Genomic DNA, 71,925 nt, shown 5'->3' on the forward strand with positions numbered 1-71,925 from the left:
CAACCCCTTACCACCTGATCAGCTGCCAGCCAATGACAGCTGATTATGTGATGTAAACAGAGCCGGTAATCAGCATTTTTTTCTTCTCACGTTGAGGAGAAAAAAAAGTCAATCACCGGTGGCTCTCAGAGGGACATCAGTCCCGATCACGGAGAGCCTCTGCCGAGTGATCTATGCCCTCCTGTGCCACCTGCCAGTGCCACCTACTAGTGCACAACAGTGCCACCTACCAGTGCCCACCAGCACCAACTAATAGTACCCACAGTGTCACCTACCAGTGCCCACGGCGCTACCTATCAGTGCCCATGGTGCCATCTATCAGTGACCACAGTGTCACCTATCAATGCCACTAATCAGTGTCTCATCATCAGTACTGCCTATCAGTGTTACCTACTAGTGCCCATCAGTGATACCTATCAGTGCCCTTCAGTCCTGCCCATCAGTGCCACCCATCAATTCCATCTATCAGGGCCCATCAGTGTCGCCCTATCAGTGCCGACTTATCTGTGCCTATCAGTGCAGCCTATCAGGGCCCATCAGTGCCCATCAGTGAAGCCTCATCATCAGTGCAGCCTATCAGTGCCCATCAGTGAAGCCTCATCATCACAGTGCAGCCTATCAGTGCCCATCAGTGAAGCCTCATTAGTGCATATCAATGAAGGAGAAAAATTACCTGTTTGCAAAAAGTTATAATAAACTTCACAACCAGTTTCCTACTGTGCATGTGTGAATGTTGCTGCACTTTCTCAATGGACGAGCTGCTGAGAGAAGGAGGAAGGGCCAAACGTCTGTCCACGGCGAAGTGAGCCGGAAGTGGGAATGGGTACCTGTCAAAAGGGTGCCAAAATGTGGCAGCTGGGGGGGGGGGGGGGGGATGGTAGAGAGGCAGAGTTTCCCCTTTTGGGTGGAGCTCGGCTTTAAGCTGCATTAGGCAGAGGACATGGCTGTTTACACGCTTTACTTCGCTTTACTCTACTCTACATGTAGCCATCTGTGGGCGGCAAGCCTGCTGCATGTGACACATTAAGGCAAATGGGGAAGTGCACAAACACCCTGCAACAGTATGCAATGCACGTGGTTGCGACGCATTTGTCTGCAAAAATGGTAGATGGCTAGGAGGCATCACATCACTTCCCCACCACCTTTCAATAGTCTCTGAAGTGCAATCTGAATGTGGGTTAATGCTTCAGAACAAAGGTAGATTTAGCCCCCGTTTACACTGCTGGGGCTCTGAAATCACGCTATCTCAATTTCAAAGCCGCACATCTGACTTTATTTAGCAGTAGTTTATGCAAGTCCCAATGAAATCGGTAAAAAGTTGTGCAGGAACCTTTATACATAATTGCTGCAACATGGCTCACGCCGATATGTACGGTTCCATTGCTGGCAATGGGGTGTGACTTGTCATGCGATTTGGAACTGTCAAATCGCATGACAAGTCGCACCGGTGTGAACAGGGGCTGGGATGCATTTCTACATCTACCCTATAGAGCAGGGATCCTCAAACTACAGCCCTCTAGCTGTTGCGGATCCTAAAACTACGGCCCTCCACCTGTTGTGGATCCTCAAACTATGGCCCATCCCATGAGGCATTGTAAAAGTCTGACGTTCACAGACATAACTAGTAGGGATGAGCCGAACACCCCCCGGTTCGGTTCGCACCAGAACTTGCGAACGACCCCCGCGTTCTGCACGAACGTTAGAACCCCATTGAAGTCTATGGGACTCGAACGTTCGAATTGGAAAGTGCTAATTTTAACGGCTAATATGCAAGATAGTGTGCTAAAAAGGGTTTGGCGATCTGCCTCCTGCCTCAGGGGACATGGGTCACTGCAAAAAAAAGTTTTAAAAACTACCGTTTTGGCGGGAGCACTGATTTTAATGACGATTAAAGTGAAAAAAAAAAGTGAAATATTCCTTTAAATATGGTGCCTGGGGGGTGTCTATAGTATGCCTGTGAAGTGCCACGTGTTTCCCGTGTTTAGAACAGTCCCTGCACAAAATGACATTAAACAGAAATAACACCATTTAAAACTGCTTGCGGTTTTAATGTTATATCTGGTTCCTGTAATATGGTTGAAAATCATTCAGAAAAATGGCATGGGTAGCCCTCCCTGCCCATTACCAGCCTATTTGGGTCTTGTACGCATATTAAGGGGAACCCCGTACCCATATTAAAAAAAGGAAATGCGTGTGGCCCCCAGGCCCTATATACTCAGAACAGCAGTATACAGGCGGTGCAAACAAGACAGGGACTGTGTAGGTTTGTTGTGTTAAGTTGAATCTGTTTGTCATTTTCAAGCGGTACATTTTTAAAGTGTAGCTCCAGTCAAAAAAAATATCTTTAAGCTTTTTGGAAAACATAGGGAAGGGTTATCACCCCTGTATAATTTGTTTTGTCGTCCATCTTTTTTCATCTCACTTGCTGTTGTCTCCTTCCGTTTGCAAGTAGGAGATGTTTGTAAATTGGATGTTTGAAAGTAGGGGCCTGCCCTATATGCTCTGCAGAAATGGCGGAACAAGGTGTTGGTTTTGCAACAACATTGTAAGCCCTCAAAGTGACTCTTGGTGGCCGCTGGAGCGCCCTGCTGTGAACGATTATATCAAGAATTGTAATTACATGCCATTGTTGAACAGTGGTAGAAAAATTGACCTTTGGTGGTTGTGGTGCTGGTGCCACAACACTATAAGTCCTCACAGTTACTCTGGGTGGGCACAGGAAGGGGCCCTCCTGTGAAATATTATATCAAGAATTGTAATTACATGTCCCTGTTAAACAGGGGCAGAAAAATTGGGCCTTAGGCACTGGTGCCATCACACTGAAACCTCTGCCATACACTCTAGTTTTATTGCAGGAATTAGCCCTGCTGCAAAGCATTGCATCAAAAATTGTACTTAAACGCCCCTGTTAAACAGGGGCAGAAAAATTGGGCCTTAGGCACTGGTGCCATCACACTGCAACCTCTGCCATACACTCTAGTTTTATTGCAGGAATTAGCCCTGCTGCAAAGCATTGCATCAAAAATTGTACTTAAACGCCCCTGTTAAACAGGGGCAGAAAAATTGGGCCTTAGGCACTGGTGCCATCACACTGCAACCTCTGCCATACACTCTAGTTTTATTGCAGGAATTAGCCCTGCTGCAAAGCATTGCATCAAAAATTGTACTTAAACGCCCCTGTTAAACAGGGGCAGAAAAATTGGGCCTTAGGCACTGGTGCCATCACACTGCAACCTCTGCCATACACTCTAGTTTTTTTGCAGGAATTAGCCCTGCTGCAAAGCATTGCATCAAAAATTGTACTTAAACACCCCTGTTAAACAGGGGCAGAAAAATTGGGCTGCTGGCATCACCCAGAACCAAAAATGTTCTTCCAACATATCAGCGGAGGAGGAAGAGGATAGACAATCAACATAACAGGACAGTCACTCAGCATCAGCATAGGCAGTCTTGAAGGGATGTGGTATTTCAAAAAAAATTATTCGGTTACATCAGCTTCAGGTGCTTGGTAGCTGTGGGTGATCCAAGACTGATTCATCTTGATGAAGGTCAGTCGATCAACTGATTCGGTGGACAGGCGCACCCTGTGATCGGTAACGAAGCCACCAGCAGCACTGAAGGTGCGTTCCGAAAGAACGCTGGATGCAGGACAGGCCAGGAGCTCAATTGCATACTGTGCAAGCTCTGGCCAGTGATCCATCCTCAAGACCCAGTAAGCCAGAGGATTTTCAGTGGGAAAGGTGTCCAAGTCTGACCTTGCCCCTAGGTATTCCTGCACCATGTAAATTAGACGCTGGCGATGGGTGCTGGAACCAATCATACCTTGGGGCTGCGGACTAAAAAATTGTCTGAACGCATCAGTCAGACGGCCACCTTCTCCACCGCTCCTTCTGACTGATGCCTCAGCAACACGTTGTCCAGGACCAGGAGTTTGTGACCTCCCAGTCTCTGGGAACGCGTTGCACAGAGCTTTCTGCAAGGCCTCCCGGAGATGTCTCATCCTCTGCTCCCTCTGCGATGGCAAGATAAGGTCGGCAACCTTACCCTTGTACCGTGGATCAAGGAGAGTGGCCAGCCAGTAATGGTCCCTCTCCTTGATCCGAAGAATACGAGGATCCTTCCGCAGGCTTTGCAGGATCAGGGAGGCCATGCAGCGTAGGTTAGCTGAGGCATTCGGTCCGGAGTCCTCTGGGTCACTAAGGACAACATGATCCGCAGCTACCTCCTCCCAGCCACGTACAAGTCCACGTGTTTCTTGGGACTGTAAATCATCCCTATAAGACTGCTGCTGCTGATGCTGAGTGCCAGCCTCCACCTCCATGCTGACACAATCATCCTCCTCCTCCTCTTCCACCTCCTCACCCTCTTCCTGTGTGATGGGTGGCACAGCAGGAACACTGTCTGGATAAAGGGGGCCTTGAGAGGCAAGGAAGTCCTCCTCTTCCTGCCTCTGTTCTGCCTCAAGTGCCCTGTCCATTATTCCACGCAGCGTATGCTCCAAGAGGTGGACAAGAGGTATAGTGTCACTGATGCATGCACTGTCACTGCTCACCATCCTTGTGGCCTCCTCAAACGGTGACAGGACAGTGCATGCATCCCTGATCATGCCCCACTGGCGTGGTGAGAAAAAACCAAGCTCTCCTGACCCTGTCCTGGTGCCGTAGTCGCACAGGTACTCATTGATGGCCCTCTGCTGCGTGTGCAGCCGCTGCAGCATGGCCAATGTTGAGTTCCATCTGGTGGGCATGTCACATATAAGGCGGTTCTTGGGCAGGTTCAACTCCTTTTGGAGCTCAGCCAGCCGAGCACAGGCATTAAATGATCGGCGGAAATGCACACAGACTCTCCTGGCCTGTTTCAGGACATCCTGTAAGCCGGGGTACCTGCCCAAGAACCGCTGCACCACCAGGTTAAGGACGTGAGCTACACAGGGCACATGGGTCAGTTGTCCCTGTCGGAGGGCGGAGAGGAGGTTGGTGCCATTGTCGCAAACCACCATTCCTGGCTTAAGCTGGCGTGGCGTCAACCACCTCTCGGCCTGCCCCTGCAGAGCTGACAAAACATCCGCCCCAGTGTGGCTCCTGTCCCCCAAACAAACCAGCGCAAGCACGGCATGGCATCGTTTTGCCTGCGTACTTGCGTAGCCCCTGCAACGCCTACGGAGCACCGCTGGTTCTGAGGACAGAGCACTGGAAGAGGCCGTGGAGGAAGAAGAAGAGGAGGGGGTGGAGGAGAGAGGTGTGTCACAACCAATAGTAGCATTTTGGAGGCGTGGTGGCGGAACAACCTCCAATACTACTGCACCTTGTCCTGCATCCTTCCCAGCAGCCAGAAGAGTGACCCAATGGGCCGTGAAAGACAGGTAACGTCCCTGTCCATGCCTGCTGGACCATGAGTCAGCGGTAATATGCACCTTACCGCTGACCGCCCTGTCCAGCGAGGCAAGGACATTGCCTTCCACATGCCGGTAGAGAGCCGGAATTGCCTTCCGTGAGAAAAAGTGGCGTTTGGGGACCTGCCACTGAGGAACCGCACATTGTACAAACTCACGGAAGGGGGCCGAATCTACCAACTGAAAAGGCAGCAGTTGAAGTGCTAGCAATTTAGCCAAGCTAGCATTCAACCGCTGGGCATGTGGATGGCTGGGAGTAAATTTCTTCCGCCTCTCCAGCAGCTGGGGCAGGGACATTTGTCTGCTATAATCGGACGTGGATGTACCACTAGCAGAGTTCCCGGAAGCACTTGGCTGTGACACACCTAATTCTACACCTTCATTCCTCTCAGAGCAGGTTTCAGAGAGGACTGAAGGTCTAGTGGGGTTGGAGATGCCAGCTGATGAGGAGCAAGGAGAGGTCCGCTTTGTTCTTTGGTGTGGGTCTTTGAGGTATGCTTGCCAACGAGCTGCATGGCAGGTCAACATATGTCTGGTCAAGCATGTGGTGCCCAAGCGGCTGATGTTTTGGCCACGTGAGATACGCTTGAGACATATGTTGCAAATAGCAGCGGTGCGATCTGATGCACTCGTCTCAAAAAAGGCCCACACCAAAGAACTTTTAGAATAACGCGCAGAGGAAGCGCTCTGCGCAGAGGAAGCGCTCTGCGCAGGCGGAGCTCTGCGGTGTGATTCAGTCGGTGTGCTGCCCCTAAGCTGGCCCCCGGAGGGCATCCTGCCTCGTTGGACATGTGCCTCCTCCTCCTCCTCCTCCTCCTCCTCCTCCCTCCTTCCAGGCACCCATGTGGAGTCAGTGCCCTCATCATCCCCTCCCTCTTCATCGCTGTAGCAAACCTGGCAGTATGCTGCAGCTTGTGGAACATTACTGCCAGATTGCTGTCCTTCTTGAGCATCCCCTCTCTCTGTGCTCACGCTACTGCCTTCCTCTAGCTGAGTGTCATCATCAGAGCCCACCAAACACTGGGCATCCTCCTGGAGCATGTACCCAACACTGTGCTCAAAGAGTTCAGGAGACTCCTCAGGAGGACGTGGTGGGTCTAGGGAAGGAGTCACTGATGATGACATTGAGAGGAGGGACGACGATGTGTTGGCAGCTGCTTTTCTACTACCCTGAGACTGGGTGAGAGAGGATGAGGAGGATGAAGAGGGCTTGGTCATCCACTCTACCAAGTCGTTGGCATGTTGCGGTTCAACATGTCCAGCTGCAGAAAAGAAGGACAAGCATGTCCCATGGCCACGTGCTGATGACAATGCACCGCGCCCCCGACCAGCACTGTTGTCTCTAGACACAGAGCCTGCTTGCCCTCTTTTATCGGCTCGCGCCTGTCTGCCTCTCCTTGCTGGCCTTCCAGACATGGTAATGGCCTGAAGGGAGTTGGGTAAAACAGTAGTTGGGTAGTTTATATTGTGCTGGAGGCACACAACACCCACTAACTCCTGCAGATGCCTTTTTTATAGAACAGCAGAGTTAAAGGGGTATATACAGCTGTATACTGTGCTGTGCTGGAAGCACACACAACTTCCAATAACTCCAGCAGATGCCAATCGGGCCCAAATACAGAACAGCTATGTAGGTAGATAATAGCGGTATGTACTGGGTACAGAGCAGGCACACAGCACGCACTATCTCCTGAGTGACACTGCTGACTGCAAGCTCTATTGTTAAAGATGGACCACTAGCTATATAGGTGAGGTGAATATCACGGTGTATACTGCGGTCAGGGCACGCAGACAATAACAAGAAAACAGCAGAGTTAAAGGGGCATATACAGCTGTATACTGTGCTGTGCTGGAGGCACACACAACTTCCAATAACTCCAGCAAATGACAATCGGGCTCAAATAGAGAACAGCTATGTAGGTGTATATAGTGGTATGTACTGGGTACAGAGCACGCAGACAGCACGCACTAACACTACTGACTGCAAGCTCTATTATTAAAGATAGATCACTAGCTATATAGGTGAGGTGAATATAGTGGTGTATACTGCGGTCAGGGCACAGACAGTAACCACTACACAAGAGCAAAATAGTAAATCAGCCAAAAACGATTGGTGTGTAACTGTGTTGAAGGTACACAGAACACCCACTGCTTCAGATGCTAACAAACACTACACGAGGCCGCCTGAAAGGCAGCTTTATATAGTGTGGGGCGTGCACTACACTGTCTGAGCTATGATTGGCCACAGGCAGGATGCCTGTGACCAACCATTGCTCTTCCCGCTACTGGCGCTGCGATTGGCCAAGCATGCGGGGTCACAGTGCATGCTTGGCCAATCGTGAGACAGCAATGCATTGCGCCATCGCAGTGCATTGTGGGCCACACGAATTTTGCCACGAACGGCCCAAACGTTCGGAATTCGGCGAACGCACGAACGACCGATGTTCGAGTCGAACATGCGTTCGACTCGAACACGAAGCTCATCCCTAATAACTAGGCATGATGAGAATTGTAGTTCCTGAACAACTGGAGGGCCATTGTTTTGAAGGCCTCTGCTATAGAGGCTCATCGGCTGTATGGACACAGATGCTCGTCTAAATTTGACAGGCATGTGGCATGCAGGCAGTGCCGGGAAAAGGTAATTTAGAGCCCAGGACAAGCATGCCAAATGGCGCCCTCCCCCCATATGTAGGAGCATTATGTGTCAGCAAAAATCACCCCCCCCCCCCCCAAAAAAAAATTGAGCACTAATCTGTATGCTTACCCCCTAACTTTAAATTCCCCCTCCTCCCAGTAAAACCCCCCCCCCCCAGCAGAAATATTCATCCTTCCCTTCCCACCCCACCCCCCAGTTCAAATCCTTTCTCTCCCCAAAAAATCTCCCCTCCAAAAAAAATCACCCCTCCTAGCCCAAATCCTCTACCCCTAAAATTTCCTCTCCAAGCAAAAGTCCTCCACCCGACTCCAAAGCCCCCTTCCCATCACAAATCCTCTCAACCCCCCCCTCCTAGCACAAATCCCCCCCAACAAAAATCCCCCCCATCTTCCCCTCTTAGCACAAATACCCCCCAATCATCTGCCCAAGAAGGGAATTTCCCCTCCTAGCACAAATTCCCTCCCCCCTCTACCATGTGACCTCTTCTAGTACAACCCCCCCCCAAATTCCTACCATAAATCCTCCTCCTGAACCCCCCCCCCCAACACAAATCCCTGCCACATCACTACTCCTAGCCCTTTCCCCCAAATGTAGCCATCTAAAACAATTCTTACCCACCGCTGTCCCCCAAATTCACCCTCCAAACACTAATTCCCACCCCCAATCTCCTTGCATCACCCCCCAGCTCACATTATACCAGCATGCCCTGGGCATTCATCCCTCTTGCCTACACCTTGTCTTGGCACAGGGGTAGGGAAGCAGCCCATAATGCACACTGCCACAACGCAAATTATGTGTGTTCATTTTGACAAAGGTCACATAGCTCTGATGTAGTGCAGGGCCCCACAACACACAGAAAGGGGCTCATGCACACCAGCAAGGGTGGGACTGCATTGGGCAGCTCTTCCAGTACAGTCCCACCACAAGACAAAATGCGTGATGCAGCGCAAAGCAACGCACACTTGACCATGTGAACAACCCTGTCCGTTGCAACGCACATTATTTTCACACAGCGTTGACCGGCATTCACGAGGCTTAAAAAATGCAAATGAAACACCTGTTTTTTTTTATATGCTAGTGTGACCTTAGCTTTAGGTCTCCTTCATATGAACTTTGGTCTCTGAATCTGCATTCAGATCGCACTTCAGAGAGCATTTGACAGGCAGTGAAGAGGCGTCGTATCACCTGCTTACTGCCTGCTTTAACCCCTTGTTTCCCGCACTAGCACTGCACTGCACACGGTTGCAGGGCGCTTGCAGAATGGCCCTATTCACCTGAATGAGTCGCGATCGGCAGGCTAACGATTGTGCACATGCACATCCCCCAACCCGCCCCCCCCCCCGGCCACCGCCTCTGTAGCTTTAGGGGATAGAATTTGGAGGGCAGTTAAAGCGCAGCTCAACTGCAGGGTTTTACTGTCCCCCAACCGCTAGTGCAAATGAGCATAACGTCCAAAAAAAACATGTCTGCTTTTTGACCTTTTGTTGCATTGCCAGCCTGTATTTGGATTAGACTGCCCTAATGCAATGCACTTTAATGCAGAAAAAGATGTGCATTACCATATGTGATTCAATGCAACGCACAGAGCTCCTAACCTTTTCCTAACTTGTACTTTGCACTGCCAGCTCTTCTAATCTATCTATAGAAGATAGGAAAATATAGATTTGTTCAAGGAGCAGAGGGGAACCTCTAGTAGGTGAAAAATGCAAACGAGCAACAATTGTGCCTTTCAGTGTGCCCCTAATGGGAAATGAACATATAATCACACACATTTGCTCAAATGAGACAAAATAATTATCATCCAGTCAGAATTTCAGAACATCTAATTTTAAAGATTTTAAAGACCCTGTCACTTGGGCACTGCCAATTAGCAAAAGTGCTGGATCATGTATTGGATAGCTGCTGCATTGGCCTCGACCCCCTAGAGACCCAATGGTGACCTTTAGAGTCAGGGAGAGCTGACATCCATCTTCACAGTGTGGGTTACTAGGCATAGTAGTGTGGTGCAGATAGAGTAAGTTGGGTGCCGGACACCACTCCAGTGTGAAAGTCCTCAGGCTTACACACTGGAGTGAGAGGAGAGGCTCTTTACAGGTGCTAATTTTAGTGCTATAGCGCCTGTAAATTGCCTCAGTGTGAAAGCAGCCTCATTGATGTACACTGATGAGGCTGCACAGAGGGGCACTGATGGGCTGCATTGATGGGCACTGATAAGGCGGCCTTGGTGGGCACTGATAGGCGTCACTGGTGGGCACTGGTAGGCATCACTGGTGGGCACTGATTAGGTGGCACTGATGGCCATTGACAGGTGGCACTGAAGGGCACTAATAGGTGGCACTGATAGCTGGCACTGATAGGTGGCAGTGATGGACAGTGATGGGCACTGGTAGGTGACACTGATAGGCATCACTGCTAGGTGGTATTAATGAGGCATTGATTGGCACCACTGGTGGACATTGATAGGTGGCACTCCTGGGCCATGATAGTTGGCACTGATATACACTGGTGGGCACTGATATGTACTGTGTGGGCATTGGCAGGTGGCACTGGCAGGCGGTACTGGTTGGCACAGATGAGGCAGCTGTGCCTCTTCCTCTTTGGGACCAATGTCCCTTACACAAAAGCCGGTGATTGGCTTTTATTCTCCTCATGCTGTCAGTGTGAGGAGAAAAAAAGATTGCCGATCTTCTGTTTACATAACACGATCAGCTGTGATTGGCTGACAGCTGATCACATGGTAAGGGGCCCTTACTCCGATCTTTGGTCACTCGAGTCTCATTGACTCGGTGAATACAGCACGCACCGAGCGTACAAAGGGGAGGATGCCTATTGACGGGTCAATGATGCAATGTAGGTCCACGCTGTAGCCGTCATTCAGCTATAGCGCGGATGGGAACAGGTTAACTAAACAAATTTATGTAAATAACTAACCGAAATTAAGCTAAACACATTTTTTCGCTCTGCACATGTCTATCTGGTGCGAGTCAACAAAATATATCTGTGGTTATGAATATGTTAGTTTAACCCTTTTATTGCATGATTTAAATACGTTTTATCATTTGCGTCTTTGTAGATGACACCAAGCTATGCAGTGGAATAATGTCCTTACAGGATGTCTCCAATTTACAAGCTGACCTCAATGCTCTGTCTAATTGGGCGACTATCTGGCAGATGAGGTTTGATGTTGAGAAATGTAAAGTTCTGCACTTGGGGGCTAAGCATGCTAGTATAAGGCTGCTTTCACACTGGGGCGAGAGCAGCGTCGGCGGTAAAGCGCCGCTATTTTTAGCGGCGCTTTACCGTCGTTTTAGCGGCGGTGCGCGGGCGCTAGCGGGGTGGTTTTAACCCCCGCTAGCGGCCGAAAAGGGGTTAAACCCGCCCGCAAAGCGCCGCTGCAGCGGCGCTTTGCCGGCGGTATTGCCGCGGTGTCCCATTGATTTCAATGGGTAGCAGCGGTATAGGAGCGGTGAATACACCGCTCCTTCACCGCTGCAAAGATGCGGCTGGCAGGACTTTTTTCACCGTGCTGCCAGCGCATCGCTCCAGTGTGAAAGCCCTCCGGCTTTCACACTGGAGTTAAAGGGGCCGGTTTTTTTCAGGCGTTACACAGGCGCTATTTTTAGCGCTGTAACGCCTGAATACCGCCCCAGTGTGAAAGCAGCCTAACTGGGGGGATCCATAGTGGAGACGGATCTGGGAGTTTTTGTAGATCATAAGCTCAATAATAGCATGCAATGCCAAGCTGCGGTTTCCAAAGCGAGCAAAGTCCTTTCCTGTATTAAGAGAGGTATGGACTCCAGAGAGAGAGAGATCATTTTGCCCCCCCCAGTACAAATCATTAGTAAGACCTCATCTGGAATATGCCGTTCAGTTTTGGGCTCCAGTTCTCAAAAAGGATATCAGGGAACTGGAGAAAGTGCAGAGAAGGGCAACCAAACTGATAAGAGGCATGGAGGAACTCAGCTATGAGGAGAGATTAGAGGAACTGAATTTATTCTCTCTTGAGAAGAGGAGAATAAAGGGGATATGATCACCACGTATAAATACATGAGGGGTCCATATAGTGAACTTGGTGTTGTGTTTTTTACTTTACGGTCAACACAGAGGACAAGGGGGCACTCTTTACGTCTAGTGGAAAAGAGATTTAATCTCCAAATACAGAAAGGTTTCTTCACAGTAATGCCCTATACACACGGTCGGACAACAAAATCCCTCAGATTTTGTAGGAAAATCTGATCGTTCTTAACGAGGTGATGTACAACACGTACGTCGGGACAATAAACGGGCCAGTAGCCAATAGCTGTGGTCTCTGTCTTAATTTATTCTGAGCATGTATGGCACTTTGTGCGTCGGAATTGCCTCCACATGATCGGAATTTAAACTATAGGATTTTGTTGTCGGAAAATTTTACATCCTGCTCTCAAACTTTGTGTGTCAGAAATTCCGACGGAAAAAGTCTAATGGAGCCCACACACGATTGGATTGTCCAACAACACGATCTGATCGCACATTTTCCATCGGAAATTCACAGGTGTGTACAGGGCATTAGCCCTTGTACACACGGTCGGATATTCTGACGGAAAATGTCCGATAGGTCAGTTTTGTCGGATAATCCGACCGTGTGTGGGCTCCATCGGACTGTTTCCGTCGGAATATCCGACGGACAAAGTTTGAGAGCTTGGCTATAAAATTTTCCGACAACATGATCCGATCGGACTTTGTCCGATCGTTTGTAGAGAATTCCGATCGGACAAAGTGCCACGCATGCTCAGATCAAATTCCAAGACCAAAGCTATTGGCTACTAGCCTGAACGTAGTCCCGTCGTAACTAAATTACGTCATCACGCTATGAACGATCGGATTTTCCGACAACTTTGTCCGACCGTGTGTATGCAACACCAGTTTCGGACAAAATCCGTCGGACAAAATCCGACGGATTTTGTTGTTGGAATGTCCGACCGTGTGTACACGGGCTAAGAGCTATAAAAATGTGGAATAACTGGGTACTGACAGTTATAGGTAAAGTTGATCTAGGGAAAATCTGATTGCCTCTCGGGGATCAGGAATTAATTTTTTCCCCTGCTGTAGCAAATTGGATCATGCTTTTCTGGGGGTTTTCGGCTTCCTCTGGATCAACGATGGGTATAGGATTGTGTATACAGGCATACCCCACTTTTAAGTACACAATGGGGCTTATTTACCAAAGCTGGAAAGTGCAAAATCAGGCTCACTTCTGCATAGAAACCAATGAGCTTCTAACCCCAGCTTGTTCAATTAAGCTTTGGGAATAAAACCTGGAAGCTCATTGGATTCTATGCAGAAGTGAGCCTGATTTTGCACTTTCCAGCTTTAGCAAATAAACCCCATTGTGTACTTAAAAGTGGGGTATGCCTGTATGGGATTGTTTGATATTATTTTTTATTTATTCATTTTTATGGTTGAACTAGATGGACTTGTGTCTTTTTTCAACCTGACTAATTATGTACCTATGTAACGATGTTTTTGTCCAAGAAAATGATGGTTTTCTTGCATGTCTTGAGATGTTTTGTCTTCATATGACACCAAATTATGGATCCTGTGTAGGCCTCCATCATGTCTACTTTGACCACAGAGTCATGTGCACTATTTATTATTTTTCCAATTAGCAACATTTTTCTTAAAAAAAAATAAAATAAAAATATTTCTTTGACCACCACCTTATCTCCGTGTGGCTATCAGTGAGAAACAATCTGGTAATGTTTTTTTTTTTGAAGAAGAACATCTTCTTAAAAATGATTGGAGGCTTGGGATGTCCTCCTGTGCCCCCGGCTTATATGTGTTCTTGTACCCGGACTATGGCTTGTTATCAAAGCTCCTGAGCAAATTTGTTTTATTGTCAGCAAACAGGTAAGCATCCCTTTGGTATACATTGCTGACCTTTCTGTAAGAAAGATTATCCAAGACATGTGCACCTTCAACGCAGACTTTTTATCAGCAGGGCTTGTGCTGCAGGTCAAAGTATATCTAAAGCCGAGAAGAAAAATGTTATATATTGTGGCTTACCGGCTCTTAAAACGGAATGCCAACCACATATATCATTTTTTTTTTTTTTATCTAACTCTTACTATTACATAATGTATATTTACCATTGGTTAGTCTTGTCATTAGCATGGCATTTATTACATTATTATATTTTATTTAAAAAGTTACCTTTGATCCATCCTGCTCAGGCATTCCCATCTTACTTGTGGGCAGGCGAAGCCCACAAGCATAAACTTCCAGGATACGGTGCTGCTGTATTCCCAGCGTGCACCGGCCCATTCTCGCGTATGTGCAGTAGCTCTTATGCCGCGTACACACGATCGAATTGTCTGGCGTACTTAGTCCGACATACAATCCGGCGGATAGTCTGGCGGACTTTCTACCGAACGGCCACACACGGACACACAGAAAGTCCGATGTTCGCTTGCGCGATGACGTACAGCACATACGACGGGACTAGAAAAAGGAAGTTCAATAGCCAGTAGCCAATAGCTTCCTTTTTCGTACTTGCTTCTGAGCATGCGTCATTCTTGGTCCGCCGTACTAGCATACTGACGAACGTATTGTCCGCTGAAACCCAAGTCCGACGGGAAGATTGGAGTGCAAAAATACTTTCTTAGTCCGCCGGACTTCACACTGGAAAAGTCTGCTGAAGCCCACACACGATCGAATTGTCCGCTGAAATGCGTTTCGGCAGACTAAGTACGCCGGACAATCTGATCGTGTGTACGCGGCATTATATGCATGCGTAGCGGCGCAGGAAACTTCACAGGTTGCCATCGCAAAGTCGCCCTTGTGTCAGAAACCATGAAATCAGGCCGAAACAGAAGTAGAGTTAAATCACACTTGTTTAATAATAAAAGTAAAAAGAACGAACGTAGTCAAAACATAGCCAGAGTTCGGTAACCGGAACGGATAGTCAGCCAAGCCAGAAGTCAGGGATCAATGTAGCGGAACAGCAAGCAGGATCTGGAGCCAGAAGGGATGTCAGAAAAGCAAGTCTTGAACAGAAATGCAGGAGATAGTCTCTGTGATGTTGACCAGGGCGAAGGCAGAGCACCTCTGGACTGGACAGCTTAAGTAGACAGGACTGATGAGCAGAATATCATCAACAGCTGAGTAACTGTGGAGAGATAGAAGCTGGCAATTAGCCGGCAGCTGAGCAGCCAACTCAGAGAAGGAATAGCTGAGAGCCCAGCCCTGACACCTTGCCCGCATCACTTCTGGTTTTGAAATACCGCGATTTTAGCCCTCTGACTCCTGGGAAATGGTAACACACTTCGACGTCAGGTGCCGTGAAGAGGGGCAGATTACAAGGGACCACAAGGGACCACATAGCAACAGGCATGAAAAAGTAAGTAAAAAAATAAATATTTTCCGAAATGTCGTTGGTTATGTTTATTGCTGCTGAATAATGTAAAGTTAATTTTATGGGTAGAACTCCGCTTTAAGTATGATGGCTGCATTTATTTAAATTTTTTAGGCTTAAACCATGTTTAGCAAGAACAGAAAATACCCCTTGATATTGCTGGAAATCACCACATTACCTTCTTTCAGGGCTGGTGCAAAAACTTTTGACATCCTAGGCAAAATCCCATTTTGCCACCCTCACTGGCTCCACCCCTGACTGCACCCCCTTTTCCTTGCCCATGTGAAAGGAGGTGGCGCTATACAGGAAGCATTGGCTCTGCTTCCTCTAGCACTGGCTCCAGTGCTGCACTGCGCCTCTAATTACACTACCGATCTGCCTGAGACTGAGTTAGTTACATGCTGCAGCAAACCAGTGTCCGGGCGCCCCTAGGCAGCAGTGCGCCTTAGGCGATTGCCTAGTTTGCTTAGTGGTAGCACCGGCCCTGCCTTCTTTACAGGCTATCTTCTGTAAACTACAAATCCCCTCCACTCCCTTAAAATGGTGGTGAAGAGAGGAGGACGTGTCTGTAGGAGAGCAGCCTAATGTAACAAACCATCTCTCCACAGATACAGTGAATGAGTGAGCGTTGCCACTCTAGGACATAAAGGGGGTTGATTTACTAAAGGAAAATTGACTGTGTACTCTGCAAGTGCAGTTGCTCCAGAGCTTAAAGTGGTTGTAAACGCTTACAAACCACTTTGACCTACAGGTAAGCCTAGATTAAGGCTTACCTGTAGGTCCAAATAATATCTCCTAAACCTATACGGTTTAGGAGATATTTGCCCGAAGACAGGCACCGCTGTCTACGGCGCATGCGCCGTAGACAGCGGCGCGCAGGCGCACTGAGCGAGGCATTTCCAACAATGGAGCTGCCGCGCGTGTCGGCTCCCGTGCGAATGCGCGGGAGTGACGTCATCGCGGCTCCGCCGAATGACAGCGGCGGAGCTGCGAGACCCCACCGAAAAGATGGATGCTCGGGACTACAGGGGACAGCGGTGACATCGCTGGCTCCTGTGTCAGGTAAGTGACACATAATGGGCTACTATGCGATGCATAGTAGTCCATTATGCTTTGCCTTTGCAGGGAATGAAAGAGGAAGTAAACTCATCAGGGTTTACTTCCTCTTTAAATGAGCAGAAGCTCTGCTGACTTTCACTATCCAATCAAGCGCAAGCAAACATGCTTTTTTTTTCCTTGCAGGTGATTGGGTATTCTTTGCAAAGTGAAGCTTCACCTAATTTACTAAACTCTTTTTGCCTTTAGTAAATCAACCCCACAGTGATGTTCGCATGACCTTTACTGACTGTATGTGGGACAAAAAGGTACAAAGTGACATGACCAACAATAAACAGAGGATGTAACGGGAATTCCACCAACAATTCTTACATTTGCCCACTAGGTGGCGATACTGCATTACCAAGTGTATTAGAAAGGAAAAGATACACAGACCAACTAAAGTGGAACAACCATCAAAACAATGCGCCGCGCTGTGCACTGTAAAGAAAGTCTTATGCCCTGTACACACGATCGCAAATTCGGCCAGCACAAGTCCGAGGTGAGCTTCTGGTCGGAAATTCCGACCGTGTGGAGGAGCGGTATACACACTGCTTCTTCACCGCTCCAAAGATGCTGCTAACTGGACTTTTTTTTTACCGCCCTGCCAGCGCACCGCTCCAGTGTGAAAGCCCTCGGGGGCTTTCACACTGGAGTGAATGGAGCGTCTCTTTCAGGGCGCTTTGCAGGCTCTATTTTTAGCGCTGTAGTGCCTGCAAAGCGCCCCAGTGTGAAAGGGGTCTAACAGCGCAGTTGAACCACCCCTGGGTTCTGTGAAATATGGACTGAGATCCGGAGCTGTTCGGTGAAGTTATCATCAGTGCAAATAAGAAAGATAAGGCTAGATAGGGCTTTATTGTTTAAAACAAGTTTTATTAAAAATATAATCACAAAGGGTACTCACACTTTGTAGGTGCTTCTAGCGCACCACTCTATATCAGCCAAAAGTGATAAAAATCCAATGAGGTTGTGAGTCCATACGTTCCTCCACAGCCGCTCGTGTTTAGCGTTTAGCTTTCTACTCCATCCTGTCCCCTCCCCAACGCATGTCGACACAGGGATGACGTGTCTTCCTCAGTTGAAACTTTTCTAAGTTTGAACTAAAGTGGAACATTATTCATAAAATTGAGGCCCTGTTCACATTTATGCCAATTATATGCAGGTTTCCCCGCATTCAATTCGCATAGTAGGAGAATGTGATTGGCTCCCTATAGAGCCGGTTCACATATCTCCGTTGCGGCTGTGGAGTGCACTGTGCATCTTTGGCTCAGTTTCAGGGCCGAATTCAGGCATAGAATTGGCCCTGATTCATCCCTGAAACAGGGAACAGGGAAGCACAGCGCTCCTGTGCGATCAGCATCGGCTTATAGTGTGGACCTGCCCTAAAGGTGAAGTCCAACCAAAGCCAATTCGTTTTGCACTCCTGTAACCCGTTTTCAGAAGAGAGGAGACTTTACATCACCTAGATCAGTCCAGACACCGCATCATCCCGACCATGAAGCCTGGATCCGCCAGGTGCCTGGACTAACACCCGTCTTAGCCTCTCAACGAGCCGCTGGGAGCATGAGACTGCTGCTCCCCGCCCCTCCACAGCTCAGAGCTCCAATGAGTGAAGAGTGTGAAGAGCAGAGAGCTGTGACTGATAGTCGGCAGCTCTCTGCTCGGGGAGCTGTGAGAACCGAGTGATCGGCAGTGTTTGACCGCTCCATTTTCAGTGTAGAGGCGCCGGGGGGGGGGGGGGGGGGGACATGTCCGATGCTGCATCCACCTAGCTAAGTATTAATGGGAACAAAAAATAAATAAAAAATACCCATACTTCTGCATAAGTTGACTTCAGGTTGGCCCCTTTTGCAGTTATAACTAGGTAAAAGATTCGAAATATACTGTTTAAAATCCAGTAATACAATGCCTCAGCCTGCTCTGCACATGCCCAGTTGCTCAGCATTTTTAGGCACTTCTGAGTGTGTAGAGGCCGATCTGCTGACAGCCTTAAGGCTGTTGCTTTTGAGCATTTTTGCGGTGCTTCTTGCTGTGCTTTCCGCATTTTTTAACCCTGTTTTTACCGCGACTTGCGTCTTGCTTTTGTGGGTTTTTTTTTCTACATTCACTGTATATAGTCAGTTGCTAAGAAGCCGACCATTACGTTCTTAACAACTGATGAGTCATCAGCTGTCAGCGGAGTTCCCCATTGACAGCTGAATGTAAAAAAGAAGAAATTATAAAAAAAAAAAAACGGTATGGGGTCCCCCCCCAGGTCCATACCAGGCTTTTTGGGTCTGGTATGGATTTGGAGAGGACACCTCATGCCAAACAAATATTTTTTTTAAATGGTGTGGGGTCTACTGCAAAAATCCATACCAGACCCTTATCCGAGCATGCAGCCCAGCAGCCCTCCTGAACCATACCAGGCCGCATTCCCTCAACATGATGGGGATGCTTTGGGGCAGGGAGGTTCTCCCCCCACCCCACCTTCCCCCCTCTTCCCCACAACCCTGGCCAGTGGTTGTCGGGGTCTGTGGGGGGGGGGGGGGGGGGTTATCAGAATCAGGAAGTCCCCTTTAACAGGGCGGCCCCCAGATCTCGGCCCCCCCATGTGAATGAGTATGGCTTACATTGTACCCCTACCCATTCACCAAAAAAAATAAAAATTAGTGTAGTGTAACAAAAGACAAGAGGCAGTTTTTTAACTTTATTAAAAATTTATTCTTCCTCTGTATTCTTCCCCCTGCCTCAAAGCATTCCTCCATGTTGAGGACATGCGGCCTAGTTTGGTTCGGCGGGGGGCGAGCTCACATGTCGGTGCGTGCGCTCTGAAGGAACGGCCGCCAATGCCGTTTCTACAGAGCCATTTACCGGTGGCTCCGGCGCACACTCGTGGGTGAATGACATCATCGTGGCACCGGACACTCACAGCAACGGAGCCCGCAAACCTGGGGAAGAAACACCGGGGAAGAGGTCAGCCTTCTCAGCAGTGTGCAGGCGCCGCTGCGGGGGCTCTGTTCTAAGGTAAGTATTTTCATTATACCATTGTCTTACCGGTTTTCGTTTTTTTTTGGGGGGGGAGGGGGGGTTTACAATAACTTTAATGTCCACCGATATCACTGGTTCTTACAGCAGGATCTTGGGAAAGCTGAAGTTACAAAATCTCCTCATACATTGCTCCATTACTGCATAGGAGTGCATGCTCACATAATTTGGAAGTCTAACCTTTCCCATAAGAAGACCCAGTCATGTCACCCTTTAAGAAGCTGGGGTGTTAGTGAGTATTTCTTGTTTTTCTTTAACTTTTCCTAACTCTCCTGTCACTCATTCAGCTGAGAAAATTCCCAGTATTTCTAGATATGGAGGAACACATGACTCAATCTTTGCGACAGATTTGGTGCCTGGTGATTGGCCCATGCCAGTGATGCTCGTGGGGCTTTTTAGGTTGAATATATTTTTATTACTATCAAAGATTTCAAAAATTATATAAAAAAGAAAAGAAATCCACATTGAAATTATGAGTACAACTTGACAATATCCACACAAATATGTTAGTCAATCCATATCAACATCCCAATACAAATATATTGATCAATATCATCTCTTCGGGTAGCCACCCAGGAAAAGGATCAAAAGGTGTGGGTGACTTCCATACCGCCAGAACATTCACAAGACTGGAAGATCAGTGTGGCGTCAAGTAACATTAAATAATTATGCTCATCAGGAAAGTGAATAGAAAGGTGAGAACAGAGGAAAAAGAAAAATGGAGAGAGGCAGAAGAGAGGAAGAAGAATAGTAGACACGAGTCTTCCTCTAAGGTTGCAAAATTACTTAATAAATCAAAAGAGGAGAATATTGCGGAGACACTAAAACCAAATGACCCTTTTTAAAGGGTAAGTCCATTCAAAAAAAGATGTTCACATTGCTGTGTGACCACTTGGAATCTTGGATGAAATCTTGGGTACTTTGGGTGAGATCACCATAGCTCTTGGCTTTAAATCTGTCCACCTTGTTCCTTTCCTTGCAATTGCCTGCTTCATAATATAAGCTACATTAATAATCCAAGAGAGACAATGGTTTCCCCTGGTCATAACGGGTATGCACACCCAGGAACTCAAACTCCGAGATCTCACTACCCGAATCCCTGGAGATCTAAGAAACAGTTATGTGGTTTACCTCTTCAGCGTCTACCAGAATCTGAACTATCAATGTGGGTGAACAGATGTTTTAAGGTTGGATGCATAGAGGAATTGAATAGTAATATAGCTATTGTGGATTTATTAGAACTCGCCAGATCCCATAAGGTACCATCCTTTAACTCTTCAGTGGGATGGGGTGGGGATCCCCATCTACTGAGATGCAAGTGACCTAACAAAAAAAGTGATATACTTATAAAGTAGGACACTGATATATGGCATCAAGGAAGTATATGGATAAGTAGTTCTTTGGGCCAGTTCACAAAGAAAGTCTGATTTGCTGGCAAGAAATTACTTTCTAATGAACCCTGGCTCAGTTCAAGACTTGCTATTTCCAGTTTGAAAATGGATGGTTCTGATATGCAACAGGGAAAATAGATTTGAACCAGAAAGAGTAAGTCCTGGTGACTTAACCTGAAAATTTAACCTGCAGAAAAATGATTTCCATCTTTGGTGCATCCATCAAGCTTGGTTTTGCAAGGGGAGAACATCGGTCTTTCAACACCTTCGGTACATCATTGGCTGTGGATTTGAACACTTCAAAATCAAATATCTGATTGGATACTGTTTGTATCCAAAACAATGCAGGTCTCTAGGTCAAGACTTTTTGTTGTATAGCAAGAATCATTTTCTGTATCATCTCCAGACTCCAATGGCTCAGTTCAGATGGTGGTGCGGAATTTCAGGTCGGTTCCTTTCATTCTCTCTTCATATTCCATGTCATACATTTTACTCTGGGATTCTGTAAAATAGTTCATCCAGTCTCCGACTTCGCCTGAATTAAAAATGCAAAGATAATAAAGTTACCCAACAAAAGATATGGAGATCATTGCAGAAAAATATAATTGCAGTCACATTACCATCAACAACAGGGTCCCCCTATGGAAAACCTTGTAGGCATCAGATCTCCAGTCCTACTCTTGCCAGCCTAGGTAGAAGGGCTAATGCTTAATCAGATGGATAACACACCAGATTTGATTCTTTGACTGCTATGTCTATATTTTTGGACAATTCAGTTTTTTGTTTTTTTTGTTTTGTTTTTTCATGCAAGTCCTAACTCTTTTCCAGACCCCAGTCTGGAACTCCATGATTGCTCATGACTTGAATCAGCTATCCAATGGTATTTAGCAGTTCCTCATGCTAGTCATTACGCTACTTTCTGACTTGTTTGCTACTGATCCCCAGGATCCGTGCAAACCTCGCCTCTTTGTTTGACTCTAGCCTACTTGATCTTTTTTCCCTTTCATGTTCTGCGTTTGATATCTGAACTTGAGCATCAGACCTGTGCATCTTTACACAGGATCTTGTGCTGTACATCTACATCAGAGCATACCTGATACCTTGCCTTTCTGTGTGGTACCTGTATTCATCTGTCTACCACTGGCCCTGTCATGGAATTCCGGTAAGATGACTGATGACCAGGCATGCACATGCTCGTAGGAATGCACACATTCATTCGAGCATGTGCAGGAGCGCAACCTCAGTCCCTGTTGGCACCAGGTGGCCTATTTACAGGATGCTCTAGTCCACCATCAGTGCTGACTGGTCTTCAGCTACTTCCTGTGCCCTGCGTGTATCCTGTATTTGATCTCCATTGATGACCTGGCTTGTTACAGACCTGACCCTGAATCCCACTTTTACTTCTGCCTGCCTGTTCTTGACCTCAGCTCTACTCCTGACCAAGCTTCTGCTTATGCTTCTGTACCTTGTTGCCTGTACTTTGTTGCCTGCGCACTACTGACCTCAGCTGCCTCTGTAGCCACGCTCCAGTCTATGACTTGACTACATTTTGCTTCTGAGTGCCTGCTCCGACTGTCAGGCTCGCTGGCTCCAGTTACCACAGCACATTTCTGTCTCAAGTCTGCTGGGGATATCAAATTGCCTCTTGGGGGATCAAGAAGAATTTCTTTCCCCCACTAGAGAAAGTTGGTTCATGCTTTGTTTTGTTTTTTTTGCCTTCCTCTGGACAAACTGTGGGTAAATTATTATGTTTATAGGACTGTATAATTTCCTATCCCTTCTATTGGTTGAACTGGATGGACTTTTTTCAACCAGACTAACTATGTAACAAGCCTTATTTCCTGAACCAGCTGCACATGCAGAGTGCTCCTTTAATCTCAGCTGGTTTATCCTGCTCAACTTCTGTTCCTACTTCTCTTGCTGCAAGTTCTTCCACCAACACCTGTCAGCACTCGTGTTGCTCCTGTCCTTCGGCACCACCTGTTCCAACCTCAGTGGGGCCTGGACCGGAGATACAAGAGAGGCCAGCCTTGTCATCTCAATCTCCTACCAGGTACGTAACAGGCCCTGATCCCTGTACATCGTGGTGGCACACTGCCTGCCTTGACCTATTTGTCTTCACAAGTCACAAGACTACTTCTCTGTCTGGAATTCTTTACCTTGCCAGTGGAAGAGACCCAAGTGCCAAGGCTGGGAACATCATAGAACACAGGCCAAATCTCCATAAAGCGGCCCCTAAAGATCAGGACCACTTTACGACTTGGTGTGAGCCTCCTGCCTACAAAAAAACAATCTACAATGCCCTGTCTGCTGAAATTCTCTGGCTCTGGAACCAATTTCTGTGTCTGGATTTCCCACTATGTCCTGTCATTTGGTTCCATTGCTCTTTCAAACCATAGTTATTTTGCAGATACACTGATTACCCACCTTTCCTCATGAAGGGTGAGATGGTCTGGTCAAATATAGTAATTGGAATGGTGGAATAATTTGCCATTGGGTTTTCCTTCATGGCTTCAAACGTTGTGTGGTGGAAGATCTTATCCAATACTTCTTCTGAGAGGTTCTTCCCCAGAAACTTTATCACCTTACGTATCTCTTGTTTGGGGTCCTGTTCATAAAAGTAAGAATCTTTAAAGGATAACTATTATGAACATAACTAAGAGAGGAGAACTCCCCACAACCACCAAGTATATTGATTCCTCTATTTCTCATAACCATGAGGATCCATGTAAATGGAACAGTCCCACTCGATACATTACTGTACCACATTACTTGACATCAGGTTATTTTTACAATACTGTATGTTTAATAATAATAAAAAAGGGCTTATGCCTTTAAATCTCTACCCCCCAGCTTACCTCCTTCATATCTTCATAAAATATATAGAGTATGTCGTGCTTGTCTTTCGCATTCCACCAGCCAATCACATGGTCAAACCAGTTTCCCCAGGACACTATGAAAGAAAGGAATGTGAGCCAAAGTCAAAACTCTGCCACTTTTTCTGGGTACAGAGACCTCTAAGTGCACTTTATCTGCCGAAAAGAGCTTTCTGGCGTACAGTCAGTTGTTCACTGGTATATCCCATTGTTCCCATTTATGTCAAGTAAATATTTTAAGGCTTTATAAATAAATAATACATTTCCAGACCTTTCATTGACACACTTCCTCTTCAACGTATTTTGTTGCAGAAAAAAAACCTTTTTTTTGCAATAATTAATGAAGAATGAACTGAATGCAAACTGACTAGACAACATCAATTCCAATGCAGTTTGTGGAAAACAAGAAAGCTTACTGTAAAAAAAAAAAAAAAAAAAAAAGGATTTGGAGGACCTCACGTCTCAAACTGTTGGCGCTATATAAATCCTGAATAATAATAATAATAATAATAATAAATATTCCTATGTAGGAATAAAAAAAATAAAAGGAAGGAGCTTTGTGTGGACTTTGTGCCTCCTGGACTTGTGCCCAAGTGGAACGAAGACCTTGGAGATGCTCCTCTAATGCAAGAATACTCTGCGGAACAAATGAGTCAACATGGAAGGTTGGAAACCATAGTTCGCCATAAAACAGGGACAATTGGGAAGCATAATTCAAGGCACTATTGTGAGCAAACTCCGCCCACGGTAAGAGGTCTGACCAGTTGTTATGATGGTCTGAAATATAGCAACGTAGGAATTGCTCCAAGGACTGATTGGCTCGTTCTGCGGCCCCATTAGACTGTGGGTGATACACAGAGGGGAAAGCAAGCTGGAGTCCCAACTGTGCACAAAAGGCTCCCCAGAACCGGGACACAAACTGACTACCCCTGTCTGAGACAATCACCTTGTGTAGCCCATGTAAGCTAAAGATCTCCTGAGCAAAAATGTAAGCCAGTTCCTTAGAAGTGGGCAACTCCACAATGACATCCATAGACAGGTGGGTCCAGGGCCTCTCTCCATTGGGTATGGGTTGTAGGAGGCCCACTGAAAGGGGTCGTGGAGTCTTACTCTGAACATACACAGAACAGGCAGCTATGAAGATCACATCAGCATGTAGACTAGGCCACCAGAATTGTTGGGAAATTACCAAAAAGAGTTGATTCTTCCCATGTTGCCAGCAGCCTAGGGAGAATGGCAAGTCTGGAGCATGGCAGTATGGAAACTCTCTGGGACAAAGCAGCGGTTACAAGGTTTCTCAGGAGGAGCATGGACCTGAGCAGCAAGAATTTTGTCACCCAAAGGAGAAGTGAGACTGGTGCGAACCGTAGCCAGAATACGATCAGGAGGAATCACAGGAACCGGAACCGGCTCCATCTTGGAAGTGGAGGAAAATTGTTGGAAAAGTGTCAGCCCTTACATTCTTAGTACCGAGTAAGAATGAGACAATGTAATTGAAATTTGACAAGAAAAGAGCTGATCGCGCCCTTCTGGGAGAGAGGGGTTTAGCCTCAGATAAAAAAAAGTGAGATTCTTATGGTCAGTAAGAATGAGAACCGGCACAGTGGTACCTTCGAGGAGAAATCTCCATTCTTTCAGGGCTAAAATGATCGCTAACAGCTCTCTGTCACCAATCTCGTAATTGCACTCCGCAGGTGACAAGTTCTTGGAAAAGTAGCCACAAGGATGGATAGTGCTCTCATAGGTAGGATGAGACTTCAAAAAGTGACCTACCTGGCCACAATAAAGGCACAATCTCTCCCTCCTCCTAATGACTCTCTCATCCGCAGAGAGACACGTGAAGCCCAAGTGCATGGGTTCACCTTCACTGACCGACTTGGTACCAGGAGGCAAGGGTGGGACTGCAAAGCTCAGAGACAAATGTACAGGAGGCTTCCGCAAGCGCTCCTTAAAAGAGAGTCTTTCTCTGAGTCTGGAGTCAATGAGGATGACAAATGTAATCAACTTTTCCATATCAGTGGGTATATCTCAAGCTGCTATCTCATCCTTGATGGTATCCGAGAGACCATGAGAAGAAGCAGCCACGAGGGCCTCATTGTTCCAAGCAACCTTTGCTGCCAGAGTACGGAATTCAATGGCGTAATCGGCAACAGTTCTCGTACTCTGTTTGATGGACATGAGGCACTTGGCAGCAAAAGCGGGGCCCTTTTAAAAGAAGCCACAAATTCTGGGTAACTCAAGACAACAGGTTTTTGCGTCTCCCATAGAGGGTTTGCCCAGGCCAAGGCTCTCTCAGAAAGCAAAGATATCATGAAACCTACTTTGCTTCTGTCCGTGGGAAATGCCTGGGGCAGCATCTCAACCTGGTTGAGAAACTCTCTGCATTAGACTGGATTGCACCCAAATCCTTGGGGAAGCGGAGCGGAACCAAACATACCTCTTCTAGAGGTAATACTCGAGGCGGGTGCCTGCACAGAGACTGGAGCAGCAGCAGGGATGGCCTGCAACACGGGTTGTACCGGAGCAGCCACAGTGGGAGATTCCAGGTGAGCCATGCGACTCAGCAGCATTTGTAATGCCATGGCAAACTGATCCATGCGGTGATCTTGCTCATCCAATTTGGAAAAAATATTACCAACAAGTGGATTGACTGCATCTCCTGAATTCATGGCCTTCGCCTGCTGTCAGAAACCATGAATCTAGATAGAAGTACAGTTAAAGCACACTTGTATAATAATAATAATAAAAAAAGGTAAACAGAGTAAACATGGTCAAAACATAGCCAGAGTTTTTTTTTTTAACAGGAACGCAGGAGATAGTCTCTGTGATGTTGACCAGGGCAAAGGATGAGATCATATGGGCTGGACGGCTTAACTAGGCAGGACTGACAAGCAGGATATCATCAACAGGTGAGTCACTGTGGAGAGATAGAAGCTGGCAATTAGCCGACAAGCTGAGTGGCCAGCTCAGAGAAGGAAGGGCTGAGGCCAGCCCTGGCACTTATAACAAGAGTGCTTTACTGATCTTACTGTTGTAGGTTTAGTAACACTTTAACTACGTATTACGGCCCTAGAATGATTGCTCTCACTTTGATGTGCACAGTGATACCTCAGATGTGTGGAGCAATTGTAGTTTACATACATGTGTGCACCTCATGCATTAAGGTGAAAAACCATGAGAATTTACAACCCCTTTAAATATTTAGCCTCCATTCACATTGGAGCGATTTGTCATGCCATGCTATCGCATGACAAGTCGCATCCTATTGCTGGCAATGGCAGTGTTCAAATTGATGTAACACCGACTTTGCGGTGCTGCATTGATTTGAAAAATGAATACATGCACTACTTTTGGTGATTTTGGGTTTGACTTCAGTAGACATCTGTGAATGAAGCCGCGCAGATGTCCTCAAAGTTGCACCCGAAGTGGCACCGTGATGCGGCTTTAAAAGTGTGTAATTTCAAAGCCACACTCAATGTGAATGGGGGCTTAGTACTATTTTGACATTTTATCAGTCATGGTTCCTGGCTAATAAGAGTTTGACTAAGCTTTTGTTATACAGACCTAAGACTTACACCTTTGGTATTTTGGTTGCATCATCAACCTTTGGTTTACAAATCAATATTCTGTCTACACATACTTTCACCCTTTAGGTACTTTTCCACAAACTCATCCCAGGTCCCGGGATCAGGCTGAGACTTATTCATCTGGTCGAAGAAGTAGCACGACACTGCGTTGTCCTTTAAATTCCGAGCAAAGCAAATTGTCTGCAAACAGAAGAATAAGCTATGAACTTTTTGCATGTGCGTGAAATTAATGTCAAAACGATCTTTGTTTTTGGAAACCAATTTACATTTGGGAGTCAAAACTTTATTGGATAAATCAGTTTTTCTCGGAGGCTGGCAGCCCATTGCATCAGGGTGTGCACCCCAAAGCTCAAACACATATGCCTGTGTGCATGTGTGCATGTGTGTGTGTGTATGCAGTGTCAGTAGAGCAGTGGATATGTCAGTAGACCAGAGTTTGGTGTCAGTAGACCAGAGATCGGTGTCATTAGACCAGAGATTGGTGTCAGTAGACCAGAGTTTGGTGTCAGTAGACCAGAGATTGGTGTCATTAGACCAGAGATCGGTGTCAGTAGACCAGAGATTGGTGTCAGTAGACCAGAGTTTGGCGTCAGTAGACCAGAGTTTGGTGTCAGTAGACCAGAGTTTGGTGTCAGTAGTTTATTTTAATTATTTCATTATTTTTTACAATATTTTTTTTTCTGAGGGTTGGCAAGGAAGATTTGTGGTCCACCCATCACCTGCCTATGTTTGACTGATAGATTGCGATCAATGGGTTGTCCCCAGATTAGGGTGTGCCCAGGCGCATCCAGCACACCCAGTGTTCGCGCCTATGACTACAGGTATGCAAACCTTGGAAGTCTGTAGAGATCCCACCAAGATCCCACCAATGATATGAGAAGCTGTCAGGAGATTGATCTCACCAGCATCTAACAAAAGTTGGGATATCAGCCTTAAAGTGGTTATGAACCCTTACATGTACTCAGTGAAGTGACTGGCCTCAGGTGATACAGAGAGATGAAACAAATCCTCCTACATAAGTTGTACCTGTTTATCTAAAACCATCTTTTCTCTGCATCCATTGAAAGTGCAGAATTTATACAGGATCTCTCAGCTCTGAATAGCAGGAGGTGGAGAGCTGCAATTAGATTAGTGGGGAGAGCTCTGAGAGCTGATTTAAGGGAAGGGACGCACCCCCTTCACAGAGCACACAGGAACAGAACTGAGGCTGTCAATCACAGGCTGTGCCCTCCCCGTCACCATTTTCTCTTGGTGCTAGGAAAACTCATCAGAAGTGATTCATGTTCATAGCAGAGGAACGAGGCAGAGGACACAGGATATGCCTGAGGTTTACAACAACTTTAAGGGTACTTACCATTTAGCATATGTCACATAGAAGTATCTATTCTCATAGGCTTCAGTGGTCAAAATGGAGAGCAAAACACAGTGATCGATTAATGCTTCTCTAGGTAACTTGCAGTGATGATCATTTCTAATAGTATGGGTGTTTTTTATGGGTGGTATGCAGTTGATCAGGTCTGAGCTTTCTGAAGGAAACAAATGTTTTTTCAAAGCTGGCCCCATAAACTAGAATTGTTTTCGAAAATGTTTTTCTGGACATTTGTTCAATTTTCTAATCGTTAGGGAGGTCATATTGATGATTGAATGTAGTGCCGAAAAAAATTTGAAGGAGCAAAATAGAAAATTTTTGTCAAACGAATTTCCAACAGTGTATGTAGTTATCATTTGGGAAAGCAACCGAAATTTTGAAGTACGCCATTCATCAAACCTGGTTGATGAGGTTTTTTTTGTACGAACATTCATTTGAGTGTGTACAGTGTACTGCCAGCTTTGGTAGCCTCAAAGACCATGCTATGTTTATGCTTCACACTTTTCTTTTAGGTCTAACCATTTATCCCATCCTTATTCTTACCTTGCACTTTTGCTCCCAAAAAGATTGAGCTTTCTGAAGGAAACAAATGTTTTTCCAAAGCTGGCCGATAAACTAGAATTGTTTTGGAAGATGTTTTTCTGGACATTTGTTCAATTTTCTAATCGTTAGGGAGGTCATATTGATGATTGAATGTAGTGCCGAAAAAAATTTGAAGGCGCAAAATAGAAAATTTTTGTCAAACGAATTTCCAACAGTGTATGTAATTATCATTTGGGAAAGCAACCGAAATTTTGAAGTATGCCATTCATCAAACCTGGTTGATGAGGTTTTTTTTGTACGAACATTCATTTGAGTGTGTACAGTGTACGGCCAGCTTTGGTAACCTCAAAGACCATGCTATGTTTATGCTTCACACTTTTGTTTTAGGTCTAACCATTTATCCCATCCTTATTCTTACCTTGCACTTTTGCTCCCAAAAAGATATTGGCACCAGCTTATACGGCAGATGGGTTTTGACCAGTCGTGGAGATGGAGTAACATTCAAAACATCTATGCCTAAAGGAAAGAGTGAAATAGTCAACATCAAGGCCAGTGTTTCATGAACCGAGCTGGATGAGCACTTAACCCAAGCTTACCGGAAGGAATAGGAGGAGGGGGGAACAGTTCCAGAAATGGAGAGCGTACATGGGTGGGAGCACGCATGTTCTTCTCTAGCTCGCCATCATTCATTATGGAGTCCACAATCTCTTGTATCCATGTAGTGCCTAGAGAGACCTCAGAAAATCACAATTTAAAAAGGGAAAAAAGTAGACCTGAAGCCCAAGTTCGAAAAAACGTCCTTGGGCCCCACCTGCAGTGCACAATTTGTGGATTTCCTCACAAAAGTACAGGAGAACCTTCTCGGTCTGCCCTAACCTTGGCCTACACCCTGCTCTTGGTTTGACCCAAAAAAACTCTTTGTATCTTCCTCGCTTTTTTCCAGTCATGTGTAAGACCCATCATCATAAAACTCTGTTCTTAAACACCAAATTATTCTATTCAGAAATGTATCGTCCTGTTTTATTGTTAAGGAATTGCTTTGATTTTAGAAATTTGGTGATCATGATGGGCTAGGGAAATTAGTTGGGTCAACAACCAGCATAGACCCAAGTCTCTCTTACCTGCCTTTGGATAAGTCACTATGAGGATATCGTCTGGTCTGGCTTGAAATTTTTCCACCCGTTCCCATTGGTCCGCAATAGGTTTCATCAGTGGTACTCCATGAACTAAAGATAGTGGAAGCCTGCAGATCGCACTTTCTGGTAATTTCTTGAAGGTGGTCTCGAAAGCCTCCTTAGTTATCTATAAAAGTGGACATCAGATAAATAAAGGGCTGTCAATTTTGTAACCTCCAATAGGTACGGATTGGCTTTAAGCAGATATTTTGGAAACAAGCTGTAGCACCCTCTAGTTTTTGGCTCCTTCTCTAATCAATTCTGTGCTAAAAGTCTCCGGATTACATGAATTAACCTTCAGTCACCAGGATCCAGTGTATGAGCATGAACCCCTCAGTGATCAGTCTCCAAAGTATATACAATAACCCCTCAATGACCAGTCACCAATGCATGTGCTTTAATGCCCCCCTGTCCAGGCTTCTCCATAGCATAGATTAAAAGTGGAACTCCACTTACTCCAGAAAGTTCCACTGATTGTCTGATGCCCCCCTTCCTCTGCGTATATTGTTTTTTTTAAATTTTTTTTATTGGCAGGTACCGGCTCCCACTTCTGCCCAGATCACCTAGGCGTCCCGAGCAGAAATTCAGCTCCCCGTCACTTAAGGTGACCAGATTTTTAAAGTAAAATCCGAGGAAATATTTAGAAATTTTTTTTTAATAGCAAATAGTAAACTATTATTATTATTATTATTATTATTATTATACAGGATTTATAAAGCGCCGACAGTTTATGCAGCGCTTTACAACATTTAAACTATTTTATAAGCCTATTTTCCTCAAATGATATATGCAGTGCATGTGGTATGTGTTTATGTAATGATTGTATGATATATATTGTATGTTATTTCTGGAAATCATTTCATACCAGCCCCATGGCATTATTATACCAGCCCAACCGCATAACATCATTATTTTCTTGTTGATAAAAAGGAAAAACCATGCATTTTAAAGCAAATTTGAAGAGTGTATTATACTCTACAGTGCCCATCTATGCAGCCTCACCAGTACCCATCAATGCTGCCTGATCAGTGTCCATCAATGCAGCCTCACCAGTGTCCATCAATGCAGCCTCACCAGGGCCCATCAATGCAGCCTGATCAGTGCCCATCAATGCAGCGTCATCAGGGCCCATCAATGCAGCCTGATCAGTGCCCATCAATGCAGCCTCACCAGGGCCCATCAATGCAGCCTCACCAGGGCCCATGAATGCAGCCTGATCAGTGCCCATCAATGCAGCCTGATCAGTGCCCATCAATGCAGCCTGATCAGTGCCCATGAATGCAGCCTGATCAGTGCCCATCAATGCAGCCTGATCAGTGCCCATCAATTCAGCCTCACCAGAGCCCATCAATGCAACCTCAACAGTGCCCATCAATTCAGCCTCACCAGAGCCCATCAATTCAGCCTCACCAGAGCCCATCGATTCAGCCTCACCAGAGCCCATCAATGCAGCCTCACCAGTGCCCACCAATGCAGCCCGACCTGTTGCATTGCAATGCAGCCCCACCAGTGCAGGAGATCAGTGAGGAAAGCCACCTGGATCATCACAGAGGCCTGGCATCACCCACTGTGACAGCATTAATTTGAATCGCCGTGCGCCCACCATTGGATCAGCTCCTACCTATGACAGACAGCACGTTGAACAAGTGTGCTGTCTATCAAAGCCAAGGAGCCAAACCAGGAGGCAGGTCTTGTGCCGAAATAGTGTTTCCCCCAGAAAACCTGTTGCCCCCTGGCTCTTGGCTGAGATAAGAACTCTGCCCCTCCAGCCAACTGCACTCCAGCTCCTCCTAATCTCTGCCCCTCCAGCCACATGCACTGCACCTCCTCCCAGTCTCCCTCAGAATGACATTCACCCTTCTGCCGCCCCCAGTTTTCATGGGGGGGAGGGCTATTTCTGTACAACAGACACAGGCAGAACAACAGCGGGCACCCTGCAATCCGGGGACAAATCCGAGGACAGTTGTGCTCCGGGGATAGTGTCTTCAATTCAGGGACTGGATTGTCTGGTCACCTTACCGTCACTGCCCCTCAACCTCCTGAGAAACTTCACAGTTCCCAGGAGGCTGCGGGACCGTTCACAGAGTGCAGCATGACTCTGGGGGAGTCAATTCACTAGCACAGCCCCCTCCTTCCTTGTTTGCCATAGCCCTCTCCTCTTTTGAGAGTGTCTAATTACAAGTCTGTGCTGATCCAGCTCCTCAAGCCTTCTCCTTACATCCTACATAACCTTTTATGTAGCTGCTGGGGAAGGCATAAAGGAGAACATGATAAAATATGTTATATGCACACATACAATTTTATGGGAAGACTGTTGTTGAAATGAATTTACCATGAAAATGGAGTTAACCTTTAAATTGTACTGAAGAAGAAGAACAGGAAACTCTCCCCCCATCCCCCTCTTCTACAAGGCAACTAGACAAAGAGATTCAGATTACACAGTGTCGCCAAACTCTGTAGTAGGATTGCGTGACTCTGCAACACACACACACCCTCATACACCCCATACACTCGCACGCATCTTTCTACACAAGCAGAAACACTCCCACTTGTTTTTTCATTATTATTTTATGTTTTGTATTTTATTATTTATCTGGTTATTATTTGCTACTATTTGTTGTTAAACACTTTTTTTTTTCCTTTTATTACTTTTTATTTTTGAGTTTTCATCCCTTAATTTTAAAAACAGACCTTCAGCCCCCCCCCTTTTTTTTTTACATTGCTCTCCCCTGCCCCCCCCCCCCCCCTCCTCCCAATAATAGAATTGCGAACATTTTATTTATTTCTTTATTACTCTTCATTATTGAGTTCTCTTAGTTTTAAAAACGGACCTTCAGCCCCCTTTTATTTTTTATTTTTTTAGCATTGCTTTTGACTGCCCCTCCCCCGCCCCTCCCAATAAAAGAACATTGCAAACATTTTATTTATTTATTTTTTCATTATTGAGTTCTCATTCCATAATTTTAAAGCGGACCTTCAGCCCCCAATTTTTTTAGCATTGCTTTTGCCTGTTTTTTCCCCCCTCCCAATAATAGAATTGCGAACATTTTATTTATTTATTACTTTTCATTATTGAGTTGTCATCCTTTAACTTTTAAACTGACCTTCATTCCACTTTTTTATTTTATGTTTTTATTTTGTTTTAGCATTGCTTTTACCTGCCTTTTCCCCCTCCCAATAATAGAATTGCAAACATTTTATTTATTTTTATTACTTTTCATTATTGCATTCTCATCCCTTAATTTTAAAAAGTGGACCTTCAGCCCCCTTTTTTATTTTATTTTATTTTTTTATTTTTTTAGCGTTGCTTTTGTCTGCCTTTTACCCCCTACCACTAATAGAATTGCGAACATTTTCTTTATTTATTACTTTTCATTATTGAGTTCCCATCATTTAACTTTTAAACCGACCTTCAGCCCGCTTTTTTTTTTAGAATTGCGAGCATTTTATTTATTTATTTATTTATTTATTTATTTTAGGCCTCATGCAAACTTGAGCCCAAATATGTCTGCCTTTTTAGGTTTTTTAGGGTGAAGTTCCAGGATAATCAGGCTGCATTTTATGGGCACTGATGAGGCTGCATTTTATGGGCACTGATGAGGCTGCATTTTATGGGCACAGGTCAGGCTGCATTTTATTGGGCACTGATCAGGCTGCATTTTAATGGCACTGATCAGGCTGCATTTTATGGGCACTGATCAGGTTGCATTTTATGGGCACTGATTAGGCTGCATTTTATTGGGCACTGATCAGGCTGGATTTTATTGGGCACTGATCAGGCTGCATTTTATGGGCACAGGTCAGGCTGCATTTTATGGGCACTGATCAGGCTGCATTTTATGGGCACTGATCAGGCTGCATTTTATGGGCACTGATCAGGCTGTATTTTATGGGCACTGATCAGGCTGTATTTTATGGGCACTGATCAGGCTGTATTTTATGGGCACTGATGAGGCTGCATTTTATGGGCACCGGTCAGGCTGCATTTTATTGGGCACTGATCAGGCTGCATTTTATTGGGCACTGATCAGGCTGCATTTTAATGGCACTGATCAGGCTGCATTTTATGGGCACTGATCAGGCTGTATTTTATGGGCACTGATTAGGCTGCATTTTATTGGGCACAGGTCATGCTGCATTTTATGGGCACAGGTCAGGCTGCATTTTATGGGCACAGGTCAGGCTGCATTTTATGGGCACTGATCAGGCTGCATTTTATGGGCACTGATCAGGCTGCATTTTATGGGCACTGATCAGGCTGCATTTTATGGGCACTGATCAGGCTGCATTTTATTGGGCACTGATCAGGCTGCATTTTATGGGCACTGATCAGGCTGCATTTTATGGGCACTGGTAAATATTTTAGTATACCATTTGGTTCAGATTATTTTTTTCTCTTGTTTTCCTCCTCGAAAACCTAGGTGCCTCTTATGGTCAGGTGCGTCTTATGGAGCGATAATACTGTATTTCGTACAAAAATTTTTTGTACATTCAAAGGTTGGACAAATGTCATTCAAAAGTACTAAAAAGTACAAGACTAAAGCCGCGTACACACGATCGAATTGTATGACGTACTTAGTCCGTCATACAATCCTACGGACAATCCGGCGTACTTTCTACTGAACGGACTTGGCCACACACGGATACACAAACAGTCCGACGAAAGCTTGCGCGATGACGTGTACAGCACGTACGACGGGACTAGAAATAGGAAGTCCAAGACACAGCAAAGCACCCTTTGGGCTCCTTCTGCTGACTTTGCGTTAGTGGAAGTTTGGTTAGAGACGATTCACGCTTTTCAGACTTCAGCTTAATTCGTCCGTTATTTTTTTTTTATTATTTATTCTCGAATTGGAATATTAATCATAAGATGAGGATGAATAAAAACATTTGTGATAACTCTGTGTGAATATAAGCAGCAAAGCAACTTCACTTTTCTCACATTATGAAGAAGAAAAGAATGTGCTATATTAAAAGATCACAAAATTAGCAGCATGACGAATATGCTAGCTTCAACACGAACACTAGTTTTACAAGACAGAACGCTTCCGCCCTGTAAATCCTTTCTGGGCATGCGCCATTCTTAGTCCGTCGGACTAGCATACTGACGACCGTATTGTCCGCTGAAACCAAAGTACGACGGGAAGATTGGTGTGCAAACCGACCTTCTTAGTACTCCGGACTTCACGCTGAAAAAGTCCGCTGAAGCCCACACACGAGCGGATTGTCCGTTGAAATGTGTTTCAACGGACTAAGTACGTCATACAATTCGATCGTGTGTACGCGGCATTAGTTTGCTTTTAACATTTGATTTTGGAATTAATATGTCATTTCCCAAGCCGAAAAATCACATTCACTGTTAGGAATTTATTTGAGAAAATGTTTCCATTCTACTCCTTCAAATTTTCTCGGAACTGTTGTAAAACAATGAACATTGATTTGACTTCACTAACAGTTTGTAAAATGAAGAAACTTTCTTACAACTAAAAATGTTGTATGAATGTTGTATGACCAGCTTTGGTCTTCCTCCATCCTCCCGCCTGGAATGCGCTCAGCGGGTGGCTTCTGCCCGACATCCTTCAATGGAAAAATCAATGAAACCGGGCGTAACATAGTTATCTGAACAGCATCCAATCAGATGCAGGCACTGTTCAGGTATTGGACAGCTGGCGGGAGATTTGTCCGTCCGTGCTGTATAGTGTGGATGGAGGGATCTGTATTTCTAACTCTATGTGTGTATGGGCAGCTCTAGTCCTCAGTCCTCCTTCCCCATTAATGTCTCATTTTGATTTCCCATTTGATGAGCAGAGAATTGTATCATCACTTCCAGGATCTCCAGTTTTGCTGGGGTGGGAAGTTTGGGATTTCTCCCTGTGGCTCTGTGACTTCACACCCATTATAGGGATTCCCTGTCCTGCTCCCTACTCTCACATTCCCTCCTCCATACACTTTACACAGTCCCCCCTCCCTGATCTCCTGGCCCCCTACCATGTGTTCCCTCATCCCGGCTCCCCCTCACCTGATGCTCCTGCTCCATTCTTCAGCCTGCAGTCTGTCCTCCTCTCCTCTTCTCTTCTCTTCTCCTTCCTATGTGTTTCTTCTTCCAAACTGCACTGCAACGCCCCAACCACAATCCTCCCATCATTAGTGTGTGTGCATTAACCCCTCGATGTCCAGACTCCAGTGTATGCACAATAACCCCTCAATGCCAATGTCTAGACTTCAGTATACAGTTGTGCTCATAAGTTTACATACCCTGGCAGAATTTATGATTTCTTGGCCATTTTTCAGAGAATATGAATGATAATACAAAAACTTTTCTTTCACTCATGGTTAGGGTTTGGCTGAAGCCATTTATTATCAATCAACTGTGTTTACTCTTTTTAAATCATAAGGACAACAGAAACTACCCAGATGACCCTGATCAAAAGTTTACACACCCCAGTTCTTAATACTGTGTATTGCCCCCTGTAACATCAATGACAGCTTGAAGTCTTTTGTGGTATTTGTGGATGAGTGGAGACGCATGCGTAGTAGGGAACCAGGCAGTGAAGCCTCAATGCTTCACTTCCCGATTCCCTGACAGAGGATGGCAGCGGGGGCAGCGGAGAGACGAGCGATTACTCGTCATCTGCTGCCAAAAATCGCTGGACCCTGGGACAGGTAAATGTCAATTTATTAAAAGTCAGCAGCTGCAATATTTGTAGCTGCTGGCTTTTAATATTTATTTTAAAGGTGCAGCTCCTCTTTAATATGCTGTAACCTCTAACAACCAATCAGCAAGCATAAATTATGTGCTGTAAGCTCTAGCAACTAATCACTGAGCCGTAATGTGTGCTGTAACCTCTGGAAACCAATCACTGCCTGATCTACAGTGAAGTGACTTTGAGTCTACCTGCTATTTATTGTATGTCTCAGAGTGTGGGGCTTTGGGGGGTCCCCAAAAAAATGTTTGCCCAGGGTCCAATCAATGTTAAAGACCGCCCTGCATGCAGCGCATCTTTCTTCAAGTGCCTCCTTATTATGCATCTTGGAACAGCCACACCACATGTTTTCAGAGAGTCCTGTATTTCACCTGAAGTTATTTGTGGGTTTTTCTTTGCATCCCAGACAATTTTCCTGACAGTTGTGGCTGAAATTTTAGTTGGTCTACCTGACCGTGGTTTGGTTTCAACAGAACCCCTCATTTTCCACTTCTTGATTAGAGTTTGAACACTGCTGATTGGCATTCTCAATTCCTTGGATATCTTTTTATATCCCTTTCCTGTTTTTTAAAGTTCAGCTACCTTTTCCCGTAAATCCTTTGACAATTCTTTTGCTTTCACCATGACTCAGAATCCAGAAATGTCAGTGCAGCACTGGATGAAAGATGCAAGGGTCTGTCAGGAGTCCAGAAACTCATTGACCTTTTATACACACACTGATTACAAGAAAACAGATCACAGGTGAGGATGGTTACCTTCAATAGCCATTCAAACCCCTTTGTGTCAATTTGTGTGCATGTTATCAGGCCAAAATCACCAGGGTATGTAAACTTTTGATCAGGGTCATTTGGGTAGTTTCTGTTGCCATTATGATTAAAAAGAGTAAACACAGGTGATTGATAATAAATGGCTTCAGCCAAACACTGACCATGAGTGAAAGAAAAGTTTTCGTGTTATCATTCATATTCTCTAAAAAATGGCCAAGAAATCATAAATTCTGCCAGGGTGTGTAAACTTATGAGCACAACTGTAAATGTATTAATGCCTCACTCAATGGCCAGATGTGCATCAACCCTTTAGTGACCAGACTCAAGTGTATGTGCATTAACCCCTTAATGGCCAGACTGCATTATATGTGCACAAACTACTCGGTGTCCAAATCCATTGCATGTGCATGAACCCTTCAATAGCCAGGCTCAAGTATAGATGCATTAACCTCTCAATGGCCAGACTCCAGCATATGTGCATTAACCCCCTCAGTGTCCAGACTACAAAGTTCAGACGCCAATGTATGTACATTAACCCTTCAGTGGCCAGACTCCAGTACATGTGCATTAACAATTTAGTGGCCAGACTCCAGTGTATGTACATTAACCTTTCAATGACCAGATTCCAGTTAATGTTCATTAACCTTATAGTGGCCAGACTCCAGTGCATTTACATTAATCCTTCAGTGGCCAGACTCCATTGTATATACATTAGCCCTTGAGTGGCCAGACTTCAGTGTGTGTGCATTAACCCTTCAGTGGCCAGACTCCCGTGTATGTGCATTAAACCTTCAGTGGCCAGACTCCAGTGTATGTACATTAACCTTTCAATGACCAGACTCCAGTTAATGTTCATTAACCTTATAGTGGCCAGACTCCAGTGCATTTACATTAATCCTTCAGTGGCCAGACTCCATTGTATATACATTAGCCCTTGAGTGGCCAGACTTCAGTGTGTGTGCATTAAACCTTCAGTGGCCAGACTCCAGTGTATGTGCATTAACCCTTCAATGACCAGAATCCAGTTAATGTTCATTAACCTTATAGTGGCCAGACTCCAGTGTATGTTAATTAACCCTTCAGTGGCCAGACTCCATTGTATATACATTAGCCCTTCAGTGGCCAGACTCCAATGTATGTGCAGTAACCCTTCAGTGGCCAGACTACAGTTTATGTTCATAACCCCTTAATGGCCAGACACCATTGTATGTGCATTAACCCCTCAGTGCCCAGACGACAGTGTATGCGCATGAATTCCACAATGACCAGACTCCAGTATAAGTGCATTAACCCCTCAATTCACGAAAAAAGACAGTCACTTCCAGCGCTAAGGGGTCTTCTATAGTTAAGGGCAACAGGGACATCAATATCCCAAGACTAGGTGGGTGCTGCTTTCCTCAGATGGGGTACTACGGTGTAAAAACTACAAAAAAAGACAAAATGGAAGGAGTTCACACTAGGCATTACCAATGACATATAATGGTAAAATCAATAAAATGTGGGTACTCACAAAAAGCAACTCTTAATAAGCCATAAAATCACAGTGTGGAAACGTGTGCTAAATCACATCACGGGGTAAAAGCTGATGCGTTTCGGGGGCGCACCCCCTTCCTCAGAGCTAGCCTGGCTTATTGATATTATCATTCATTAAATGTCATTGTTAATGCACTAGGTGTGCATTCCTTCCATTTTGGGACGTTGGAGGTACTTGAGGACGGAGTTGAGAACCACTGCACTACACTACCTCAAAAATCTTCTGCTAGACTGCGGCTTCCACTATACATAATGCAAGAACCAATGGTGCGCCGTTTCTTTAACTCAGGGGTGTCCAACAGTCTTGGGATATTGATGTCCCTGTTGCCCTGCACTATAGAAGACCCCTTAGCGCTGGAAGTGACTTTTTTTGTGAGTACCCACTTTTTATTGATTTTATCATTCATTAAATGTCGTTAGTAATGCAATAGGTGTGCGCGCCTTCCATTTTGTCTTTTTTGTATTAACCCCTCAATGTCCAGGCTCCAGTATATGTGCATTACCTGCTCAGTTGTCACACGCAATGCGCAATAAAATATAACTAAAGGAATTTAATAACTACAATTTTGGAGTGTAGAGGGATTCAAACCCCTGTCAGGTGTAGAGGCATCCCATTGGACATTATAGGTTCATTGATATTCCTGTTTTTCACTTCCATCTTGTAAGTGTTTTTAACCCTTCCTTGTCATTAAAGTGTTTTATTACTGCACTTAGTAGCGCCTTCTTCTCTGCTAGGTTTTTATTGCTGTCAATGCCCCCCCATTAGGGAGATTCACCCTATTTATTCTGTTTATCGTTATCATAGAGAATGAACGTGAAAAAAACAAATAATCTAAAATGCCGGGTTCCCAGAACAGCAATAGAGGGGAAATTTTCCAATGGGGACACAGGTTCTGATGACAACCAGGGATTTCCACATTTTGGAGGGATTTACTTTCACTTCCTGTTTTGGCTGTGGCACAGGAAGTGAACGGAAATCTCCCCAATGGGACACAGATGGCAAAGAACAAAACCAAAAAACTGACAGGGGTTATAACCCTCCCTTACTCTATCCAAAAAAAAAAAAAGTGTCTTTAATTCTACTTTAACTCCCCAATAACCAGACTAAATTGTATGTGCATTAAACTACTCAATGACCCCTTTAGTGCACATGTGCATTGTGAAAGCTTCCCCTTCAGCTATTCTCATCTGACTAGCTCAGTGATGTTATAATATTGCTGACACTTTATGGGTTACTTTCTTTGACAATGACAAGCGGGGGCCCCACGCTGGCATTTAAGGCGTAGTCCAAACCTTAAGCCCGGGCCCCGCTCTCTGGAATGTCTGCTCATAGGATTCAAGATGGCCTCATAAGATATGAGTGGAGTCGGCTTCCCTTACTAGTTCTATAAACATTCTCTGGAAGGTTAACTTTACTATATGTTAATTATTTTAATTTGAGTAAATGCGTATTTGTTAAGTTCACTCTAATGCCAGGTGATACTTGTGACCTATTGGAGGGAATCTCTCTGTATTTCCTGTATCCCCCTACTATAGCAAGAAAAATAAATAATGCAATACATTGTAGGATACAAAACAGTGGGAAGGCTTTTGATGGACTTTTTGGCACTTTATATGGACATTTATAAGTTTGCACATTTAATTGTGGTCACAAGAACACCTTTTTCCCCCATATATAAATGATTGCACTTAACACTTTACCTTTAATGGTTTATTCTTCATTGGTTGGTTTATGATGTACATGTTAGTATGATGATTTAAAGCAGGGGTACCCAACCTTTTGAAGAGTGAGGGCCACTTAAGCAACTTGGTAACTAGTCACAGGCCACAATAAGCGGGCGGATGACAGGTCCAAGTCCACTCCACACATGCAGAGCAGACTCAACTCTATGGGCCCTCAGATAAGATCTGCCCAGATGGAAGGGGACGGAATCCACCCCCCCCCCCCCCCTCTGTGTTTTTTTTTTATCAGATTGGAGGTAGGTGTGGGTGTAAATGGCCACAAGTCTGTTTACATCTGTGGTTCAACAGAGGTGAACGGAGGTACTGATTGTGTCGGAACCGATCGTGTCAACAGCAGCCTAAGGCTCCTTTCACACCGACGCTCTGTGGTTTACCCACACTGAGGGTGCAGCGCAGTGCACCTGTGGCTTAGCTGTACTTTGCCATAGACTTCTATTTATATCCTGCAGGGGTGGTGCACTTTCAGAAGTTCACCAAACCCACAGGTAATAACAGAAGTCTATGGCTCAGTGCAGGTAACCTGCAGGTGTTCTGCGCTGCACCTGCAAATCAGTTTGAAAGCAGCCCAGATATGCCCATATACATATCGATTTTAGTAATAAACTTACCTTTAACAACAGTTTTCCATTCAGGTCAGCTTATGCGGCTCTGCTCAGCAACCACTTGCTTCCTCTACCATCGGCTTCATCCACATCACTCTTGCTCTGGGATGGTGGGTTGGCAACCCACAATCTGGACTTGCCAACCCGCCATCCCAGAGCAGGAGGTCACGGGCAACATCAGAGGGCTCCGCGGGCTACCTGTGGCCCCCAGGCCACTGGTTGGACACCCCTTATTTAAAGAAACAGTGCACCATTGGTTCTTGTATTATGTATAGTGGAAGCCACAGTCTAGTAGCAGATTTTTGAGGTAGTTTAGTGCAGTAGTTCTCAACGTCAGTCCTCAAGTACCTCCAATGGCCCATTTTTTGGGAACTTCCCTTAGCTAAAATAGCTCTTATCAATACCATGCCATTGATATCAATTTAAAGCAGCTGTGCAAAATAAAGGAAAACCTGAAAACATGGACTGTTGGGGGTAATTGAGGACTGAGGTTGAGAACCACTTGTCATATCCAAACCAATACATGACGATAACAGACATTGTTGTTCAGTTTTTTGCTACATCTCCAGGCTCCACAATTCATCTTCAGATGGTAGTGTGGAATTTCAGGTCCCTTCCTTTCATTCTCTTTTCATATTCCTCGTCAAACATTTTATTCTGCGATTCTGTAAAATGATTTATCCAGTCTCCAACTTCACCTAAATTAAAAGTGGAGAGATCAAAATGTCAGCTAGAAAAAGATATAGAGATACTTGAAGAGAAATAGAACTGTGGTGAGTTTACTTAAAATCAACAGGGTCCTTCTAACTAAGCATCGGATCTCCAGTCCTACTCTTGTCTGCATGGGGATGGTGGAATCATCATTCAGCTGATGTGATGGTTTCACAAATTAGGATTTGATGCTTTTGCCTATGTCTTCTGGTTCTTCTCTGTGTCCATTCTTGTGTGTTTTGTGTTAGACCTCACTCCTTCCTGGCTTCCTAGGCTTCAGCATCATACTCTTCCAAGCCTAGTCTTGGTTTTCCATTGGGTATTTACCGACCATTCTACCTTTTGTTACTTCTGGTCCTCAATCCTTCCTGACCCTAGTCTTAAACTCCATACGCTACCAAGTTTAGTCTTGGTTATCCATTGGGCATTTAATGACCAGTCTTCTTTTCGTTATTGCTGGTACATTCTGTGTCCATCACTTGACTAGCCTGCTACCCAACACCAGTGTCTGTAGAAACCTAACGTTTTTGTTTAGCCCTTGCCTTGACCTCCGGTATCTGTGGTCATGTATTATCTGTGAATCTGCTTCTTCTCTGTACCCATCGTTTTGTATTTTGTCTGATGCCGTGTACACATGGGCCAAATGTCAGGAGACAATGACCACTACAAAACAAAAAAGTCAGACATTCAGCCCATGTGTATGTCAGTCTATCCAACAGAAGCCGGCCGAGCATGCTGGAAAACCAGCATGCCCCCGACTCCCGGCGCTGAGCGGAGTGTTTTAGCGGGGGGACCATCCCCCTGTCAGAACACAACAGCTCAGCAGGGTAGATTGTTGAACTAACCTTGCATAGTTAGTACAGCAGCTCCTACTGGAGCTGATGTTTTTGTTTCGTTTAACCCATGGGGTTGAATGAAAAAAAAAAAAAATAGTGTGTACCCGGCTTAAGTCCTCATGATTAAGTGGATGTGATGGTTTCACATACTTGGATTTTATTCTATTGCCTCTTTGTCTGTCTTCTGGATCTTCTCTGTGTCCATTGTTGTCTGTTCTGCCTTGGTCCTTACTCCTTCCTCACAGCAAGTACTCCCCCAAGCCAAGTCTTGGCTAACCATTGGGCATTCAGGCTGGGTTCACACTGGTACTACACGACTGTTGTACATCTGTCATCCTTCTTTGCCCTGCAACATCGGTCCTACTTCCATCCGACTTGAATGAACAAGATAAAATTTTGCTCCGACTTTGAGATAGTCCGACTTGTCCTTTGAATAATCAACTCAATCCCAAAGTGAATAAAATTCCTTTTACTGATGCTGTAATCACCATGTCGGATGTCATAAGTCAGATGTTTGGACAAGGATCCAACTTTAATCCAACTTCAATGGTATTCAATGGGCTGAAGTAGGACCAAAGTCGGACCAAAGCAGTGCAGGAACCTTTTTCAAAGTTGGAGCAACTTGTGTCAGACCAGTTAAGACAGCTCTCATAGGGAATCGCTGTTTTAGACACGTTATGCGACATGTGCTCCAAAGTCGGAGCGTATGTCGTACCAGTATGAAGCCAGCCTTAATGACCATTCTTTCGTTCGTTACTGCTAGTTCTGTTTTAGTTATCACTCCTTTCTGTCTCTAGTCTCGAACTCCATACTTTCTCAATCCTAGGCCTGACTACCCTTTGGGCATTTAATGACCATTATCCATTTCCTTATTGCTAGTTCTGTGTTAGTCTCGACTTCCTGGCTCTTGTCTAAAACTCAGTACTCTACCAAATCTTGTCTTGAATATCAATTGGCCATTGAACAATCATTCTTCCTTTTATTACTGATAGTAAATTGCATGTCTATTGTCTTACTAGTCTGCTACCCAGACCCAGTGTCATTACAAACCTTACCTTTAGGTTTGGCCCTACCCCGTCTTATTTTTATTATTTTTTACCCCAAACTAGAGTATCAGGCCTGTGTATCTTTGAGTGTCCTGACCTGTGCTTTATACATATCAGTTTCTGAGTGTATTCTGTCTTCTACCTTGACTTGATTCTTAGTACCTGTGGGCATGTAGAATCTGTAGTCATGCTTGTATATTGTCTCTCTGCCTGCTATGACTTTCTTGTCTTCAGATAACTCTTCTGCCTGATTTTCTGTATCTTGCTTCAGCTTACCTGTCTGTTGGTGCCAGCTTGAAAGGCCCAAGGACCATGACCTTGGAATACAACACATCAAAGTCAAAATCTCTTTGAGCAGGTCCTTAGTGAAGACCAGGACTAGTTAGATATCAAACTTTAGTGGCAGCCTTCTGCCTATTATGTTAACACAGAGAACACACCAAAAAAATGCCCTATCTGCTGAAACCCTCAGCTTCTGGCTCTTAAAAACTGTTTGTCCCTGGATATGCCACTATGCCCCAGCATTGGGCTTCATTGCTGTAGAAGTCACAAAACATTGAAAATATGGCTAGGAGACCCCTAGTGTTCCTGACGATAGCCCTGTTATATTGCCACTGGCAGTGTCATTGTTGTGGGGAAATCAAAGTTTAAAGTGGTTGTAAACCCGTACAAACGGCTTTGACCTACAGGTAAGCCTAGATTAAGGCTTACCTGTAGGCCCAAGAAATCTCTCCTAAACCTACGCAGTTTAGGAGATATTTGCCGAAAGACAGGCACCGCTGTCTACGGTAATATGCTGCGAGTGGTGGCTCCCGTGTGCATGTGCGGGAGTGATGTCATCGCGGCTTCACCGAATGACAGCGGCGGAGCAGCGAGACCCACCGAGAAGATGGATGAGCCGGACTACAGGGGACAGTGGTGACTTCGCTGACTCCTGTGTCAGGTAAGTGACACATAATGGGCTGCTATGTGATGCATAGTAGTCCATTATGCTTTACCTTTGCAGGGAATGAAAGAGGAAGTAAACCCATCAGGGTTTACTTCCTCTTTAAGCCAAATTAGTAGAAACCGAGCTTCACCAAATTTACTCTCTAAATATTCTTTGTCTTAGAAAAAGTGGACAAACACTTAAATCAGTATTTTTTTTAGTGAGCAAGAACGATGTACAAAACCTTACCTTTCCTCATGAAGGGCGAACGGGCCTGGTCCAGAATTATATCAGGAACGGTGGAATAATTAGCCATTGGGTTTTCCTTCATGGCTTTGAAAGAGGTGTGGTGGCAGATCTTATCCAGAACTTCTTCTGAAAGGTTCTTCCCCAGAAACTCCATCACTTTCCTTATCTCTCGCTTTGGGTCCTGTTCAAAAACATTTATGTAACACGCTTTCAGGACAACTGTCATGAACGTAACCAACGTATAAGAGGCTGAACCCTCCCTACACAAAATTGAAATGTGTCTAACGTGTATTTCCCATAACCGTTCACTCCATCTAGTGGTCATAATGTGATATTTTTCTGATTGTCACATTTCATACCACGTTATGGCCAGTAGATGGAGCTGACGATCATGGAAAATTTATTATATTACACACAGTACTGAGATTATTTTCAGGAGCTGAGGCATTAGCACAGGTATGAGGTTATGCCCATAATATGTTTAGAGCTGAACTCCAAGGAAACAGATAAATATGTATAAGTTAGCCATTTTACCCACTAAAGGATTTGTTTTTCTGCCCATCTTGTCCTGAAATGTACACACCGTGCCCCACATCACAGTCTGAGAGGAGACTTTTTTTTTGCTGCAGTTTTATTTTCACTCATGGGTCTTCCCTCCACCCTGCGACTGGAGAGTAAAAAGGGACGCCATACAATCATGAGCTCATCTCTCTATCACTCTGCAATCTCCTACTTCTTATACTGCAGAAGGACACCTTTAGTTTTCAGGAAATACTTTTATACCATTACCTCTCAATTCCCCACCTCACCTCCTTCATATCTTCATAAAACACATAGAGGATGTTGTGCTTCTCCTTGGCATTCCACCAGCCAATCACATGATTGAACCAGCTTCCCCAGGCAACTACAAAAGAAGGGAATATGCATTGTAGTAAAAATGATATCACTTTGTCAGAGTAGTTTTATCTGCTTGAAAGGTCTGTCAGGCAAGCAGTCAGTGCTTCAGTGGTATAACCCCTTGTTGGTGGGGCCAGTTGCCCTGCAGAAGAGGGTACCTTTCTTGCATGTGCATGCTGATCAATGCTTGGGACCAGCTGGGGCTGTGTTTATGTGGACGTCAACATTATGGCGGTACCCCGGCTAATAGATGAGCAGTACACTGTGTGCAGTAGTTACCTGTCACCTATGCCAATATAGGTGCATCTCAGTCCAACTCCTAGCTAACTATTCTGTGGCTGCCAAGGCATGCCTGTAAAGGTGTGAGTCCCTAACTGGTAGTATCCACTAATAGTGACTCCCTTGGGTTGGTAGACGAAGGCTACATCATTGCAGATAACATGGACCCTCTGGCTCCCATGCGGTCCCCACTCTCTCTTGAGCCTGCCCCAGGCAGGAAGGCAGGACCCAACAAGCGCAAACTGTTGGCGCTATAAAAATCCTATATAATAATAATTAGGGTTGCACAAATACCGGTATTGGTGCCAATACTGAGCATTTGCACAAGCATCGGTACTCATGCTCCAAAATGGATACTTTCAGACTCCATTCTTTCAGCTTTCAGTGGGATTCCCCCACTGACAGCTAAAATGTAAAAAAAAAAACAAAAAAAAAGAAAAAAATGAAAAATACCAAGCAAACAAACAAAACAAAAACGGCAATTATCAATTGTTAAAGCAGAGGTCCACCCTAAAGTGGACCTTCCGCTCATTGGAACCCTCCCCCCCTCCGGCACCATAATTGGCACCTTTCAGGGGGGAGGGGGGTGCAGGTACCTGTACAGTACAGGTATCTGCACCCACTTCCGGCGTAGATTCTGCAGAAGCTACACCCCTTTCCGCAGAATCTACTCCCCTTTCCGAAGGTCCCCCGCTGCCTGCTGGGAAACACACGGATCCCAGAGACAGCGGGGACCATCCTTATTGCGCAGCGCGACTCGCGCATGCGCAGTAGGGAACTGGGAAATGAAGCCGAAAGGCTCCACTTCCTGATTCCCATACCCAAGATGGCGGTGGCAGCACCCGAGAGATCGGCTTCGGGTGCCGACATCGCAGACGCGCTGGGCGGGTAAGTGTCATTATTTTAAAAGTCAGCAGCTGCAGTATTTGTAGCTGCTGGCTTTTTAAAAAAAAAAGGCGGACTGCCGCTTTAAGAAATGCGGCCGCTGATTCCTAATCAACTGATGACTCATTCGGCTGTCAGTGGGGTTCCCCTGTTGACAGCTGAAGTGTAAACAAAGTGGGCAATGTTTATCAACAACATTGCTCAGCAGTTGAATCAGAAAGATAAAAAGAAACATTGTTTATTTTTGTATCTTTTGGTTTATTCATTTACATATTAAAAGGGATGAACTTCAACCTGCAGATGAACCTGTCAATTGGTTTTTATTGAATGTAATTTTATTCCCGCTTCTTCAGTCAACAACATCAAAATAGAAACACATTGAATGGTCCTCCTAAATGGTCTTTGTCACCCATAGAATGCCACAGGGTGGTGCTCCTCATTTTCCAAGATAGTCCTTAGATCCTAAGTAATTGAAACTAGGTATCAATAGTCAAATTGTCTAGTGTGCACCTGGTGATATATAAGGTATTTTATTAGGCAGGTAAAGAGGTTCCCATCATGTTGTTCCTCAGATCAGCGTGGAGTGAGATAGAACCGTGAGTATTCTTGCTGAAACTTTTCCTGAAGAAGTGGGTTATCTCCTGCGAAACGCAATCTGCGTTGAAATTACAGCATCTCACTGTGCTCTCCCATAGAAAAGCCAACAAGAACCTGTATTCAAGGAGTACTAGATGGTTTTGGTTATGTTCTATGTGCAGTTTTTGTGTGTTTTGTATGTTTTTTGATATGTATATGTGTGCAATTTTATTATATAATAAATATTTTTTGATACTTTTTATAAAAATTGGGTACCGTTATAGTCCTTAGATTTAGTTTGTTAGGGTCCATTATTTTGTATATCATGTTGTCATTCTTGCTGCTGCTATAGCTGCGTAGATGCTGACAGACATGTTATCACTCTTGCTGTTACTGTTGCTGCTTAAACAAGGAAGACGTACACAGTGCTCGGGACCTCTAATGGCAATAACTGTGGCAAGTCATAGTTCTATGTCAGATGTATGATAGGAATGGTGAAAAGAGGAACTGCCATTGAAGTATCCAAGAAAAAAACCACTGCATTTATTCAGGCATAAAATAGTCTTAAAATCAGAAGCCATAAAATAAATTACATGCACATCCAGTTACCAACGGGTACTTAGGACTTGATAAAGCGCACGCGTGTGAAACATGTTGTTGTGGCAACCCCAGGGCTTGCCGTCCACTCCAGCCCTCCGTGTCTCTCTTGTGTCTTCCAGTCAGATTACAGCCTGTGTCATCTATGGCGTGTCGGAACGCCTATCCAGTCTGTTGGTTTGCCACCTGCAAACACTGTGGACACTGTCATCTCCCCCCCAGCCATCCCCACATCGGCTTGTACACCCAGGAGTGTTTTATCCTCCACATCGGCTCCACAATGAGGAGCGGTTGATCTTGTGTCACAGTCAATTGGTAACTGAATCTGCATGTACTTCATTTTATGGCTTATGATTCTTTATTATTTTTTTTCCATAATTTTTATTGTTTTCTGGATAATTTGTACATGCAAAAAGTTATCAAACAGAATGTGTCAAACACTTATATTAAAAGAATGGTAAATACAGTATGTGCGGTTCAGCTAATAATTTGTACTCTTAACGTAATAATTATTGTTAAGCATGGATCAACAGTTGGACCACATTACAGTTTAACATTTTTACAATTCTAGATTCCTTGTCAAAAACCCATTCTAACTGAGTCATTTAGAGTATAATAAAATAAGATGAAAATAAAAATATAAAAATTAAATAAATGGCTTTTTTTTTTTCAAATATAACATTTTATTTAACTCCAAGCAGGGGTGCGGGCACCACGATACAAATATAAATGTAAATATACATACATTACACTCTAGGCTCATAGAATGTACAGAGGTTGAAAACATTCACAACAATTTACGGTACCAAAGATTGCATAGAGTAGCAGATCAAACGTTCGTCTCCAACCAGAATCAAACTTATCAAGAGCAGTGTTCTTTCTGGTGTAACGATGCTGGGGCTCTCCCTGCCTGCTTTTACAACTTTCCTTAAAGGAAGGGAACCAAAATTCCCAAGGATAAGGGTGAATAGGGGAAGGAAAAGAAAATAGAAAAGGGGGGGGGGGGAGAGAAAAAAAAGGGAGAATGAAAGAGCGAGGACATGGCAGTAGCCGTTTTTCAGTAGCACTCCAGCGGGGTAAGGGCAGATTAGGACCCCATAAATGGCTATTTTTATGTCTGAATAAATACAGTGGTTTTATTTTTTTGTAATAATGTTTCAGTGCAAAATGAAACTGACAAAAAGTATTCACAGCTTGGTAAAGCCCATTGAGTCAATTTTTGCCAAGACATAAGTGTTGTCGCCTTGTTATATGACCTTCACCTGTGACTAATAATGGATCAATTAGGTCTCAGGTGTGTATAAAAAGAACACCAGTACACTAGACCTTCTCAACTGCAACTAGACCTCTGCAAACATGCCTAAGTTTTACCCGAAGACTAAAGTGTTGATTATCAAGACCAGATCCACTGCTGATGTGGCAGACACCTTCAATGTGCCTCAGCGTCAAGTTCAGAGGATAAAAAAAAAAGATTTGAAGAGACTGGACACATTTTGGACAAGGCCAGGTCAGGCCTTGTCCAAGACAACTGCTCGAGAGGACCGTTTGTTGGCTCGAAAATCCAAGACCATCCCATTTTCCACTGCAGCAGAGCTCCACGAGACCTGGTCCCCTGAAGTCCCTGTGTCAACCAGAACAGTTTGTCAGATTCTGTCTCGAAATGGCCTCCATGGTCGAATCAGTGCCCATAAGCCAGCACTAAACAAAAGACGATTGAAAAACCGTGTGGCATTTGCCAAGGGCCACAGCCTGCTAAAAGGATGGACTCTGGAAAAGTGGCAGAAGGTGTATTTTTCAGATGAATCTTCTGTTGAATTACACCCCAGTCTCCGCAAATATTGCAGGAGACCTACTGGAACCCGCATGGAGCCGAGATTTACCCAGAAAACAGTAAAGTTTGGTGGAGGCAAAATCATGGTCTGGGGTTACATCCAGTATGGGGGTGTGCGAGGGATCTGCAGGGTGGAAGGCAACATCAATAGTCTAAAATACCAAGAAATCTTAGCTACCCCTTATATTCCCAACCATAAAAAAGGCCAAATTTTGCAGCAGGATGGTGCTCCATCGCATACTTCCATCTCCACATCAAAGTTCCTTAAGGCAAAGAAGATCAAGATGCTCCAGAATTGGCCAGCCCAGTCACCAGACATGAACATCATTGAGCATATGTGGTGTAGGATGAAAGATGAAGCATGGAAGACGAAACCAAAGAATATTGATGAACTCTGGGAGGTATGCAATACTGTTTTCTTTGCTATTCCTGATGACTTCATCAATAAATTGTATGAATCCTTGCCAAACCGCATGGATGCTGTCCTTCAAGCTCATGGAAGTCATACAAGATATTAAATTTGGATCTCACAGCACCACTACTTAATTTTCTGACATATTTTTGGATTTTCAGTAAAGTTGTTCAATTTCTGTATAGGTGACAAAACTTTTGTCTTGCCAAAATTTGACCTGTCTGTCTTGATTAAATGATAAATCTTTTTTCAGTGAAACTAATTTATTTCAGTGCATTAAACATCATTTGGGAGAGCTTTAGCTTTTCATATGAGCTATTTCTAACACCAATTGATTAATTAAAAGTCAGGTTAATAGCAGGAGTTTCTACAAAATAGAGAAGCGACAAGACTTTTGTCAGGGACTGTATAGTACAGCCATTCTCAACCAGGGTTCCGTGGAACCCTAGGGTTCCTTCAGAGGTGGCTAGGGGTTCCTTGAGCTGTGGCCAATTTACTTCCTGTTTGATGGTGCCTACATAGATCTGAGCAAATGCCAGTTGATGGAGCCAGTGGTATGACACCAATGATTTTTATAACTCTCTGTAAGGGGGCCATTCTTACCACCACTGTAAAAAGAGCATTCTTCTCACTGAACACCAAAGTAAGGGGCATTGTTTCCACTGACCCCCAATGAATGGGTTTTATCAGGGGTTCCCCCGAGACCTGAAAATTATTTTAAGGGTTCCCCTGGGGTAGAAAGATTGAGAAAGGCTGCTATAGTACTTTCATCCACATAATCATATGGATTTATGGTTTGAGAGCTTGGTGTGTACATTTTTGGTTTGTAGCTGCTTAGATACTAATTGCAGCATTGTCCTTCTTGCTGTAGATGCTTAGATGCTGGCATTACTGATAGGGCTGCCAGGGAAAAGCCACACCTGGCTTCATGTACAGATCTTTAGATTGACAGCACATTGCTCTAGCTAAAGGAATTAGGGAAATTATGTAGAAGCCCTGCTTAGTCCCTCCTATCTCCTCTAGCACAGGAGAAATAAAGCCTCCCGTTGGCAGTTGCCATTTACAAAATAGGTCATTAGCATTTATTTTATGGCAGGTGACATGTCCATTTGCCTTGAAAATACCTGCTCATTTCTTTTAGAATAAAAAACTAGAGCCTTTAGATGAGCTTAAAGTCTACACGTACCTTCGCCCTTTAGGAACTTTTCCACATACTGATCCCAGGTCCCGGGATCTGGCTGAGTCTTATTCATCTGATCAAAGAAATAATATGACACCGCGGTGTCCTTGACATTTTGAGCAATGTAAACTGCCTGCAAGTGGATGAAGAAGACACCATCGTTGTTTTGTATATGCTGAAAATTATCTTGTAAACTTTAGCATTTGGGAAGTATGTCTTGTGATCTACATATGGTCTGGAGAAACAAAATCATACTGAGGAGTCAAAAACTTTATTAGCCAAACCAGTATTTCCCAGAGACTGGTGGTACTCCGTCTTATTCAGAATTTACGGGCAATAATACCTTATAGGCCAAGTGATGGCCACCAGTTGCAGAGACTAGAGGAAGCATGTTGATTGGGAAGACCTCACAGAAGGTGTGTAAACTAAGGAACTCAGCGCAGAGGTCTCCCCAGCAGAGGGTGCAAGAGATATATACCAAATAGTGATGAGCTGAACTGCCTTGGGTTCAGTTCGGACAAGGTTTGGGGAACTTTAAAGAAGTTTGGCTGCTAAACTCAAGCCCCAATTGAAATCAATGGGAGCGGAATCTGTCAAATTAAAAATGCTAATTTTTTGGGCAATAGGCAAGGGGTGTCCAGAAATGTTTATTTGGGGGGGAGAGGCACAGTGGAAACTGCCCTGGGGAGCCTGTACCAATGCAAAAAAAGCATTTTTTAACATTAGCAAGGGAAAAAAAGAGTTTTAAATTGTCGGCAACTGACATGCCCCTCAAAGCTTCTTTTTGTAAAAGAAAAAACGGCATACGGACTCCAAATGTCTCCCAAAATACATTAGCAGCCCTAGGTGTCTTGTATTGTGGTGGATGACTCTGGAGACCAGATTTCCGGCTTCACCACCCACTAATACGGGAGGAGGGAAATATGCTGCAAACTCACTGATCACATTGTACCAGACACAGGGAGATCAAAGTACACTGGATCATCCTCTATGGAGGAGAGGGTGGGGACTCAGAGCAGAGGGGTGGGACTTTCACACCCACAATCAGCACTATCTATAGGAGGAAGAGTGGAACCTCCGAACAGTTGGTCGGTTTTTGCACCAAACAAATTGGCAGTATAGTATTGACAGACAGTATTGCCTTGTATAGAGGGGCGGGACAGTGCTTCTCCTGCAGGGTATCCTCTGGAGCTGGGAGCCCAGGAACCGACCTGACACTGAGCACCGCAAATACTTCCCCACCCGTCCCTTCTCCTGGAGCACCGAGCCCAGCAATGTCCCCATTCCCAGACAATCGGACCAATTGGATGGACACATTCTCAGCCAGATCCACCGATTGCCCAGGGAGCAGGATGATGGCGTCATCTATCCTGAACTACTGGACATGACCATGTCCCTTCTACCTGGGGGGGGGGGCAGCCCCCGAAATATGCCACCCAAGGCAAATGCCTCGTTTGCCTCGTGGAAGATACGCCCCTGCACCCAAGCACCCAGAAGGAGTGGAATGGATCACCTTAGTTTTTTTTTTTTTGCGGATGGTCTGTTTAAATTCGCCGCTCTATAGAAGTGAATGGAGGACCTGATAACAGGCTGTAGAAAGATAAATATAATTTGAAGAGAAACCTGCACTTTGTTTCAACACGGGATCAGGGAACAGCTAGGTAAGCTGTAGGAGGCCTCATGATTTCTAACAGTGGCTCTGCTTACTTCTGCGGACTTCTGGAGGAGATGGCGGATGCAAGCACCTGTTGCTTCCCTAGCAACCATTGACAGCCATAGATCCACACCAAATGCCCTAAATATTCAGAAGAACATCTGAACAGCCAGTGTTCTATCCAAAGTTATGTTCGGACCAAACACTGAGCTCATTCCTGATGACAAACATCAAGTGATTTAACTCTCCAGAATCTACCAGATCAGAGTTAGGTAGACAAGGCCTTTCTGTAGACTGACCCTTTATTATGTCCTTCATTATGTATCATCAGAAATGTCTATTCTCATAAGTTCCAATGGCAATTATGGAAAGAACAGCACCTGACTAGACAGTGCTTTTTTAGGTGTGGCAGAAGTGGTAACAAAAATAAGTGGATTTTGCAAAGTTCTGATAATGGTATCCAGCAGCAGATCATGGTCTGGGACATGTTGAATCAAACAAAACTTTCTCCCCTTAACCCCAAAAGATGATGAAATGTTTAGAAATTACACTTTTCATTGTGGTTATCCCATCCTCACTCCTACCTTACACTTTTGCTCCCAAAAAGATTTTGGCACCAGCTCGAACTGAAGGTGGGTTTTTATTTTTCGGGGAGATGGTGTATTATTCAAAACATCCAAACCTGAAGAAAGAAGTGAAGTTGTCAATTCCAAGTTCAGAATTTCATGAGTCAAACTGTTTAAAATCTAATCCAAGCTTACCAGAAGGCAAGGGAGGTGGGGAGAACTTCTCCAGAAATGGAGAACGTATATACATAGGAGCACGCTTGGTCTTCTCTACTTCACCATCATTCATTATGGAGTCCACAATTTCTTGCATCCATGTTGTGCCTAAAGACATCTCAGATGAAAATAGCAATAGAAAAAGTAGAATTAAAGGTCAACAGAGGTCCAGAATCTGAGCTACAGGCCGTATCAACAGTGCCCATTTTGTGGATCTTCTCACTAAGGCGTAGGGAAGCCCAGCAAATTTGTGAAATGTTTGACTATAATAGTCTGTATTTCTCAAAATAACTCTATTTACTAGGCACAACTGGTGAAGCATGAAGACGGGAGGGGGAATAATCTTAGCCCTAAACAAGAGGAGAATGGTCAAAGTGATCAAACTTTCCTAGAGGGAGAATATATTTTACAGAAAGATTTTTGATTAAATAAATGGTCTGGTGACAGGGCCTCTTTAAAGGAAAGGGTTTACTCCCATCATCAGCAACGCTTCAGTACAAATGCAACCTGTAACTACACTCTTGAGCTAGTGAGAACAGTGAGTATTAACGGACCAACCTATTTATTTTATATATCAAAGCGGCCAAACTGTGGAATTCATATAAGCATGCAAAGACATTACAAATTAGACACACTGTAAACATTTGGGATTGGTTATGAAAATCCAAAGGTATACAGAGCCCTGACATATCACTAGTAGCGCTATTAATGTAGATTTCTCACCAGGGGTTCAAATATTGTCAAATATTTATTTTTGTTCTTTTTTCAAAATGTGATAAGCCAGTTTTCCCACTCAAGCGCGAACTAGCAGTCAAAGAAACATAGTGGCTTGGAGAATATCACATGAAAATGTAATTAAGCAAAGAGATATCCCCATATATTCCGTAAAAAGGTAGCCCAAACCAGCAAATAGATGACCCAATTGAGCAAAGAGGCAGCCCAATCCAGCAAAAAGACAGTCCAATTTAACAAACCCATTCAGCAAAGAGACACCTGCATACATTAAGCAATGATACAGCCCAATCCAGCAGAAACATCCTCATATATCCAGTAAAAAGACATCTCCATATACAGTTTGAAGCAAAGAGATGGCTTAATCCAGCAAAGAGACATCCCAATCCAGCAAAGAGACAGCTCAATTCAGCAAAGAGACAGCTCAATCCAGCAAAGAGACAGCTCAATCCAGCAAAGAGACAGCCCAATCTATATAAAAAAGACAGACTCATATATTCAGCAAAGAGACGGCCCAAATCCAGAAAACAGATATCCCCATATATTCAGCAAAGAGACAGACCAACCCAGCAAAGATACAGTCCGATTCAGCAGGGTTATTCCCATATAGCCACCAAACAGAGGTCTTGATATATCCAACAAAGGGATATTCCCATATATTTCTGATATATCCCCATATATTCAAAGAGTTAGCCCAATCCAACAGAGACATTCCCATATATTCAGCAAAGATACAGCCCAATCCAGCAAAGATATCCTCATATATCCAGCAAAGGGGTATTCCAATATATTAAGCAAAGAGACCGCCCAATCCAGCAGAGACATCCCCATATATTCAAAGATACAGCCCAATCCAGCAGAGACTTAGTTAGTATGGTCGAATAAAGACACCAGTCCATCCTGAGTGAGTGTTGATGAGTGTCTACAATTGTCCCTGTACCTCTACATTGTGTCTCATTAAGATGCTCATCTATTATATTATTTATTTAGGTTACCTATATACCGCCATCAATTTATGCAGCACTCCACACATACATCACACACTCACATCGGTCTACCCTACCTCAAGGAGCCAACAATCCAAGGTCCCCAACTTACATTCATATACTGGGGCTAATATTGGACAGAAGCCAATTAACCTACCAGCATGTCTTGTAGTGTGGGTGGAAACCGGAATACCCGTAGGAAATCCACGCAGGCAAAGGGAGAACATGCAAACTCCAGGCAGGTAGTGTCATGGTTGGGATTCGAACCAGTGACCCGTTTTACTGCTAGGTGAGAGTGCTACCCACTACACCACTATGCTGCCCGACCCAGCGAAGAGACATCCCCATATATTCAGCAAAGAGAAATTCTAATCCAGAAAAGAGACAGCTCAATCCAGCAAGGAGACATCCCCATACGACAAAGAGACAGCCCAATCCAACAAAGATATATCCCCATCCAGCAAAGAGATGGTCACAGGCAGCACAGGCCCACATCCAAGCCTCATTAACAGACACACACAATGACAGCCCCATCCAGCAACATTGTCAAATTCACCAAAAAATGTTTAACAACTTGTCTCCAGCCCAAAGTGAGCACTGAGCAGTGAGCTGTCAATCAGGCAGGCTACATGCACTGAGGTTTTCCACACTGCTGAGCTTCGACTGGCACCAAAACCAATATCCGGGGTGCAGGGAGAGGCAGAGTGCAGATGATATTACTCTGCCTTCTGCTCTCTGGGGCTGCAGCCAGAACTAAGTGAGCTGCATTGGCCCTGCTAAGGCTAAGCAATACAGAGCATGCTTCTTCTCCTCATTCTCTCTGGCAGAGGTGCCCAAACGCTGTTCCTGCATATTCTGCCAGAAAAAAAGCCCTGAGCTTGCCAATCCTTAGTTGTGGTGGCTTTAATAGCTTTCTTTTCCCAAGTTTCTTTTTATTTATTTTCACCTGGTGATCCTGCCAAACTTCCTATCCTAGGGTGACAACGCTTACTCACTTATGTACTTACGTACATTTATGGAGAAGCAACATTGTCAATCTAAGCTCCTTGTTCCCATTTGTACTGCAGGCTTAGTGCTGACATCTGCATGTTCAGTCTGCGTTCATAGACTAAACATGAGGAGGAGTTGGCACCAAGTCATCATTAAGGAGCATGCATCCTCATGTAAGATGCATAGGTGCATGAGGAGGAAGTCATAAGGTGCATAAGAAATGAAAAGGTACATTTAACAACTTTCAACCTAGGAGTAGGAAGTGTGTTAGGACTACAAAACGCCTTCTCCCCTCCCCCCTTTCTGTATATCAGTAACCCCAAGTTAGTCTTAAGCCAGCCATACATTGATCGAAACTCAGCCAGTTTAGCAGGGACCGGCTGAATTTTGATCCATGTATGGGCTGGCTGGTTGTACAAAAGTTGATCTGTCAAACAAACCATGTAAAACCAGCCTGTTGGACTTTCCTGAATACTAGTCAGTACTGCTGCCTATAGCTGGCAACACTGATCATTGTATTCTGACGGCAGGTAAGACTCCCCATTGTCAGAATACAATAGCACAGCAGGAATGATTCCCCCGTCCACACATTTGAGTGTGTGGATAGGGGAATATTTTCTTTTTTCTTTTTCATTCAACCTGCTGGTTATAGGTAAAAAAAAAGTATCATGTATGGCCCACCTAACAGTACAGTGTTTTCTCTAAAGGTCATACCTGACCCATGGACATTAAACTTGAATGGAACCTTCCTTGCTTGTGTTGACCTTCGCTGGCCTCTTGCACTTACTTTGAACCTACATTTTCCTACCCCAAGATTGACCTATTTCCTGCACTTGGCATGAACCTGCATTGCCAGTTTTAGATTTGGTCTGCTTCCTGCACCTCAGTTGGTCCTGCTTTACCTGTAATGACTTCCTGCTTCTAACTTGAGCCTACATTGCTTTTTCTGACTCCGGTTTGCTTATTGTACTTGACATGAGCTTTCATTGCCTGTCCTGACCTTAGCCTGCTTCCTGTTCCTGACTTGAACCTACATTGTTTGTTCTGACTTTGGCCTGTTTCCTTCACTTGATATGAGCCTACGTTGCTTCTTCTGACTTCCCCCTGCTTACTATTTCTGACTTAAGCCTACATTGCCTGTTCTGACTTGAACCTGCTTCCTGTTCCTGACTTGAACCTACTTTGCCTTGTCCTGACTTTGGCCCTTTTCCTGCACTTTCCATGAGCCCACATTGCCTGTCCTGACCTTGGCTTGCTTCTTGCACTTGACATGAACCTATATTGCCCATTCTGACTTTAGCCTGCTTCATGTTCGTGACTTGATTCTACATTGCCTGTCCTTACTCTGGCCTGCTTCCTGCACTTGAGCCTACATTACATGCCCTGATGGTAACCTAATTCCTGCTTGTGACTTGACCATATATTGCCTGTCCTGACCTTGAGCAGGATTTTGGTTTGAGCTGCACTAGTCTAAGTTTCTCCACTAGTGTGAGCTAGCTATGTGAAAGATCCTTCATCATAACATTCTGCTCTCTTGAACAACCAAATCAGTTCAGGCAAAACCCTTTATCGCTCTTTTTGGGAATTAATGATGTTAGTTTGAAAACTGTATTGATGACAATGGGGCAGACAATTGTTTGTGCAGAACCATGCCTCTCTTACCTGCCTTGGGATAAGTCACTATGAGGATATCATCTGGTCTGGCCTGCACATTTTCCACATCTTTCCATCGGTCTGCAATAGGTTTCATTAGTGGTACTCCATGAACTGAGCACAGCGGGAACCTGTAGACTGTACCTTCCGGGATGTTGTTGATGACGGCGGCAAAATCCTTGTCAGCTAGCTATCCAAGAAACATCAGAAAATTAGATGATGACACCAATTTTAGCATTCTTTATAAGAAGTAAAGTAAAGTAAGTAAAACTCAAGGCAAAACTTTTACTTTGAATCAGGAGGTGGGAAATCTGCTGTAAGCTCACTGATCACATCGTACCAGACACAAGGAGATCAGAGTACACTGGATCATCCTCTATGGAGGAGAGGGCGGGACACAGAACAGAGGGGTGGGACTTTCACACCCACAATCGCCACTATCTATAGGAAGAAGGGTGGAACTTCCGAACAGTTGGGTAAAAACCTTGGCATGGAGGGGCAGGGCCTCTGGACAGTTGGGCGGATTCTGCGCCATGGAGGGGCAGGACCTCCGAACAGATTGGAAGATCCTTGCAAAGAGGGGTGGGACGGTGCTTCTCCTGCGGGGTATCCTCCGGAGCTGGGAGCCAGTGTTAATTTTAGTCTGAGGACTAGTGATGGACGAACTTCCGACGGGACGTTTCGCGAACGCGAAACGCGAACGGGCACAAACGTTCGCGAAAACGACCGTTCGCCGCGGGCTCCATTGACTTCAATGGGAGGCGAATTTCGCAAACCTTTAGGTCGAATTTGCGGCCACGGGGTAATTATTAGGGGGTAGCACGTAGTCCCACCACCTGGACAATAGCATAATACATGTATGAGGTGAATTTGGGATCGATAACTACAAGCATTTTTTTTTTATTTGGGAAATTGTTCTGACAATTCAGGACTATGGAGCTAATGAAGGCAATGGAGGAGAGGGAAGGTCAGGGACCAGGGTAGGCAAACAAGAGGGTGCAGGAGATACAGAGCACTGACAGCAGCACCGTAATACAGAGCACTGACATCAGCACCGTGACATACAGCGCTGACAGCAGCTCCGTGACATACAGCGCTGACAGCAGCTCCGTGACATACAGCGCTGACAGCAGCTCCGTGACATACAGCGCTGACAGCAGCTCCGTGACATACAGCGCTGACAGCAGCTCCGTGACATACAGCGCTGACAGCAGCACCGTGACATACAGCGCTGACAGCAGCTCCGTGACATACAGCGCTGACAGCAGCTCCGTGACATACAGCGCTGACAGCAGCTCCGTGACATACAGCACTGACAGCAGCTCCGTGACATACAGCGCTGACAGCAGCTCCGTGACATACAGCGCTGACAGCAGCACCGTGACATACAGCGCTGACAGCAGCTCCGTGACATACAGCGCTGACAGCAGCTCCGTGACATACAGCGCTGACAGCAGCTCCGTGACATACAGCACTGACAGCAGCTCCGTGACATACAGCGCTGACAGCAGCTCCGTGACATACAGCGCTGACAGCAGCACCGTGACATACAGCGCTGACAGCAGCTCCGTGACATACAGCGCTGACAGCAGCTCCGTGACATACAGCGCTGACAGCAGCTCCGTGACATACAGCGCTGACAGCAGCTCCGTGACATACAGCGCTGACAGCAGCTCCGTGACATACAGCGCTGACAGCAGCTCCGTGACATACAGCGCTGACAGCAGCTCCGTGACATACAGCGCTGACAGCAGCTCCGTGACATACAGCGCTGACAGCAGCACCGTAAGCAGCCCCAGGAGGAAGTCAGCACAGCACAGGGATGGTGTGATCCCCTCATAATAAGAACCCCCAGGAGGAAGTCAGCACAGCACAGGGATGGTGGGAGCCCCTCATAATAAGAACCCCCAGGAGGAAGTCAGCACAGCACAGGGATGGTGGGAGCCCCTCATAATAAGAACACCCAGGAGGAAGTCAGCACAGCACAGGGATGGTGGGAACCCCTCATAATAAGCAGCCCCAGTAGAAATATGACACCGCTCAACCTCTTCAAAGAGGAGGGTAGGGGCATATAGTACGGTGTGCTTTTTTGGGTCAGGGAAGTGAGCCAAATGAATTAAGAAGGTCTGTGTGCTTGATTCCAAAAATTGTTTATAGACATATACATGGTCTACTGATCACATGTGTTGAATTCCTCCGAGATCCATGCCTCATTCATTTTTAGAAATGTGAGGTAGTTAACACTGTCGTGAGCTAGGCGAGTACGCTTATCGGTCACAATCCCCCCTGCTGCGCTGAACGTCCTTTCGGACAGGACACTGGATGAGGGGCAAGCCAACAGTTCGATTGCAAATTGGGCAAGCTCTGGCCAGAGGTCAAGCCTGCCCACCCAGTAGTCTAGGGGTTCATCACTCCTCAGAGCGTCCACATCGGCCGTTAACCCAATGTAGTCGGACACCTGACGGTCTAGGCGTTCCCTGATGCTGGATCCGGATGACACCTGTCGATGGGTCGGCTGAAAGAATGACCTCATATCCGAAGTCACCAACACATCTTCAAACCGGCCTCTTCTTGCAGGCGCTGTTGGATTGGTACCCGCAAATCCTTCTCTGGGAGTGGGAATTGCTCCTCTGCCAGCGCACGCAAAAGCAGAATGCAGCATTTCTCGAAGCAAGGCCTGGAAGTGCTGCATTCTGACAGCCCTCTGCGACGGCGGTAACATTTCCGCCATTTTGTGTTTGTACCGGGGATCTAAGTACGTTGCCACCCAGTACTGGTCCTTGACCCTCATGCTTTTTATACGGGGGTCCCTATTAAAACACTGGAGCATGAAGGCCCCCATTTGCACTCAAGCGGAAGGTATGTGGTGGTGGTGGTGTTGTTGGTGGTAGTGTCTTTGGGGGTGCACATAGCAGAGAGTGAAGAAGAGGGTGCAGATCGAGAGGATGAGGAGGGTGCAGAAGAATAAGGCTGAGTGAGCCACTCAACCAAGTCTGGTGCGTCCTTTAAAGTAATTGAACGCACCTTCTGCAACTTCCCACTTTGGCTCAAGGCTGTTGCTCCTGCCCTACCCCTACCACCCCTGCGGAAGGGCCTGCCTCTTCCTCTGCCTGTCATTTTTTAAATCACCCTGTGACAAAACTCTTAGTCCCTATACCGCTGAAGGACTGCTGCAGTATAGGGCAGCGGTCAGCAGTAGTGCACGTCAACCCTATGTATTGTGGACCGATAGCGGTCCTTACAGAACAGCAGACTGTACTGCACTCAGGCCTATGTACCGTAGCACCCTATACCAAGTTACCAGTCCTTATAAAAACTTTTGTGGACCAAGCAGGTTGTGTGTTAGTGATTAGCAGACTGTACGTCAGTCCCTATACCAATGAAGGACTGCTGCAGTATAGGGCAGCGGTCAGCAGTAGTGCACGGCAACCCTATGTATTGTGGACCGATAGCGGTCCTTACAGAACAGCAGACTGTACTGCACTCAGGCCTATGTACCGTAGCACCCTATACCAAGTTACCAGTCCTTATAAGAACTTTTGTGGACCAAGCAGGTTGTGTGTTAGTGTTTAGCAGACTGTGCGTCAGTCCCTATACCGCTGAAGGACTGCTGCAGTATAGGGCAGCGGTCAGCAGTAGTGCACGGCAACCCTATGTATTGTGGACCGATAGCGGTCCTTACAGAACAGCAGACTGTAACGCACTCAGGCCTATGTACCGTAGCACCCTATACCAAGTTACCAGTCCTTATAAGAACTTTTGTGGACCAAGCAGGTTGTGTGTTAGTGATTAGCAGACTGTACGTCAGTCCCTATACCAATGAAGGACTGCTGCAGTATAGGGCAGCGGTCAGCAGTAGTGCACGGCAACCCTATGTATTGTGGACCGATAGCGGTCCTTACAGAACAGCAGACTGTAACGCACTCAGGCCTATGTACCGTAGCACCCTATACCAAGTTACCAGTCCTTATAAGAACTTTTGTGGACCAAGCAGGTTGTGTGTTAGTGATTAGCAGACTGTACGTCAGTCCCTATACCAATGAAGGACTGCTGCAGTATAGGGCAGCGGTCAGCAGTAGTGCACGGCAACCCTATGTATTGTGGACCGATAGCGGTCCTTACAGAACAGCAGACTGTAACGCACTCAGGCCTATGTACCGTAGCACCCTATACCAAGTTACCAGTCCTTATAAGAACTTTTGTGGACCAAGCAGGTTGTGTGTTAGTGTTTAGCAGACTGTGCGTCAGTCCCTATACCGCTGAAGGACTGCTGCAGTATAGGGCAGCGGTCAGCAGTAGTGCACGGCAACCCTATGTATTGTGGACCGATAGCGGTCCTTACAGAACAGCAGACTGTACTGCACTCAGGCCTATGTACCGTAGCACCCTATACCAAGTTACCAGTCCTTATAAGAACTTTTGTGGACCAAGCAGGTTGTGTGTTAGTGTTTAGCAGACTGTGCGTCAGTCCCTATACCGCTGAAGGACTGCTGCAGTATAGGGCAGCGGTCAGCAGTAGTGCACGGCAACCCTATGTATTGTGGACCGATAGCGGTCCTTACAGAACAGCAGACTGTAACGCACTCAGGCCTATGTACCGTAGCACCCTATACCAAGTTACCAGTCCTTATAAGAACTTTTGTGGACCAAGCAGGTTGTGTGTTAGTGATTAGCAGACTGTACGTCAGTCCCTATACCAATGAAGGACTGCTGCAGTATAGGGCAGCGGTCAGCAGTAGTGCACGGCAACCCTATGTATTGTGGACCGATAGCGGTCCTTACAGAACAGCAGACTGTAACGCACTCAGGCCTATGTACCGTAGCACCCTATACCAAGTTACCAGTCCTTATAAGAACTTTTGTGGACCAAGCAGGTTGTGTGTTAGTGTTTAGCAGACTGTGCGTCAGTCCCTATACCGCTGAAGGACTGCTGCAGTATAGGGCAGCGGTCAGCAGTAGTGCACGTCAACCCTATGTATTGTGGACCGATAGCGGTCCTTACAGAACAGCAGACTGTAACGCACTCAGGCCTATGTACCGTAGCACCCTATACCAAGTTACCAGTCCTTATAAGAACTTTTGTGGACCAAGCAGGTTGTGTATTAGTGTTTAGCAGACTGTGCGTCAGTCCCTATACCGCTGAAGGACTGCTGCAGTATAGGGCAGCGGTCAGCAGTAGTGCACGGCAACCCTATCTATTGTGGACCGATAGCGGTCCTTACAGAACAGCAGACTGTACCGCACCCAAGCCTATGTACCGTAGCACCCTAGACAGACCAAGTTACCAGTCCTTATAAGAACTTTTGTGGAACAAGTGAGTTGTGAATGATTAGCAGACTGCAGCAGAAGGGCAGCAGTCAAGTATAATATTCTTTCTATATTTGGAAGAAAGAATATTATACGTGTACAAGCCTATTACCGTACCACTGATACCAGTCCTGAAAAGAACCTTTGTGGAACTAATAGTAACAGCAAGTCTTTAAAATTATCCTCACTGCCTGACACACTGCTTCCTGCCTGTCCCTATACAAATTGGCAAAAAAGAGTAGGCTGGAACGATTAGCTGGAACAGCTCTTTTGTGGACCTGATAGTAACAGCTAATGATGATGATGATGATGATGATGAAGAAAGACTAATCTGGCTGAGCTGTCCCTAAAATAGCAGCATACAGCGCTCTGTCCCTTTATCTAAACTGACAAAAGAAACTCAGGCTGCTGACCTAACACCTATACCAGTCCTGAAAAGAACTTTTGTGTACCAAATAGCTAGCGTTTTCTCTGTCCCTACTCCACACAGGATCCTTTCCCTACAGTGACAGAAGAAAGAATGTAAAATGGCCACCGGATCGGGTGTATTTATAGGTTAGGGGGAATGTCCAAGTGTCCATGAGCTGTCATGTCTCAATTGGTTGTCCTGTAACACATGATAAACGTGTCACGAAAGGTTAAAGTTCTTGTATACATTAAACACGTAAGTCCGCCGGGGCGAACGACGGAAAAAGGCGTTCGAACCCGCGGACGGCGAAAGTCGGAAATTCGCCGCGAAACGACCGCCGGGCGAACCGTTCGGCCATCACTACTGAGGACTGGCATTTTATTTTTAGTCCCAATTTAGTCTTCTGCAATTGTTTTAGTTTTAGTTGTATTTAGTCGACTAACTCTCCAGTACATTTTAGTCTACTAAAACGTCCTACGTTTCAGTCGACTAAAATCTCCAGTACATTTCAGTAATTGCAATTTAGTTGTAGTCATAGTCTTTTGACTAAAATGCCATTTTAGTTTTAGCCTCATTTTAGTCTTTTGACAAAAATGACATTTTAGTTTTAGTCTCATTTTAGGTCGTTTCACTAAAATGGCTTTTAGTTTTAGTCGTATTTTAGTCATCTCAATTGTTTTAGTTTTAGTCGTACTTTAGTCGACTAAAAAAATAGTATTCATTTAGTCGACTAAAATGTTTTAGTCATTTTAAAACATTTTAGTCAACTAAAATGACTAAAACATTTTAGTTGACTAGTCATTTTGGTTGACTAAATGAACACTGCTGGGAGCCTGGGGACTGGCCTGACACTGAGCGCCGCAAATACTTCCCCACCTGTCCCTTCTCCTGGGGCACAGAGCACAGCAATGTCCCCATCCCCGATCCATCGGACTAATTGGAGGGACAAATCCTCAGCCAGATCCACTGAGGGAACAGGACGATGACGTCATCTACCCTTAACTACTGGACATGACCATGTCCCTTCTGCCCGGGGGGGAGGGGGTAGTCCCCTGAAATATGCCGCCAAGGCAAATACCTTGTTTGCCTTGTGGTACATACGCCCCTGCACCCAACCACCCAGAAGAAGTGGAATGGATCACCTTAGTTTTTTGTTTTTTTGCGGATGGTCAGTTTACATGCACCGCTCTATAGAAGTGAATAGAGGACCTGATAACAGGCTGTAGAAAGATAAATATCACATGAAGAGAAACCTGCACTTTGTTTCAACACGGGTTCAGGGGAGGACTAGGTAGGCTGTACTAGGCCCCATGATTTCTAACAGTGGCCCTGCTTACGTGGCCAGGGAATCCTGGCAAGGAAAGTGAATGGGCAGACGTCAGTGGTTGGTAAGGAGATGGCGGATGCAAGCACCTGTTGCTTCCCTAGCAACCATTGACAGCCGTAGATCCACACCAAATGCCCTAAACATTCGGAAGGACATCCGGACAGCCAGTGTTCTATCCAAACTTATGTTCGGACCAAACACTGAGCTCATTCCTGGTGACAAACTGTTAGGGGAAACAACCCCTTTATGTAGACTGACCCTTTATTATGTCCTTTATTATGTATCAAAAGCGTTTCTAGACTTAGTGTGCATTGTAACATTGGGGGTTGTTTAGCTTAATGTAGAGCCTACCAGTGAGCGGAGTCCACGCCAGATATACCGTGTAAGGGCTTGTTGGGCCACGTTTATTAAAGGAAAAAGAAAACAAGTCCGATAACAGAAGAGTTGCCCACACAGGGGTTTTTAGCTTTTCACAGCAAAGATGTAAGTTAAACAGAAAATATCAAGCCACCTGGCTCTCTTTAACAGCACTGTTGCTCAGGCTTATGCTTCAGCCCTCTTGGCTCTATAACAGAGTTTCTGCACACCCAGTACCTCAGCACTCTTTTCCAGCTTCCTTGCTGTTCCAGCCCACAGATTTGGACCCTCTGTCTGCTCTCACAGACAGAACTCACTTCTCCCTTGCTCACCTGGACTCCTCGGGAGGGTGGAGCCCAGAACGATGGTCAGATGTCTACAACTAGCCCAGCACACACCTGACCAGTCAGTGTGCTGGTGAGTCTCAAAATCGGGACCCAGGACCGGGGATTTCATCCCACCCGGATGGCTACGAAATCCCTACTCTCCAGATCCCAAAACAGATTTTAGTAAATAATGAGAAAACTGAAAAGCCAGTTTCCTCCCAAATAAGCAAATAAATTGGAGCCCTTCTACCTGCCTGGTTGAAAATCCTGCATCCGTAGACTGGTGGGGTACCACACTACCACAGCATGGGCACGTAGGACATACCTCCCAACTTTTTGAGATGGGAATGAGGGACGCCTATCAGCAAAAGTATACAGGCGTAGGACACGCCACCTTAAAGGAGAATCGTACAAAAAACAAGATTGGTTAAACCCACAAGTGCTTTTTTTACCACTATCATTCCTTTATATTGGCTTTTGGTATTTACAGATGTAGCAATTTAGAAATCAGATGAAAGGTTTAGCGCTAGAAAACTGTTTTTGATAGATAAAGTGCATTTTATATACATCTATATGGATCAGACCAAAATGAGGGACAAATGTGGAGGAATGAGGGACAGAGGGACATTGCTCCAAATCAGGGACAGTTGGGAGCTATGCGCAGGATAACACTATTTGCTTCTAAAAGCAGAAAAAAGAAAAACGCTCAAAAGCTGCTGATAGTTTATATATTTTTTTAAGTTAGTGTACATGGAGCCTAAGGGCTCATTTAGATTTGTGGCAAGGACTTCCGCGCCTCTGAAAAGTCATCTGAGCCATGAAGCACAGCATTGTAGCCCCGACATGTGCACACCCTGGCCGCTGCTTCTGCTGTTAAAGGGGGAGTGATTGGACGGCAGTAAGTTGTGCCTTAACCATAGGGTTTTACTGTTCTCCCCGTTTCCCAAATGCTAGTGTGAATGAGCTATATCGCCTCCTCACATCCTGTCAAGCACCTCTGAAAAACGATCTGAACGTGGATCGCTTTTGAGAGGAGTGGCAGTCCTTGCACCATGACAGAATGAGCCCTAAGGTTTCCGGCTCCCATCCCATTGTCTCACCTTCCTTCCTTCAACACCTTTCTACAAGCCCCAATCTCTGATCTCCTGGGTAGGAGTGAGCTCGATGTTCGGGTCGAACATGAGTTTGACTCGAACATCGGGTATTCGACCCTTTGCCGAAGAACGAACATTATGGGGTGTCCATGGTAAATTTGACTGCCCGCGGAACACCCTATAATGCACTGCGAGATCGCAGTGCATTTCTGTATGATGATTGGCTAAAGCGTGCTCCTGACCTTCACGCTTTGGCCAATCCCAGCGCTCTCTGCTAAGAGAGCCATAATTGGCCAAAGGCAGGGGGACCAAGTCCACACCCCACACTATATGAGGCTGCCTGCAGAACGGCCCTGTGTAGTATTGTTGGTGTGGATGGAGAGATATTGTGATTTAGATTAAGCAGGCAGGCTATTCAGTTATATTATTTAATATATATATATATCTCACTGGCTCCTGACGAGCATACGCTATATGTTTTTGAAAGTTAAACTTCCTGAGACCGCAGTTTGGTTTTGTGGCTGATTTGCTAAATTTATGGTTTCAGTATCAGTCCATCTGGGTTGCACTGGGTTCTCCTTGGCCGCAGGTGTCGCTGTCACCGCTGGCAAGAGTAAGAACGCAGTCTAGCTGGGTGTATTGAATGCCATGTTTCTTTCGGAACCAGCCCAGTGGCAGTGTTCTCCTGCTGTGCATTCTGGGAGATGGTATTTAAGGTACTGAGATCACGAGGCCAGGGGTTCCGGAGATTATTTTCTGTCTGTTTGGTTCTAGTCCTCCTGACCAGCCCCATAGCCCTCCTGGCCGGGGGTGCAGAACCATGCATTTCCAAGTCTCGAGGCTGGATGGTCCGAGGCAACGCAACTGCAGGGACAGGCCTGAATGGTCTCATCTAACGGAGAGGCCCAGCTACTGGAGAAACCCCAGGGGAGGACTCTTCAGGAGAAGGCCGTGCGCAAGGCTGGCTTCTCTGGAAGGCTCAGTTGAAGGACACTTCATGGATCTACACTCATATTGTATCGTTGGATCGGCTGAGAGATACTGGTACCGTATGATAGCTCTTTAAATGTGTCCATGTCCCACAGTTTTCTTAAGTATTTTATGCTCAAATCTGTGGCAGAGACTCTCTCAAGTATTTTACGCTCAAGTCTGTGGCAGAGACTTTACTTAACACCCTACCGACTGCTAGGCCTAGTGAGAGGAGGTCTATGCAGGGGTTGTAAAATCCAGCTGTGAAACTGTTGTTATTCTTTGGATTTTTTCCTATAAGAGACTTTCCATTTTTGCAGTCCAAAGTACCTGAACTTATTCCTAACCCTCTACCCTAAACTGAGAGACTCTGTTTCTGCTTCAAATAAATAACCCAAAAGAGGATTAAGTGTCAGTTTCCACATTTCTTTGGGCCATCTGCCACAGGAAACCCTAGATGGAGAAGCACTCAAGAAGGTAACAGGAATCCCAATAAAACCAGCAGCTCCTTCGGGGGTCAGTGCTACATACATACATATATACATACATACATATATACATATGCAGCTTCCAGTGTAGCCTATATCGGCAGTGCTTTCCGTGGTGTACTGTTTCTACTACTTGTCTGGTGGTGTACACGGTACACAATTCAGTGCAACCGTAGTGCAGTTGCTACTACTTTTCTGGTGGTGTACACAGTACATTACAGTACAGTGTGGTGTTGCAAAACAAAATATACATCATGTCCGGAAGGCCACCAAGGAGAGGCAGACGCTCACAGGCCACTAAAATAGGGCAAGCAGGCTCTGTGTCTACAGTCAACAATGTTGGTCGTGGACATGGTGCATCCTCTGCAGGTGGCCGTGGGGCACGCTTATCCTTTCTTTCTTCAGCTGGCTGTGTTATTGAGCCGGAACATGCAGAAGAGTTGGTGTAGTAGATAACAAAGCCGTCCTCATCCTCTGTTACCCAGACTCAGAATAGTTTGCCTTCCAATGCAGCTGCCAAAGTGGCTTATTCCACTGGCTCCTTGTCCACAGTCACTCCTTCCGTAGCCCCACCATCATGCACGGAGGAGTCCCCCGAACTATTCGACTACAGTGTCATGTACATGCTGATGGAGGATGCGCAGCGATTAGAAGGCTCCGATGTTGGTTCCCAGGTTGAGGAAGGGAGTAATGTGAGCCTAGAGAGGGGGTGCCCAAGAAGGACAAGAAACTGGCAGTCATGTTCTCCCAGCCGCAGCATACTGCCAAGTTTGCTCCAGTGACGTGGAGGGAGGGGATGATGAGGTCACTGACTCTACTTGAGTGCCTGATAGAAGAGAGGAGGAGGAGGAGGAGGAGGAGGAGAAGGAGGAGGATGCAGCACAACTCCAATGAGGCAGGATGTCCTCTAGGGGGCAGCTTAAGAGCAGCCTAAGAGCAGCCAACCTACTGCATCACACCACAGAGCTCTGTTGACTCCCCACTGATTTTGAAGAGCTCTTTGGTGTGGGCCTTTTTTGACACGTGTGCAGCAGATTGCACCATTGCTGTTTGCAACCTATGTCTGAAGCGGATCAAGCGTGGCCAGAACAGCAGCCGCTAGGGCACCACATGCTTGACCAGACATATGACGACCTCCCATGCAGTCCCTTGGCAGCAGCACTTGAAAGACCCACATCAAAGAAACCCCACTATACCTCCAGGCATCTGAAAAACCTGCACTGAGAGGAATGAAGGTATAGCAATAGGTGTCCCAAGTACTTGCAGCCAATCTGCTATTAGTACACCTCTATCTTATTTTAGCAGGCAAATTTCCCTACCCCAGTAAACGGTAAAAAGAAATTCAGTACCAGCCATCCACATGCTCAGCATCTGAATGCTAGCTTGGCCAAATTGCTGGCACTGCAACTGCTGCCTTTTCAGCTCGTAGACTCTGCCCCCTTTCTTGAATTTGTGGAATGTGCTGTACCTCAGTGGCAGGTTCCAAAACAGAATTTCTTTTCACAGAAGGCCATTCTGGCTCTCTACCAGCATGTGGCAAGGCAATTTTTTGGCCTTGTTGGACAGGACGGTCAGCAGTAAGGTGCATATTACTGCTGACTCATGTTCTAGCAGGCATTGGCAGGGACAATATCTTTCCTTCACAGTGCGCTGGGTAACTCTGCTGGCAGCTGGGAAGGATGCAGGACAGGGTTCAGTATTGTTGGAGTTTGTTCCGTCACTACGCCTCCAAAATGCTATTGGAGATTCTGCCACAGCTCTCTCCTCCACCCCCTCCATGGATATGCCAGAAGTCTAAACAATGAGGCCAAGGAATTGTATGGTATCTTTCTCAAACTCACATTTTTAAAGCTTGGTGTAGAGTTTATGGGCTTGGAGACGAAAAAGGACTACACATATGGATGTGATGTGCCTCGTGTGAAGGTGAAAAAACAAGGATGTCATCTAAGTATACTATTATGAAGAGGTCAAAAAAATCCCAAAAGATGTCATTCACCAAGTGTTGGAAAGTCACTGTGGCATTATACACAGCCCAAATTGCATGACCAGATCCTCAAAATGGCCAAACCTACTACGAAAGGCCATTCTCCATTCATTGTCCTCTCTTATCTGTATTAAATTGTAGGCCCCCGTAGGTCCAATTTTGAGAAGACCTTGACGGTGCGGAACCTCTGAACGAGCTCAGGGACTAGAGGCAACGGGTATTGATTCTTGATTGTTATACTGTTCAATTCTCTGTAGTCAATACATGGTCTTAAATAATGGTCCTTGTTTTCCACAAAGAAGAATCCAGCGCCAGCAGGAGAGGTATAGGGCCAGATGAACCCTTTCCTAAGATTGTCATAAATGTATTTTCGGAGGACTTCTAATTCAGACTCAGAGAGTGGGAATATCCTCCTAAATGATATTGAGGAACCAAGAAGAAGCTCAATCATCGGCCGGTGAGGCGGTAGGGATTCAACCCCCTTCTTGTCAAAGACGTCCAGGAAGTCTCTGTGAACCTGGGGGAGAAGAGTGTTGTCATTTGTGGAAAGGGGTTTAACCATCAAACAGGCTGTGGGAAACAGTGGATAA

The 71,925-nt window shown here is 45.4% G+C and overlaps 2 protein-coding genes across 3 annotated transcripts; both read right to left on the reverse strand.

Moving 5' to 3' along the window:
• Positions 1 to 19,952: 19,952 nt before the first annotated feature.
• LOC143923630 (sulfotransferase 1C1-like) lies at positions 19,953 to 36,659 on the reverse strand. Its single transcript, XM_077447430.1, has 8 exons — positions 36,521 to 36,659; positions 30,448 to 30,628; positions 29,923 to 30,051; positions 29,745 to 29,842; positions 27,468 to 27,594; positions 23,810 to 23,904; positions 23,379 to 23,559; positions 19,953 to 21,486 (listed from the first exon to the last, which is right to left on the reverse strand). The coding sequence occupies exons 1-8, from the start codon at positions 36,536 to 36,538 to the stop codon at positions 21,374 to 21,376; spliced, it is 942 nt and encodes a 313-aa protein (XP_077303556.1). The 5' UTR covers positions 36,539 to 36,659; the 3' UTR covers positions 19,953 to 21,373.
• A 4,542-nt stretch (positions 36,660 to 41,201) lies between these two features.
• On the reverse strand, positions 41,202 to 59,282 carry LOC143923632 (sulfotransferase 1C1-like). Of its 2 annotated transcripts, none has more exons than XM_077447432.1 (7): positions 59,084 to 59,282; positions 54,693 to 54,821; positions 54,516 to 54,613; positions 52,284 to 52,410; positions 46,430 to 46,524; positions 45,621 to 45,801; positions 41,202 to 42,548 (listed from the first exon to the last, which is right to left on the reverse strand). In XM_077447432.1, exons 1-7 carry the CDS (start codon positions 59,169 to 59,171, stop codon positions 42,436 to 42,438), a joined length of 831 nt encoding a protein of 276 aa, XP_077303558.1. In that variant the 5' UTR covers positions 59,172 to 59,282; the 3' UTR covers positions 41,202 to 42,435. The 2 variants fall into 2 exon arrangements, with proteins under 2 accessions (XP_077303558.1, XP_077303559.1); XM_077447433.1 differs by having other exon boundaries at positions 54,693 to 54,831; positions 59,084 to 59,209.
• Positions 59,283 to 71,925: the final 12,643 nt, after the last annotated feature.

Source organism: Lithobates pipiens, unplaced genomic scaffold (assembly GCF_037356315.1).
Source record: "Lithobates pipiens isolate NorthernLeopardFrog02 unplaced genomic scaffold, aLitPip1_a1.2 Scaffold_22, whole genome shotgun sequence".
Classification (NCBI taxonomy): Eukaryota; Metazoa; Chordata; class Amphibia; order Anura; family Ranidae; genus Lithobates; species Lithobates pipiens.

Bases quoted from the DNA above. Each gene is read 5' to 3' on its own strand.
- LOC143923630 (XM_077447430.1), bottom strand. The intron at 29,843-29,922 runs GTAAGCTTGGGT...TCTTTCCTTTAG, and splicing joins CCCTCCTCCTATTCCTTCCG to GCATAGATGTTTTGAATGTT. The intron at 23,560-23,809 runs GTAAGCTGGGGG...TTTTATGAACAG, and splicing joins TTTATGAAGATATGAAGGAG to GACCCCAAACAAGAGATACG.
- LOC143923632 (XM_077447432.1), bottom strand. From the start codon at position 59,171: ATGAAACCTATTGCAGACCGATGGAAAGATGTGGAAAATGTGCAGGCC. The intron at 52,411-54,515 runs GTAGGAGTGAGG...ATCCACTTGCAG, and splicing joins TTTGGGAGCAAAAGTGTAAG to GCAGTTTACATTGCTCAAAA. The intron at 42,549-45,620 runs GTAAGGTTTTGT...CTTTTAATTTAG, and splicing joins TTCGCCCTTCATGAGGAAAG to GTGAAGTTGGAGACTGGATA.